Source organism: Arachis ipaensis, chromosome B4, assembly GCF_059453495.1.
Source record: "Arachis ipaensis isolate K30076 ecotype BB chromosome B4, ASM5945349v1, whole genome shotgun sequence".
Lineage (NCBI taxonomy): Eukaryota > Viridiplantae > Streptophyta > Magnoliopsida > Fabales > Fabaceae > Arachis > Arachis ipaensis.
The window spans coordinates 10,828,729-10,900,817 of record NC_142439.1 but is presented as its reverse complement, the minus strand read 5'-3'; the positions used below and the strand labels follow the sequence as shown (position 1 = coordinate 10,900,817).

The 72,089-nt window shown below is 36.2% G+C and overlaps 5 protein-coding genes, 1 non-coding gene and 2 pseudogenes across 6 annotated transcripts; 6 read left to right on the top strand and 2 right to left on the bottom strand.

Moving 5' to 3' along the window:
* Nucleotides 1–6,424: 6,424 nt before the first annotated feature.
* LOC148566653 (uncharacterized) lies at nt 6,425–7,270 on the top strand. The gene has a single exon (XM_088484363.1). The coding sequence runs from the start codon at nt 6,425–6,427 to the stop codon at nt 7,268–7,270; it is 846 nt and encodes a 281-aa protein (XP_088340489.1).
* Nucleotides 7,271–14,186: 6,916 nt separating this feature from the next.
* LOC148566652 (uncharacterized) lies at nt 14,187–16,436 on the bottom strand. The gene is made up of 6 exons (XM_088484362.1): nt 16,233–16,436; nt 15,985–16,157; nt 15,783–15,876; nt 15,344–15,467; nt 14,892–15,051; nt 14,187–14,379 (listed from the first exon to the last, which is right to left on the bottom strand). Exons 1-6 carry the CDS (start codon nt 16,434–16,436, stop codon nt 14,187–14,189), a joined length of 948 nt encoding a protein of 315 aa, XP_088340488.1.
* Nucleotides 16,437–28,133: 11,697 nt separating this feature from the next.
* On the top strand, nt 28,134–28,241 carry LOC148566651 (small nucleolar RNA R71). The gene has a single exon (XR_015882265.1). It is a non-coding gene; the product is annotated as a small nucleolar RNA R71 (small nucleolar RNA).
* A 14,395-nt stretch (nt 28,242–42,636) lies between these two features.
* On the top strand, nt 42,637–43,841 carry LOC107636027 (peroxidase 53-like; annotated as a pseudogene).
* Nucleotides 43,842–45,671: 1,830 nt separating this feature from the next.
* On the top strand, nt 45,672–46,663 carry LOC107636026 (peroxidase 4-like). The gene is made up of 4 exons (XM_016339564.1): nt 45,672–45,890; nt 45,972–46,163; nt 46,249–46,414; nt 46,533–46,663. The coding sequence occupies exons 1-4, from the start codon at nt 45,672–45,674 to the stop codon at nt 46,661–46,663; spliced, it is 708 nt and encodes a 235-aa protein (XP_016195050.1).
* Nucleotides 46,664–48,719: 2,056 nt separating this feature from the next.
* On the top strand, nt 48,720–49,706 carry LOC107636025 (peroxidase 53-like). Its single transcript, XM_016339563.1, has 4 exons — nt 48,720–48,939; nt 49,019–49,212; nt 49,298–49,463; nt 49,576–49,706. Exons 1-4 carry the CDS (start codon nt 48,720–48,722, stop codon nt 49,704–49,706), a joined length of 711 nt encoding a protein of 236 aa, XP_016195049.1.
* Nucleotides 49,707–51,764: 2,058 nt separating this feature from the next.
* LOC107636023 (peroxidase A2-like) lies at nt 51,765–54,105 on the top strand (annotated as a pseudogene).
* A 630-nt stretch (nt 54,106–54,735) lies between these two features.
* LOC107636022 (protein FAR1-RELATED SEQUENCE 2-like) lies at nt 54,736–56,506 on the bottom strand. The gene is made up of 3 exons (XM_016339561.1): nt 55,820–56,506; nt 55,664–55,732; nt 54,736–54,798 (listed from the first exon to the last, which is right to left on the bottom strand). Exons 1-3 carry the CDS (start codon nt 56,504–56,506, stop codon nt 54,736–54,738), a joined length of 819 nt encoding a protein of 272 aa, XP_016195047.1.
* Nucleotides 56,507–72,089: the final 15,583 nt, after the last annotated feature.

Genomic DNA, 72,089 nt, shown 5'->3' with positions numbered 1-72,089 from the left:
TGGTATCAGAGCTCTATATCCTAAATATCTATAGTTCGATCCTTGGTAAATCCCAAAAGTTAAAAAAATTAGCACAAAAGAAAATAAAAGAAGAAAAAAAGACCAATTCAAAAATTTCATCTTATGCAAGTCAAGGATTTCTTCCTGTATTTCATGCGTAGGCTTCTATCTATGTAACTATAAATGCTGCTCATTTATTGCGTCACCCTCATCATGATTCTTATTGATTTTCGCCTCATATTCTTTCGCCAATTCCTATGGAGTTAAGCTTTTAGGAGAAGTGATTTCGTGTCAAACTTCGTTTATTTACATTTGTTATACAGAAGTGAATTGTTTATATAATATTTTGGTAAACAAAATTAATAAATAGATTTGTTCCTTTAGAATATTATTTGTAAATATCTCCTTTCTTTATTGTTATCATTACCATTGTTACTATCATCATTTATATTCTCTTTGACTTGACTTTCAATTTGTGTCTCAACTCCTACTTAATGTCCATATTTTTTTTTGCTTCTGTAATTATGTATTATCTCTTTTAATTTCTCTACCTATTCTATGTGTCTCGTTCATAACAAATTGTGAGCATGTTGAAATCATCATATACAAATAAAACAAAATGAATAAATTATTATGTGTTGTTTATTGAGGGCAAAAAAGAAAAGTACATAAAAGATGATGCGAGGGAAAAAACTATAAATCAAGGTATATACATGTAGAATACATTAGAAAAGATTAAGAGAGTGATATATATGATTCTTAAAAATCAGAGTGAAGGTATATGCATGAAAAAAAAAAAAAACTAAGGGTTAAAATATATGCATGAGAAAAAAATATGTTATGTATTTTTATTTTTTGTAAGTACTACCATCAATTTAAAATTTAAACTAGGTCATTTTTAAATATAATAATTTTTTAAAGAGATAAAAAGATAGAGACAAACATGTCAAATTAGTAGATAATAAAGTAACAAACACAAATATTAGAACAACTAATGAATAAAGCATTAAAATTATTTGTACAATTATTATAATAGTTTAGTTTTGATGCACTAATATTATAAAATATTTTACACATAGTTTAATTACCTCTATTTTTCTAGATGATCAATAATCTTGTCAATATAAAAAATAATTATTTTTAATATTACGTAATTAAATGTATGTTACATTAACAGTGTAATAAAATTAAATTCTTAATATAAATAACCATTTATTTCTAAAATTACACCCTTAGCTTCGTTAGAGGTATAACCATTCATGATGCCTTCTCCTATCACCTTAAATTTTTGGGAGACGTGGTTTAATCACATAGTATCAGAGCTCTATGTTCGAAAGGTATGGAGTTCGATACTTGCTAAATCTCGAAAGCTGAAAATTAAATAGCACAACCCAAAACCATTCTTGCTTGATGAGAAGTGTTAGAGATATAATCATTCATGTTTTTTTCTCCTATTGGGTTAAACTTTTGGAAAAAGTGGTTTCATGTCAAAATTCACTTATTTGCTATTGTTATACATGAATTAATTGTTTATATAATATTTCGGTGGATAATAAATAATAAATAGATTTGTTCTCTTGGAATATTATTTCTAAATATCTTCTCTCTTTATTATTGTCATTACCATTGCTACCATCATCATTTAAATTCTGTTTGACTCAACTCTTAATTTTTGGCTAAACTCCTGCTTAATGCCTATGTTTTTTTTTGCGTTCGTTATCATGTATTGTCTCTTTCCTCTACCTGTTCTATACTTGGCTCATGAAAAATTGTGGACAAGTTGAAATCATCATTGACAAATAAAACAAAAATAATAAATTATTATGTGTTGTTTGGTGAGATGAATGAGAAAATAAGACCTATATAAAAATTAAACAAATCCAAAAGAGACTCTTTGCTTGAGGAGAAGTGTTAGAGATATAATTATTCATGTTTTCTTTTTCTATCAGATTTACCTTTTGAAAGAAGTGGTTTCATGTCAAACTTCACTTATTTGCAATTGTTATACATGAGTTAATTGTTTATATAACATTTTGGTAGATAATAAATAATAAATAGATTGGTTCCTTTGGAATATTATTTGTAAATATCTTCTCCCTTTATTATTGTCATTACTATTGCTACCATGATCATTTATATTCTCTTTGACTCAGTTCTCAATTTCTGACTCAACCCATTTTTCATTGCGTTCGTTATTCTGTATTGTCAATTTTCTTTACATGTTTTATGTATCTGGCTCATGGTAAATTATGGGAAAGTTGAAATCATCATATACAAATGAAACAAAAATAATAAATTATTATGTGTTGTTCGGTGAGATGAAAGAGAAAATAAGACCTTTGTAAAAATTAAACAAATTCAAAAGAGACTCTTTGCTTGAGGAAAAGTGTTAGAGATATAATCATTCATGTTCCTTTTTTCTATCGAATTTTCCTTTTGGAAGAAGCCGTTTCATGTCAAATTTCACTTATTTGCAGTTATTACACATAAGTTAACTGTTTATATAATATTTTGGTAGATAATAAATACTAAATAGATTTGTTTCTTTGGAATATTTTTTTATAAATATCCTCTCTCTTTATTATTGTCATTACCATTGCTACCATCATCATTTATATTCTCTTTGACTTGGTTCTCAATTTCTGGCTCAACACCTATGTTTCTTTACGTCTGTTATTCTGTATTTTCTCTTTCCTCTACTTGTTCTATGTATCTGGCTCACTGCAAATTGTGGGAAAGTTAAAATCATCATGGACAAATGAAACAAAATTAATAATAATTATATATCTATTGTTTAGTGAGATGAAAAAGGAAGGTATGCAATGTAACACCCTCACTATCAGAAGTCACGCTTCCGGCTGCGCTACTCTGATAGCAAGAAGTATTACGACTACTTTACATACTAAATATTAAAATAGGAGCCTGTGACTCAACACTGTATCGCTCATCTCTTTGAAAAACCAGAAATAAATACTTTATCTTAAGAAAAATACAAGCAGGCATAGATTCATATACAAGACTCTAGGGCTGCACGCGGATCGGATCCAATATCCGCAGTTTTTAAGGTTGGATCCGATCCGCACATTTGTGGATCAGATCGGATCGGATATCGGATATATCTGCAAAACACAAAAATTTTTTTAAAAGCTTATTTTTATTAAAAAAATATCAATGAAATTCATTTTTTCTATTCTTTTAAATATGTTTACTCTTAAAATAATATTAAACATACTTTTCTTAAATAATAAATTAAAATAATACAACATATATGATAATTATTAGTTGAAATAAAACATAAAAAGAATATTTATTTATTTATTTCTTTATTTTTGCGGATACGCGGATATGCGGATCGGATATGCGGATATCAACACAAAATCCGCAATCCGATCCGATTAATGTGTGGATCCAATCCGATCTGATCCGAAAGCCTTGCGGATCGGATCCATATCTGGAATTTTCAGATCGAATTCGGATAAATACCGTGGATATGCGGATTGTAAACCCAGTTAAATTAGTTGATAATTAGTCAATAAATTAGATTTTAATAAGAAAGATTAGAAATGTGAATATTATATCAAATTAGGATAGAGCTCATCGAAACGAGAATTTTGACACTAATTTCGAAGAAAACGGTCCAAGATTGGACTAAACGGGCCGAACCGGTTGAACCAGACCCAAACCGGGCCATCGGTCCAACCGGGCCATCACATTAAATGAGCCCAACAGCTCTTCTCTCCCACATTTTCACCTGAATGCAGCGTGAAGCACCCAGGGAAGAGAAGTAGCGCCGAACCCTTACGACAATCTTCCGTACGCCGTAACTTCTTCGTCCGAGCTCCGATTGCCGCACCGTTTGCGGCCACGCATTCACCACATCGAGCTCTACATTTCTACTGAAACAATTTTATAGGATCCAATTAGCTTGAGGGAAACGTTCACTCTTGCTTATGTGAAGCTTGGGTAAGGTTGTGAATAAATAATTGGAGCTTGAAATTGTGAATACTGGAACTTGGAGGAAGCTGATTAGTTGAGGTTTTGAGGGCTGTGTTCTTTAGGAAAATTGTCTTGGAATAATACTTGGGAATCAGCTAAGGTATGGTTTAGGTTTCTTGTATTTAATATATAATGTTCTGTGAAAACTTAGGCTAGATGACCATAGGATAAGTTGGAATGCAGGTGTATATTTAATGTTTAGTAATGGGTTGATGAATATGCTTGGTTTGGTTTGGTGATTTGTTTTTAAGATGATATTGTTGCTAGTTGGATCTTTGAAAGGATATGTGATTGAATTGTTGATTATATGGCTATATTTTGGTTTGGTTGAATGATGATTGGTGAAAAGATATGGAGCTTGTTGAGGATTATTGTTGGCAATTTGGATTGGTGGTAATAAGTTTGAAAATAATTGGAATGGAAATTTCGAATGAAAAATGAGGTATTTTGTGTTAAAAGCCTAGGATTTGTGAACTATGATTTTTAGTTGAATTTTGGTTGTTGGATTTAAATATTATATGAGTATAATTGTTAATCTGTGGTAGATTTATTGTGGTGATTGTTATGATGATGAGGAAGGGTATGTTGAATTGGAAAGAATGCAGGTTTGGACCCGAAAAGGGTGGCAAAGTCCGAGTTTTAGAGGAGATACTGCCTAAATTTTATAAAAATTAGAGATTTTGTTTATATGATTATTTAAAAAGATTTAGATTTAAAGGTTATATGGTTTGGTTTTGAGTTATTAAGAAAATGAACATGTTTTAAGTTTGATTCATTTAGAAAAGAATGAATTATGTTTTGAATTAGAACTATTGATGGACGGAATGGGAGGTGTGATAATGAAGGATAAGGATTGAATATGATTGATGTATGATGATAAATGAGATGCGATTGAGAATGATGTGGATGTTGATGAATTATAATTGAATTATTTATATGGCTTATGAATTTGAATGATCTGAGATACGAGATTCCCTGGATTAAGTGCCGTGGCTTGCCATCACGTGTACCAGGTTGAAAACTCGATACTCTGTTGACCCTACGACGTAAGAGTGACCGGACACTATATAAATTCCCGAGAATGTTACCCCCATTGAGCAATATTGATTATTTGAGAAAAAGCTATGCATAGACTCTTGGGGATGCACGTCGGGGGACAGTCTAAGGACAATTCAGACTTGTCGGGTTGGCTGGATAACCGACAGATGAGCCTCATCAGCCATAGGACAGGCATGCATCATATGCATATTACTTGAACTACTTGCTTGTGCTTTAATTGGGTGTGCCTATATGTACTTTCCATGCTAAATGTGAATTTGTTATCTGTAATAACTGTAACCTTCTTGTGTTTGCCTTTATCTGTCTATTTGTCTGTGAAAATGCATGACGGAGTTGGAGGTATGGACGAATGGCAGTATGAGACTTAGATTTAAGGTTAAGTTAAGTTAGGTTTAAATATCTTTAGAAAACCACCTTTTATGGCTTCTATTTAATACTTTAAGCTCTACAATCTGAGTGTCGGCGTTCTAGGATTGCCTCTGGTATTTCCAGGACCTTATATATTATGTGTCTGGCACCTTTACCATACTGAGAACCTCCGGTTCTCATTCCATACTATGTTATTATTTTTCAGATGCAGGTCGAGAGGCATCTCGTTAGGTGTTTGGACTCTTGAAGCGGAGTAGTTACAAGGTTATTTTGTTATGTTACGATATATATATATATATATATATATATATATATATATATATATATATATATATATATATATATATATATATATATATGTACTTGGTTTTCTCTCTGCATAACTTATTCTTTTGATCCTCCTAGAGGTTTATGGAGAGGCAGGATTGTGTATATGTACTTTTGGGTTTTGGATATGTATGTATATATATGTAAATATTCTTCGGCCAGTCTTGACTTCGCAGGTTGAGTTAGGAGCTTGTTATTTTGTATTTTTGGCACTCTATTCCTACTTCTGTTATCTTATGTTTAATAAGTTAAGGTTTTCTTAGCACGCAAGTTAACTCGTTCCTTAAGCATTGCGCTTTTATTTCGCGATTTTTATTTCCTTTATTCTTCAAGGCTCCTAGCATATTATAATTCTTCTGTTATTATATATATACTCATTTTATTTTAGAGGTCGTAATACCACACCACCTCTGTTTTACGACTTAAGCGTAAAGCTTAGTGTGGTGGGGTGTTACATTATGGTATTAGAGTAGTTCGTTCCTATAGAGCCTGAGAGACGAACTGATTATACTTCTGTGCATACTCTGTGTGTGACTATATGCTACTTAGGATATCAGACTGGTATGTGTAGCATACGTATTTGTGAGCATGCATTTGGGACTTTTAAGCATTAAACTTGAGATATTGAGACTGATCACCTTAATATCAATTGTTTGGTGTGAAGAGGGACCAAATGTCATCTCGCGGATCCGAGCAAGGTGCCCAGAGAGAAAATCTTAGGACCAAACCGATGCAAAGACCTCGAGATGGAAGCTTGGGTGCTGGTACAAGCAAAGTAGGTCAATATTACAAGTCTCTGACCCTTATTGATTTCCTTCAGAATGGTCCACCTCAGTTTAATGGAAACGCCAATGCGTTGGAGGCTGATCGATGGTTTCGAGACGTGGAGAGGTTTCTGTACACTCAGCATGTTCCTGAAGTACAGTCAGTGGAAATAGTGACCTATATGTTGAAGGGAGATACTCAGAAATGGTGGCAGGAGTTATGTCATACCTTGCAGATAGAGTTAACAGATATCCCTTGGAATAGATTCAAGACAGAATTTTACGGAAAATATTTCTTGCATGCACTTCGCACTGTAAAGGAGTTGGAGTTAATGCAGCTGAAGCAAAAGAATATGTCTGTTGCTGACTATACCCGTGAATTCAATAACCTGTGCCGCCTTTCAAGAGTTTGTCAAGGAAATCCAGCCGACTATAAGGAATGGAAGTGTGCTCAGTATGAGAAAGGACTTCGGAGAGACATCTTTGACTACGTGTATCCGCAAAGGTTAACGAATTTCACTGAACTGGTTAAGAAGAGTCAATTAGCAGAAAATTACTTCACGAAGTGGGCGATGCTACAGGAAGGCTATGGGGAGACTGCTCCAGATGAGCCACATAGAATCGGGCTAGATGAATACTACAAGTGCGGGAAGTCGGGGCACACGGCTCGAGACTGTCCACACAGGAAACGCCGGAATGTAACCGAAACCGATTCTCAGACCCGAGGTAACCATGAATTAGCCATTGAATTTTGAACTTCCTTACATATCATTAATATATGATATTTATTCGTTATGTGTGACGCGCGTTGGTAATTGTAAAGCCCAAGTCGATGATTGGTCGAAGGTTATTAGTTGTTAAGACGGAGTAATGTTTAGTTAACTTAGAAGGGTGAATCGGTTTAGAGTGGCGTTAGGTTTAAAATAGATAAGGGTTAGAGATGAAGATATTCCAAAAAATGTTTTCAGGACGCGTTATGATCATTATGAGTATACAGTGATGTCTTTCGGATTAACTTGATGCTCCAGCAGTATTTATGGATTATATGAACAGGATTTTCCGACCGTATTTGGACAAGTTTGTTATTGTCTTTATTGATGATATTCTTGTTTATTCTAAGATTGAAGAAGAGCATGCTGATCACTTGCAAATTGTGCTATAAATTCTAAGAAACAGGAAGTTATACGCTAAGTTATCTAAATGCGAGTTTTGGAAGAGTGAGGTAAAGTTTCTCGGTCACGTGGTGAGTAAGCAAGGAATAGCCATGGATCCTGCTAAGGTAGAAGCAGTGATGAAATGGGAGTGATTAACTTCAGTAATAGAGATTAGGAGTTTCCTAAGTTTGGCGGGATAGTATCGGAGATTCATTAAGGGACTTTCATAGCTCTCCTTACTTTTAACTAAGTTGACTAGGAAGGATACGCTTTTTATTTGGACCCAGACTGTGAAGAGAGTTTTTGAGCATTAAAGCACAGATTGACTACTGCACCCGTGTTGGTGTTGTCTGAACCAAGTGAGCCGTTTGAAGTGTACTGTGATGCATTGCTGAAGGGCTTGGGGTGCGTTCTGATGCAGCACCAGAATGTTGTAGCATATGCCTCACGGCAATTAAGGCCGCATGAAATGAACTATCCGACACATGATTTGAAACTTGCTGCTGTTGTGTTTGCTTTAAAGATCTGGAGGCACTACCTCTATGGCATTAAGTTTCATGTTTTCTCAGACCATAAGAGTTTGAAGTATTTTTTTGAGCAGAAAGAGTTGAATATGCGTCAGATGAGGTGGATGGAACTTCTGAAAGATTATGATTTTAAATTGAATTATTATCCAGGAAAAGTGAACGTTGTGGCGGACACTTTAAATCGGAAGTCTTTATATGCAGCTTGGATGATGCTACGGGAGGAAGAGTTACTGAAAGGCATTTCAAGGTTTGAACTTGGAAGTTAGAGAAGAATCTGGAATCCTGTGTTTGAGTCAGTTGCAGATTTCAAGCGATTTTAAATTAGAACTTCTGAAGGCTCGTCGGGATAGTAAAGCGTTACGTAGGGTATTACCAGCAGTTGAACAGGAAAAACAATGGAGAGCGTCAGAAGGTCAGGATAGTTTGTGGAGGTTCAAGAATCGAATTGTTGTGCCAGATGTTGGAGACATGCGACAGAGTATCTTGAAGGAAGCTCATAAGAGCGGGTTCTCAATTCATCCAGGAAGTACTAAAATGTATCAGGATCTGAAAACAATGTTCTGGTGGCCAGGCATGAAGAATGATGTGGCATTGCATGTATCTAAATATTTAACGTGTCAAAAGGTTAAGATTGAGCATCAGAGACCAACAGGGACCCTTCAGCCTTTGGAGATTCCACAATGGAAATGGGAAAGTATCGCAATGGATTTTGTGATAGGGTTGCCTAGAACCCGATCTGGTTGTGACGCTATTTGGGTGGTTGTGGTTCGACTGACGAAATCAGCTCACTTTCTTCCTATCCGAATAAGTTGTACAATGGAAGAATTAGCTCGAATATATATTAAAGAGATTGTCAGGTTGCATGGCGTGCCTTCTACCATTATATCTGACCGGGATCCTCGCTTTACATCAAGATTCTGGGGAGCTTTTCAGCGCGCATTTGGGACTCAGTTAAGCTTGAGTACTCTCAGACAGATGGTCAGTCAGAGAGAACTATTAAGACTTTGGAGGATATGCTAAGGGCTTGTGTTTTGGACCAGCCGGTGAGCTGGGATCGGTATATGCCATTAATAGAGTTTTCTTATAATAATAGCTATCATGCGAGCATCGGAGTGGCTCCATATGAGGCTCTGTATGGAAGGAAATGTCAATCTCCATTGTATTGGTATGAAACTGGAGAAATGAGTTTATTAGGGCCTGAGATGATAGCTGAAACGACTGAGCAGATAAAGAAGATTCGTAGTCGAATGCTTATAGCCCAGAGCCGCCAGAAGAGCTATGCTGACTAAAGGCGGAAGCCTTTGGAGTTTGAAGAAGGAGAGCATGTCTTTCTGAAGGTTACACCAACCACTGGAGTGGGAAGAGCTATTAAGACTAAGAAACTGAATCCCTGTTATATTGAACCGTATGAGATCCTGAAGAGAATTGGACCAGTGGCTTATAGAATTGCCTAACCGCCGTATCTTTCGAATCATGTGTTCTATGTTTCACAGCTTCAGAAGTATACTCCTGATGCAAGTCGTGTTCTAGAACCATAACCAATCCAAGTAAGAGAAGATCTAACACTTCCAGTAGTTCCGGTGAGAATTAATGACACTAGTGTTAAACGATTACGCGGAAAGGAAGTATCATTGGTAAAAGTAGCTTGGAGTCGAGCTGGTATCGAGGAACATACTTGGAAGCTCGAATCAGATTTGCGAAAGGACTATCCACATCTCTTTTCAGGTAACTAGATTTGAATTTTGAGGGCAAAATTCTTTATTAGGTGGGTAGGATGTAAACCCCGGTTAAATTAGTAGATAATTAGTCAATAAATTAGATTTTAATAAGGAAGATTAGAAATGTGAATATTATATCAAATTAGGATAGAGCTCATCGAAACGAGAATTTTGACACCAATTTCGAAGAAAACGGTCCAAGATTGGACCAAACGGGCCGAACCGGTTGAACTGGACCCAAACCGGGCCATCACATTAAATGAGCCCAACAGCTCTTCTCTCCCAAATTTTCACCTGAATGTAGCGTGAAGCACCCAGGGAAGAGAAGTAGCGTCAAACCCTTACGACAATCTTCCGTACGCCGTAACTTCTCCGTCCGAGCTCCGATTGCCGCACCGTTTGCGGCCACGCGTTCACCGCGTTGAGCTCTACGTTTCTATTGGAACAATTTTATAGGATCCAATTAGCTTGAGGTAAACATTCACTCTTGCTTATGTGAAGCTTGGGTAAGGTTGTGAATAAATAATTAGAGCTTGAAATTGTGAATACTGGAACTTGGAGGAAGCTGATTAGTTGAGGTTTTGAGGGCTGTGTTCTTTAGGAAAATTATCTTGGAATAATACTTGGGAATCGGCTAAGGTATGGTTTAGCTTTCTTGCATTTAATATATAATGTTCTGTGAAAACTTAGGCTAGATGACCACATGATAAGTTGGAATGCAGGTGTATATTTAATGTTTAGTAATGGGTTAATGAATATGCTTGCTTTGGTTTGGTGATTTGTTTGTAAGATGATATTGCTGCTAGTTAGATCTTTGAAAGGATATGTGATTGAATTGTTGATTATATGGCTATATTTTGGTTTGGTTGAATGATGATTGATGAAAAGATATGGAGCTTGTTGAGGATTATTATTGGCAATTTGGATTGGTGGTAATAGGTTTGAAAATAATTGGAATGGAGGGGTATTCTGCTAAAAATTTCTCTAAGTTAAAAGCTGCAGAATTCACAAATTAAACCCCCAATTTTCCAACGGACATAACTTCATCGTTTTAAAACGTTTTTTGTTCGTTCTTTGAATGGCATAACCACCTCGAATCCAATTTCTGTTTTAAATAGATTTGGCACAAAATGGATATCCGGATTTCAAGTTACGTCCCAACAAAGTATGCCCAAAAACCACATTTTCATTCAAAACCACAAAGTGCCATTTTCAAAACAAGCCATTTGCAACCCTTTTCAAAATCAACCAAAACATGCCAATTTCATCCCTTTTTGAAATCAATCAAAATATACCAAAATCAACATCAAGCCATCCTCAAATCACACATGAACCCTTTACCAAAAATTCCCAAAACCACCATCCAACCATTTTAACACTTCTCAATCAAATGGCTAAAGGACAAACACAATAATATGTCATACATCCTTCCTCATCCCAATTTCCAATAATACCATTTCCAATCAACCATCATTATACATAATCAATATCATACTCACCATCAACATAGTTCCACCCACCAATTCAACCTCAATCATTCATCAAGCATATATCACAACATGCATTTTCTCATACATCACACAATCAAGGCATCAATATTCATAATTACATATATGACCACATCATATATCTCAACCATTCCACAATATCAATAATTCAATGCCTATCTTAGGGCCTCTAGCCTAAGTATTTCCTACCACATTACATTTTAGATACGAGAAACCGAGACCATACCTTAGCCGATTTTCCAAGCTCAATCGGAGCACTTCCAAATCACTTGTCCACAAGCTCTCAAGGTCTCAACACCTCCAAGAACAGATTTTTACCACCAAAATCCTTTTTCAAGCTTTTCAAAGTCTCAATCAAGCTCCAATATTCATATATACACAACCTAAGCCACAATCATCATACCCATACACAACATCTCAATACCCAAACATCATAGAACAACAAATTACACTAAAATTGAGAATCTTACCACACCAAGGTCCAAAGAGACAAGATTAATCTTCTCCTTCAAGAGAGTTGGGTCCTATAACATCAAAGAGCCCAAAATCTCAACACTTTTGTTCATGAAACTCGAAAACAAGGGCTGAAATTTCGAAGAGCAAAACGTGGCTTACCTCAATATTGATTGTATGGGTTTTGTAGAGCTTTCCGCAGTGAACACGTGGCCGCAAACAATGCGGCAATCGGAGCTCTAGATCAAAAGTTATGGTGGTTTGAAGATCAAAGGAGAGAAAGAACTTGAGAAAGTGTTCTTCCCCCTTTCCCTTCCATTTTTAGCGTGAATAGTGTATTGTGAGGAGAGAGAGTGCTGAAAATTAGGGTTTTGGTTTAGTTAGGTTGGGCCAAGGGCCCAATATGGGTCCGGTTGGCCCAATTTGGTCCGTTCGGTCCAATCTTGGTCCGATTTCTACAAAATTAGTACCGAAATTCTCGTCTCAATCTCCTCTATCATATTTAGCCATAAAAATCACATTTTTGGCTTTCTAGAATAAATTCTCATTTATGGGTTAATTAGCCGTTAATTAACCGGGTTTTACATTCTACCCACCTAATTGGAAATTTGCCCACAAAATTCAAATTCAATTACCTAAGAATAAGTGCGGATAATCCATTCGCATCTCCAACTCCAACAAGCCTTTCTCTCCCGCTTTATACCAGCAAAGCGGAGATTAACATTTCCTCCCATACAAAGCCTCATATGGAGTCATTCCGATGCTTGCATGGTAGCTATTATTGTATGCAAACTCCACTAACGGCATATATCGATCCCAACTCGCCGGTTGGTCCAAAACACAAGCTCTCAACATATCCTCTAGTGTTTGGATCATCCTCTCGGATTGACCATCTGTTTGAGGATGGTAAGCCGTACGCAAGCTTAGTCGGGTCCCGAAAGCCTTCTGAAATACATCCCAAAACCTCGAAGTGAAGCGAGGATCTCTATTAGAGATTATAGTAGCCGGTACACAGTGAAGTCTCACAATCTCTTTTATATACAGCCGTGCTAGCTCCTCAAGGGTGTAAGTCATCCGAATGGGTAAAAAGTGAGCTGACTTCTTGAGTCGGTCCACAATCACCCAGACAGCATCAAAATTGCCCCTAGTCCTTTGCAATCCAGACACAAAGTCCATCGCAATGCTTTCTCACTTCCATTGCGGAACCTCCAAAGGTTGCAACATCTCGGAAGGTCTTTGATGTTCAATCTTTACCTTTTGACAAGTTAAACACTTCGAGACATACTCCGCCACATCATTCTTCATACCCGGCCACCAAAACATCGCTTTTAGGTCATGGTACGTCTTAGTACTCCCCGGGTGAATAGAAAATCCGCTCTTGTGTGCTTTTTTTAGGATATCTTGCCTCAAAGTGCCAACATCCGATACAATAATCCTATCCTTGAATCTCCATAGTCCGTCCTTATCCTCCGACACTCTCCACCGTTTCCCTTGCTCAATAGCTGGTAACACCTTCCATAACGCGTCATCATCTTCATGAGCCTTTAGGAGTTCGGATTTAAAGTCACTTGAGATTTCTAATCGACTCAAACACAGGGTTCCAGATACTTCCTGAGCACCAATCTTCAGGCTCTCGAATCCCTTGAGTAACTTCTCTTCTTGAAGCATCATCCAAGCTGCATACAACGACTTCCTACTTAACGCATCCGCCACTACATTCGCCTTTCCTGGATGGTAATTTAACTCAAAGTCGTAGTCCTTCAGTAATTCCATCCACCTTCTCTGCCGCATATTGAGCTCTTTCTGATCAAAGGGGTATTTCAAGCTCTTGTGATCTGAGAAAACTTGGAACTTAACCCCATAGAGATAATGCCTCCATACCTTCAAGGCAAACACAACGCAGCAAGTTCCAAATCGTGTGTAGGGTAGTTAACTTCATGAGGTCTCAACTGCCGTGAGGCATACGCCACCACATTATGATGCTGCATCAGCATGCACCCTAGACCCTTTAGTGAGGCATCACAGTACACCTCAAATGGTTCGTTCAGCTCAGGTAACATCAACACAGGTGCAGTGGTCAACTTTTTCTTCAACGCCTGAAAGCTTTCCTCACACTCAGGAGTCCAAATAAATGGCGCATCCTTCCGGGTTAACTTTGTCAATGGCAAAGCTAATTGCGAAAAGCCTTTGATGAATCTTCGGTAATAGCCAGCTAAGCCTAGAAAACTCCTTATCTCAGTTACTGTGGTTGGTTGCTTCCATTCCATCACTGCCTCCACCTTAGATGGATCAACTGCTATCCCTTGTTTACTCACCACGTGACCCAAAACTTCACCTCACTCTTCCAGAATTCACATTTAGACAGTTTTGCATACAGTTTCTTTTCCTTCAGTATTTGCAACACGGTCCTTAAGTGTTCCGCATGCTCCTCTTCGGTGTTGGAATAAATCAGTATGTCATCAATGAAGACAACAACGAATTTATCCAGAAACGGATGGAAGACTCTATTCATATAATCCATAAACACCGCAGGAGCGTTTGTCAACCCAAAAGACATTACAGTGTGCTCGTAATGACCATAACGAGTCCTGAAAGCGGTCTTAGGGATATTCTCTCCCCTCACCCTATCTGGTGATAACCGGATCGCAAATCGATCTTGGAGAAAACCCCAGCTCCTTGTAACTGATCCATGAGATCATCAATTCTCAGCAACGGGTACTTATTCTTTATTGTGACCTTGTTCAGCTGCCTGTAATCCACACAGAGCTGCATACTCCCGTCCTTCTTCTTTACCAGTAACACTGGCGCACCCCACGGAGAAACACTTGGTCGGATAAAATTCTTACCCAACAGATCCTCTAACTAAGACTTTAGCTCGGCCATTTCCAGTGGTGACATCCTATAAGGAGCACTCGAGATTGGTCCAGCCCCAGGCACCAACTCGATAGCAAACTCAACCTCTCGGTTAGGTGGAAATTCATCAATATCATCGGAAAACACTTCCAGAAACTCACACACAACCGGAATTTGTTCCAATCTTTGATCATCACCCGAAACACCCACGGTCAACAACAGAATACCCTGATATTTGGTCCCAGAGCAATTCACCGTCATGGAATTCAAGTAGTAACTATTCGCCACAACCGGCCTTTCCGTATCTTCCGGCATGAAAGACACTGTTTTTGTAGAACAGTCGAGCAGGACATGGTTCTTAGATAACCAGTCCAAATCCAGGATAAGATCAAGACCGATCATTGGCAAGCAGATTAAATTATGGACAAAATCATGCTGCTTGAACCTAAAGGAAACTTGCGGGTATCCTAGCCTAGTTACCATGGCTTCATGGGTGGCATTATACACCTTTAGGTCATAACCTAAGGTTACAATCTTCAATCCTAACTCATGGGCTTTTTCAAATGCAATGAATGAATAAAGCATTTAAAGTTTGACTAGCCATTTCACAGTTACCTCGGATAAGTGCCTCAGATCCCTCAGCATCTATAGCTGAAGTGGTGAATACCCGACTAGTCTGCTGTGCCTTCCCGGCACCTTGTTTTTGCTTCTCTGGACAATTCGCGGCCTTATGTCCCACCTTACCACAAGAATAGCACAAACCCCACCCGGCCTTGCACGGGACTCCCGAATGGTGACTTCCGCACCTAGTACATGCTTGCTCACTCTGAGGCTGCTTCCCAAATCTCTTTCCTTGGGAGTTGTTGTTGTTGGACTTCCTGAAGGAGCCTCCCCGCTTGAAAGGCAGACCTCTGGGTGCAAAGTTCTTCCCTCAATTCTGTGGGAATGATCCCTTGTGACTTCCCCTCTCAGCGGCTGCCTTCTTCACACACTCTTCAGCAACCCTACACTTGTTCACCAATTCGGAGAAAGTCCTGATCTCCATTGGTCCCACTGAGCTAAAGATATCGCTCTGGAGTCCTCCTTCGTACTTAACGCACTTCCATTCCTCATAGTCTCTCGGAGTCCCCTGCCACATACGGGAGAACCTGAACAGCTCCTCAAACTTGTCAGTATACTCAGATACGGACATAGTGCCCTGCTTCAGCTGCAGCAACTCAAGTTCCTTGGCCGTCCTAGCAGAAGTCGGAAAGTACTTCTTATAGAACTCCTTCCGAAAGACATCCCAAGTGATATAGTCATCACCCTGCTGCAGGAGACGTCGGATTCCCTGCCACCAGTGCGATGCTTCACCAGTGAGCAAATAGGTAGCAAACTCAACACGTTGCCCCTCAAGTACCACCTGCGCTTGCAGTGCTCGCTCCATAGCCTAAAACCAGGTATCGGCTTCAGTCAGGCTCGTAGTTCCCTTGAACTTAGGTGGATTAACCTTCAAAAAGTTTGCCAGTGTCATCGAGCCCTGAGCTCCGCCTCCGTCATTGCCATGGTGGTTCATTTGTTGCCCAAGAGCTTTAGTAGTAGCCTGCATAGCACCAGCCATGTTCTCCAACGTAGCCATAAAGTTCACCAGGTCATTAAGGTTAACCTCCGGTGCACGAGCATTAGTACGACCTCTCCCACGGCCTCTACCACGTCCATGAGTCGCCATCTGGTTCCTATACACACCAAACAATCGATATTAAGTTGATCAGTCTCAATATCAGAAGTCTAGTGCTTCAAAGTCCCAAATGCATGCTCATGAACGTTTATGCCAGTTATATCAAGTAGATATACTAATAGCACATAACACACATACAGAGAATGCACAGAAGCATAGTCAGTCCATCCCTCAGGCTCTATAGGAACGAACTGCTCTGATACCATAATGTAACACCCTATCATACAGATTTTTATGCTTAAGTCATAATTCAGCAAGGTATTACAACCTTTAAAAATTAAAATTTAGTACATATAGTAGTGTGAATAAAGATTATAACTAGGAGCCTTTGAAGAAAAAGGGGTAAAACAAAATCGCAACTCGAAAGCGCAACACTCCGATTGGAAACGTGACGAACAAGGATAAACCAACGCGAGATTATATATATACAAAGGAGTGTCAAAAACAGGAATATCAAAACTCCTAATCCGGTTGCGAAGATAACCGGTCCGAGCATAGCAATATATACAAGTAAATAAAATAGGAAACCCCAAAGGAACCAAAGGGACATAAATACGAGAAAAACCTATTCTCTAAAATCCCCTCTAGAAGGAGTCATCACAGTTGTATTATTCAGTGGAGATAAAAGTATCTAATCAAAATATATAAACCAAAACAGAGTCCCAAGAAAAAAGGATCTTCGCTAATCCAGAAGTCTCTAGCATGCTTCAGCGAGAAGCCTCACGTCCTGCATCTGAAAACCACAAAATCCGCATGGGTGAGAACCAGAGGTTCCCAGCATGGTAACAGTTCCCACATATATAACATGTAATATCAGAGGAAAGGCGAAGGCAATCCTAGAACTTCCTCCAGATAAGATCAAAGCTTATAAACAAGCTAAACCATAAATGGCATCTGACTAAAGATCCTTCAATCTAACTAATACTTCCCATTCCAAATCCTTCAGACCTCCCAACCACCAACAGGAGTATAATATGGAAAACACAGTTATATCAGACAAGAGATATTCAAATAGGAATAGATACGGCATTTAGACAATTAGCAGGTAATATGCAGTCAAATAGGCAATCTCAAACAATTCACATAATATGCATATGATGAATGCCTGTCCCTACTGGCTGATGATATCATCTGTCGGTTATATAGCCAACCCGATAAGTCCAAGTAGCTAACCATTGGACTGTCCCTCTGTCGTGCATCCCCTACTCGAGTTATACTCAACATAATCGTGATCATAATCATGATCCATATCCAACACCCTCACTAGTGTATATTCACGCGGGCGAGCTCATCCAGGGCTTTCACAGTGCCCGGCCACCCTTACGATATAGGGTCAACAGAGTCTCGAGTCTCCACCTGGAGCACGTGGTAGCTAGCCACTGCTTTCTTCCAGGAAAAATCGTGTCTCAGATAGTAGAAGTGCATCATTCACATTTCATTCAATAGCATATATGCATTTCATACTTGGCCATAATCAATAATGGCACCGCCATAACACGGCAATAACTCAGCCATCCGGCTCATGGTTAAATCCATAACCAGCCAATTTATCAATAAATACAGCCCTTCAGCTCATGGCATACACAACACTTCCACCGCCATCCTCCGTATCTCAATATAATCATCTTGATCATCATTGATCATAAGTTTTCCCCTTGCTTCATCCGCAAGTTACCACATCACCTAGCTCCTTTCTCATTGCTAGGCATATCATAATGATTTAAGACATATGGGGTGAGATCGAAGGCTTAAAAGTATGAGATTTGGCTTTTAAAACTCAAAAATCAACTTTGGGATGAAAACAGGGCCACGCGTACGCGTCCTCTACGCGCACGCGTGGATGGCCAAAAAGTCACATTGACGCGTATGCGTCGCCCACGTGCACGCGTGGATGGGAAAACAGTCAAGGGACGCCTACGCGTCAGCCACGCGTACGCGTAGGTGTGTTTGTGCCCCACGCACACAACTCACACAGTGCTCGTGCAACTCTCGTAAAATCTGGCTGGGCAACCATTTTAGCACATCGACGTGTACGCGTGAGCCACGTGCACGCGTGGATGGCAATTTTTCAAAAATGACGAGCACGCGTCAAGAACTCCTACGTGTGGAGGGGTATTCTGCTAAAAATTTCTCTAAGTTAAAAGGTGTAGAATTCACAAAATAAACCCCCAATTTTCCAACGGACATAACTTCATCGTTTTAAAACGTTTTTCGTCCGTTTTTTGAACGGCATAACCACCTCGGATCCAGTTTCAGTTTCAAACATATTTGGCACAAAACGGAGATCTGGATTTCAAGTTACTTCCCATCAAAGTATGCCCAAAAACCACATTTTCATTCAAAACCACAGAGTGCCATTTTCAAAACAAGCCATTTGCAACCCTTTTCAAAATCAACCAAAACATGCCAATTTCATCCCTTTTTGAAATCAATCAAAATATACCAAAATTAACATCAAGCCATCCTCAACTTACACATTAACACTTTACCAAAAATTCCCAAAATCACCATCTAAGCATTTTAACACTTCTCCATCAAATGGCTAAAGGACAAACACAATAACATGTCATACATCCTTCCTCATCCCAATTTTCAATAATACCATTTCCAATCAACCATCATTATACATAATCAATATCATACTCACCATCAACATGGTTCCACCCACCAATTCAACCTCAATCATTCATCAAGAATATATCACAACATGCATTTTCTCATACATCACACAATCAAGGCATCAATATTCATAATCACATATATGACCACATCATATATCTCAACCATTCCATAACATCAACAATTCAATGCCTATCTTAGGGCCTCTAGCCTAAGTATTTCCTACCACATTACATTTTAAATACGAGAAACCGAGACCATACCTTAGCCGATTTTCCAAGCTCAACCGGAGCACTTCCAAATCACTTGTCCACAAGCTCTCAAGGTCTCAACACCTCCAAGAACATATTTTTACCACCAAAATCCCTTTTCAAGCTTTTCAAAGTCTCAATCAAGCTCCAATATTCATATATACACAACCTAAGCCACAATCATCATACCCATACACAACATCTCAATATCCAAACATCATAGAACAACAAATTATACTAGGATTGAGAATGTTACCACACCCAAGGTCCAACGGGACAAGATTAATCTTCTCCTTCAAGAGAGTTGGGTCCTATAACATCAAAGAGCCCAAAATCTCAACACTTTTGTTCATGAAACTCGAAAACAAGGGATGGAGTTTTGAAGAGAAAAACGTGGCTTACCTCAATATTGATTGTATGGGTTTTGTAGAGCTCTCCGTGGTGAACACGTGGCCACAAACGGTGCGGCAATCGGAGCTCTAGATCAAAAGTTATGGTGGTTTGAAGATTAAAGGAGAGAAAGAAACCCAAGAAAGGGATGCATCATGGACAAGCCCAGGAAGGGAAAAAAACCCAAGGAAGCAGCTAGTAGTAAGCAAGATAACGAATAAGCAAGGTGTAAACGGCCTCGCAAGGACTCCGAACAAGCACCATCTACCCGGTGCAGGACTAAACTTCAGCAAAGAGATATGGATGCGCAGAAGGTGATCTCATTTCATTAAAATTACTCGTGTTATTATCATGGATGCTTATTTTAGTATGTATCCAACTGGTTATTATTTTGTTAGTACATTTCTCCTTGTGTGGTGTGCAACGTGTTGTGATGTGCATGTAATTGTTAATTCTTGGGTCATGCCAGCAGTCTGGCAAGGTCAGCGATGGAAGTAAACGGCTGCGCAAGGACTCCGAACAAGCGCCATCTACTTAGAGCAAGACCAAATCTCAACATAGGGATATGGATGCGTAGAAGGTGATATCGGTTCATTAAAATTACTTGTGTTATTATCATGGATGTTTATTTTAGTAAGTATGCGACTGGTTTGGGTATTTATCATGCATATGACGATATCTGGGAATATAGACGCGACTGTAGTTATAAATATTATTCCTCTCCTCTCCAGTATGATAAAGTGTTTTATATATGTTGTTTTTCATATCCTGCTGTGTTGCTTATATCTCTTGATCTATTCAATGTCTACACCATAGGAATGCAGGCCTGGTACGAGGAGAAAGTTGCCCATTCCAGAAGCCGATCAAGCAACGGCATAAAAATAGCACGTCCAACAGAGACTGTCCCAAAAATCAAGGGGACACTTATGGTTGTCTCGGACTCTGATGATGAAGATAACGTGCCACTTGTTAGAAGAAGGCAACGATTATTCCAACAAGAGCCTCCACCACAGGATGTCCATCAAGCAGAGCCTGTGGTCATGGACGATCATGAATGTGCTCAAGAAGATCACTCTGGCCACAAGAAAGCATCTCCACGTACGCCGTATGCGGCACTTGTCCAGCTTACCGAGTACAATTTTGACAGGTAAGTTGTTTGTGGCTTACTTTGCTGTCTCTTTTTCTTTTTTATCTTTTTTTTCCTGTGTGGTGATTAGCGGTCCTGGTAAGCATAACTGGTCAATTTAGCTAACGTCATATGGCATTTGTTTGCAGTGAATTTGATGTCTTCATCGTACAGTGTCTTGAATTTGAACAAGTGCTGGCAAATATTGAATAAGGGCGGCACACAAGGCCCATAAGCATGTGGCCCCTGCAAACGGTGAAGCCAAAGAATTCATGCTACCATACACCGAGTCCAAGAAGATCCAGCTTTTCACTAGGTTTAACTCAGTTTGAAAAGAGCCCAACCTCGTCCTTTATCCATTCAATTCATCGAGGCTTAGGAATATAAAGAAGGGAGAGAATAATTACACTACAAGAAAAAGTAATATTTGTAACAAAAAAAAAATTGTTACAAAAAATCGAAATTTTGAAACAAAAGAATTTTGTGACAAAAAAGGGGCCGTTGCAGTATGTCCCGTTACAAAAAGTTTTTGTAACAAAAAAACGAAACTGTTACAATTCAAAATGATATTTTGTAACAAATTTTTGTGATACAAAAAACCAGAAGCCATTACAAAAGTGGTAACAAATTTTGATCTTCAAGGTATTTTTGGTGACAATCTATTTTTTCCTATCATAAAATTTTTGTTACAAAATGTAACTTAATTTTGTAACATTTTTTTCTTTAGTTACAAAACACTATTTATTTTGTAATAATTTTTTAATACAAATTACACACATAATTTATCAGATTATATTATTTTTTTAATTAAAAAATATATTAACTAATTTACTCAACAAGTCAACATTTATATAATATATAATAACATAGATAGTTCAAATATCTTTCATTAACTAAGATTGTTTTATAAATCTTCAACATATAAACTTTAAAGTACAAACTAACAAGACACATTGAAGAACCCTAATGAACTAGATAGATACATAGGACAAGAAAAACAAGGAATTATAAATCTCCAAAATGTAAACTACAAATTACAAACTCCATCATATTCATACAGCTCCTTTCTCATTTCTCATGGAGAAGTTCTAATAAGTGCCACACACCTGAAAATCTGAAATAAAAAAATAATAATATAAATTGTCTAAGAAAATCTTAAATAAATTGAAGTGCCATACAAGAACAGGAAAATCTTAAATAATGCAAACTCACTCTAAGAAGTAATTAAGAACTTAGTATTTAGAAAGGGAACGAATACATTGTATTGCAAATATGAGTTTAGATATAGTGTCAAGTATTGAAACCGAACTGCATGCATGAAGAAACAGAAATCCAGCACAAAGTATGAAGGTACATGAAACTAAAATCCATCCAATAACTACTAGGCTGCAACCACCATAGAATTTAACACAATCATGATTTGAAATGCAACAAAAAAAAGTAGCTCAATATAATATAATGACTAACAGTCAATGAACTTACAAGTATACAAGGCACTGCATCCCAAGTAAGGAACATTCTGCATATTCAAAAGGAATTTCTGAATCAAGCTAGGAAGAAGCACCCAACTTCAATATATAACTGGTATGCGAAATTGTTACTCAGGTTGTAAAATTTGTTGTTCGTTCTCTCCCTGGCAATGGCGCCAAAACCTGGTGCACAATACCATGGTCCAAACATAACTTCACAACTTCGCACAACTAACCAGCAAGTGCACTGGGTCGTCCAAGTAATAAGCCTTACGTGAGTAAGAGTCGATCCCACGGAGATTGTTGGTATGAAGCAAGCTATGGTCATCTTGTAAATCTCAGTCAGGCGGATATTAAATGTTATGGAGTTTTCGAATAATAATAATAAATAAACAGAAAATAAAGATAGAGATACTTATGTAAATCATTGGTGAGAATTTCAGATAAGCGTATAGAGATGCTTTCGTTCCTCTGAACCTCTGCTTTCCTGCTGTCTTCATCCAATCAGTCCTACTCCTTTCCATGGCAAGCTTTGTGTAGGGCATCACCGTTGTCAATGGCTACTTCCCATCCTCTCTGTGAAAATGGTCCGATGCGCTGTCACTGCATGGCTAATCATCTGGAGGTTCTCGATCATACTGGAATAGGATTCACCCTCCTTTTGCGTCTGTCACTACGCCCAGCACTCGCGAGTTTGAAGTTCGTCACAGCCATCCCTTCCCAGATCCTACTCGGAATACCACAGACAAGGTTTAGACTTTCCGGATCTCAAGAATGGCCATCCATGGGTTCTAACTTATACCACGAAGATTCTAATATCTCGGACTCAGTCCTCTGTATTAGATATCTAAGAGATACTCATTCTAGCTTGTTTGCATGTAGAACGGAAGTGTTTGTCAGGCACGCGTTCATAAGTGAGAATGATGATGAGCGTCACATAATCATCACATTCATCATGTTCTTGGGTGCGAATGGATATCTTAGAATAGGAATAAGCTTGAAGTGAATAGAAAAACAGTAGTACTTTGCATTAATTCATGAGGAACAGCAGAGCTCCACACCTTAATCTATGGAGTGCAGAAACTCTACCGTTGAAAATACATAAGTGATGAAGGTCCAGGCATGGCCGAATGGCCAGCCCCCAAACGTGATCTAGAATAGCATAAAACTGATCAAAGATCGATCCGAAGATGGATCCGAAGATGAAAATACAATAGTAAAAGGTTCTATTTATACTAGACTAGCTACTAGGGTTTACAGAAGTGAGTAATTGATGCAGAAATCTACTTCCGGGGCCCACTTGGTGTGTGCTTGGGCTGAACTTGAAGTTTACACGTGGAGAAGTCATTCTTGGAGTTGAACTTCAGTTTGTAACGTGTTTCTGGCGTTGAACTCCACTTTGCAACTTGTTTCTGGCGCTGAACGCCAGACTGTAACATGAAACTGGCGTTAAATGCCAGTTTGTGTCATCTAAACTCGGGCAAAGTATAGACTATTATATATTTATGGAAAGCCCTGGATGTCTACTTTCCAACGCAATTGGAAGCGCGTCATTTGGAGTTTTGTAGCTCCAGAAAATCCACTTTGAGTGCAAAGAGGTCAGAATCCAATAGCATCTGCAGTCATTTTTCAACCTCTGAATCTGATTTTTGCTCAAGTCCCTCAATTTCAGCCAGAAAATACCTGAAATCACAGAAAAACACACAAACTCATAGTAAAGTCCAGAAATATAAATTTATCATAAAAACTAATAAAAACATCCCTAAAAGTAACTAGATCCTACTAAAAACATACTAAAAATAATGTCAAAAAGCGTATAAATTATCCGCTCATCACAACACCAAACTTAAATTGTTGCTTGTCCCCAAGCAACTGAAAATTAAATAGGATAAAAAGAAGAGAATATACTATAAATTCCAAACTATCAATGAAACTTAGCTCCAATCAGATGAGCGGGACTTGTAGCTTTTTACCTCTTGAATAGTTTTGGCATCTCACTTTATCCATTGAAGTTCAGAATGATTGGCATCTATAGGAACTTAGAATTCAGATAGTGTTATTGATTCTCCTAGTTCAGTATGTTGATTCTTGAACACAGCTACTTTATGAGTCTTGGCCGTGGCCCTAAGCACTTTGTTTTCCAGTATTACCACCGGATACATAAATGTCACGGACACATAACTGGGTGAACCTTTTCAGATTGTGACTTAGCTTTGCTAAAGCCCCCAATTAGAGGTGTCCAGGGTTCTTAAGCACACTCTTCTTTCTGCTTTAGACCTTGACTTTAACCGCTCAGTCTCAAATTTTCACTTGACACCTTCACGCCACAAGCACATGGTTAGGGACAGCTTGGTTTAGCCGCTTAGGCCAGGATTTTATTCCTTTAAGCCCTCCTATCCACTGATGCTCAAAGCCTTGGATTCTTTTTATTACCCTTGCCTTTTAGTTTTAAGGACTATTGGCTTTTTGCTCTTGCCTTTTGGTTTAAAGAGCTTTTGGCTTTTTCTGCTTGCTTTCTTTTTCTTTTATTTTCGCCATTTTTTCTCTTTTTTTCGCATTTTTTCTGCAAGCTTTGTATTCACTGCTTTTTCTTGCTTCAAGAATCATTTTTATGATTTTTCAAATTATCTAATAACATGTCTGCTGTTCATCATTCTTTCAAGAGCCAACATATTTAACATTCTAAAACACCAACTTCAAAAAGACATATGCACTGTTCAAGCATTCATTCAGAAAACAAAAAGTATTGTCACCACATCAATATAATTAAACTAAGTTCAAGGATAAATTCGAAACTCATGTACTTCTTGTTCTTTTGAATTAAAACATTTTTCATTTAAGAGAGGTGATAGATTCATAGGACATTCATAACTTTAAGACATAGTTACTAAATACTAATGATCATGTAATAAGACACAAACATAGATAAGCACTTAACATAAAGAAAACGAAAAACAGAAAATTTAAGAACAAGGAATGAGTCCACCTTAGTGATGGTGGCATTTCCTTCTTGAGGAACCAATGATGTCCTTGAGCTCTTCTATGTCTCTTCCTTGTCTTTGCTGCTCCTCCCTCATTGCTCTTTGATCTTCTCTAATTTCATGGAGAATGATGGAGTGTTCTTGATGTTCCACCCTTAATTGCTCCCAATAATTGTGTGGAGGAAAATGTATCCCCTGAGGTATCTCAGGGATCTCTTGATTTGCAGTCAAATGTTCTACCACTGAGCTATAGACCCTTGAGATGAATCTCTCCATCTCCTATGACTCGGAGGTGGAAGCTTTTGTCTTCCCTTTCCTCTTTCTAGAGGTTTCTCTGCCCTTAGGTGCCATTAATGGTTATGGAAAAACAAAAAAAAGATATGCTTTTACCACATCAAACTTAGAATGTTACTCGCCCTCGAGCAAAAGAAGAAAGAATAGTAGAAGAAGAAGAAGATATGGAGGAGATGGAGGGATGTGTGTATTCGGCTATATGGGTGGGCTTGGGTGGTAAAGAGATTTTGAATTTTGAAGGTAGGTGGGGTGTATGGATGTGAATGGTGAATGGAAAACAGAAGGGATGACCGTGAATGAAGAGAGAGAAGGTGAGGTAGGTGGGGATCCTGTGAGGTCCACAGATCCTGAGGTGTCAAGAATTTACATCCCTGCACCAATTAGGCGTGTAAAACGCCTTTGCATGAAATTCTGGCGTTTAAACGCCGAATTGATGCTTGTTCTGGGCGTTCAACGCCCAGATGCAGCATGTTTCTGGCGTTGAACGCCAGTTCTATGCTTGTTTCTGGCGTTCAGCGCCAGCTCTTCTCAGGGTGCATTCCTGGCATCTGAACGCCAGGATGTTGCTTGTTTCTGGCATTCAACGCCAGATCCATGCTCTGTTCTGGCGTTGAACGCCAGCCAGATGCTCCTTACTGGCGTTTAAACGCCAGTAAGTCCTTCCTCCAGGGTGTGATTTTTCTTCTGCTGTTTTTGATTCTGTTTTTAATTTTTGTATTTATTTTGTGACTCCACATTATCATGAACCTAATAAAACATGAAAGAACAATAAAAATAAAAATAAAATTAGATAAATAAAAATTGGGTTGCCTCCCAACAAGCACTTCTTTAATGTCAATAGCTTGACAGTGAGCTCTCATGGAGCCTCACAGATGTTCAGAGCATTGTTGAGACTTCCCAACACCAAACTTAGAGTTTGGATATGGGAGTTCAACACCAAACTTAGAGTTTGGTTGTGGCTTCCCAACACAAAACTTAGAGTTTGACTGTGGGGGTTCTGGTTGACTCTGTAGTGAGAGAAGTTTTTCATGCTTCCTCTCCATGGTTACAGAGAGAGATCCTTGAGTTTTAAACACAAGGTTGTCCTCATTTAGTTGAAGGATCAATTCTCCTCTGTAAACATCAATCACAGCTCTTGCTGTGGCTAGGAAGGGTCTTCCAAGGATGATGGATTCATCCTCATCCTTCCCAGTGTCTAGGATTATGAAATCAGAAGGGATGTAAAGGCCTTCAACCTTTACTAGCACATCCTCTACTTGTCCATAAGCCTGTTTTCTTGAATTATCTGCCATCTCTAATGAGATTCTGGCAGCTTTTACCTCAGAGATTCCCAGTTTCTCCATTACAGAGAGTGGCATGAGGTTTATTCCTGACCCAAGGTCACATAGAGCCTTCTCAAAGGTCATGGTGCCTATGGTACAAGGTATTAGGAACTTTCCAGGATTCTGTTTCTTCTGAGGCAATCTTAGTTGATCCAATGCATTTAGTTCATTAGTGAACAGGGGAAGTTCATCTCCCCAAGTCTCGTTACCAAATAAATTGGCATTCAGCTTCATGATTGCACCAAGGTACTTGGCAACTTGCTCTTCAGTAACATCCTCATTCTCTTCAGAAGAAGAATACTCATCAGAGCTCATGAAGGGCATAAGGAGGTTCAATAGAATCTCTATGGTCTCTAGATGAGCCTCGGATTCTTTTGGTTCCTCAAAGGAAAACTCCTTGTTGATTACTGGATGTCCCAGGAGGTCTTCCTCACTGGGATTCACGTCCTTCTCCTCCCTTGTAGGTTCGGCCATGATGGTTATATCAATGGCCTTGCACTCTCTCTTTGGATTCTCTTCTGTATTGCTTGGGAGAGTACTAGGAGGGGTTTCAGTGATCTTCTTGCTCAGCTGGCCCACTTGTGCCTCCAAATTTTTAATGGAGGACCTTGTTTCATTCATGAAACTCAGAGTGGCCTTAGATAGATCAGAGACTAAATTTGATAAGCTAGATGGATTCTGCTCAGAGCTCTCTGTCTGTTGCTGAGTGGATGATGGAAAAGGTTTACTATTGTTAAACATGTTTCTTCCACCATTATTAAAGCCTTGTTGAGGCTTTTGTTGATTCTTCCATGAGAAATTTGGGTGATTTCTCCATGAGGGGTTATAGGTGTTCCCATAGGGTTCACCCATGTAATTCACCTCTGCTATTGCAGGGTTCTCAGGATCATAAGCCTCTTCTTCAGAAGATGCCTCTTGAGTACTGTTGGATGCAGCTTGCATTCCATTCAGACTCTGAGAAATCATATTGACCTGCTGAGTCAATAGTTTGTTCTGAGCCAATATGGCATTCAGAGCATCAATTTCAAGAACTCCCTTCCTTTGAGGTGTCCCATTACTTACAGGATTCCTCTCAGAAGTGTACATAAAGTGGTTCTTAGCAACCATGTCAATAAGTTCTTGAGCTTCTGCAGGCGTTTTCTTTAGGTGAATAGATCCACCTGCAGAGTGGTCCAGTGACATCTTTGATAGCTCAGACAGACCATCATAGAATATATCTAGGATGGTCCATTATGAAAGCATGTTAGAAGGACACTTTTTGGTCAGTTGATTGTATCTCTCCCAAGCTTCATAGAGGGATTCACCTTCCTTCTGTCTGAAGGTTTGAACATCCACTCTAAGCTTACTAAGCTTTTGAGGAGGAAAGAACTTGGCTAAGAAAGCCGTGACAAGCTTATCCCAAGAGTTCAGGCTATCTTTAGGTTGAGAATCCAACCATATTCTAGCTCTGTCTCTCACAGTAAACGGGAAAAGCATGAGCCTGTAGACCTCGGGTTCGACCCCATTGGTCTTAACAGTATCACATATCTGCAAGAATTCAGTTAAGAACTGAAAAGGATCTTCAGATGGAAGTCCATGAAACTTGCAGTTTTGTTGCATCAGAGAAACTAGTTGAGGCTTAAGCTCAAAATTGTTTGCTCCAATGGTAGGGATGGAGATGCTTCTTCCATGTAAATTGGAATTTGGTGCAGTAAAGTCACCAAGCATCTTCCTTGCATTGTTATTATTTTCGGCTGCCATTTCCTCTTCCTTTTCAAAAATTTCTGTAAGGTTGTCTCTGGATTGTTGTATTTTAGCTTCTCTCAGTTTCCTCTTCAGAGTCCTTTCAGGTTCAGGATCTGCTTCAATAAGAATGTTCTTGTCCTTGCTCCTGCTCATATGAAAAAGAAGGGAACAGAAAATAATAATAGGGATCCTTTTTGCCACAGTATAAAGGTTCCCTTGTGTGAGTAGATGAAAAGGAGAAAAAGAATGAAGAAGAGAAGGATTCGAACTCAGAGGAGAAGAAGGGGTTCAAATTTTGGGTGAGGAGAAGTGTTAGTAGATGAATAAATAAATAGAAGGAGATGAGGGAGAGAAAATTTCGAAAATAAATTTTGAAAAAGGTTAGTAATTTTCAAAAATTAGGAATGAAATAAAATTAAAAATAAAAATTAAAATAATTAGTTAATTAAAAGAATTTTGAAAAAGAGGAAGGTAATTTTCGAAAATTTAGAGAGAAAAGATTAGTTAGGTGGTTTTGAAAAAGATAAGAGATAGTAAATAAGTAAAGTGGTTAGTTGAAAAAGATTTGAAAATCAAATTTGAAAAGATAAGAAGATAAGAAGTTAGAAGAGATATTTTAAAATCAAATTTTTGAAAAAGATATGATTTAAAAGATATGATGGAAATATATAATTAAAATTAGTTTTGAAAAAGATTTGATTTTTAAAATCAAAATTAATGACTTGACTCACAAGTAATCACAAGATATGATTCTAGAACTTAAAGTTTGAATCTTTCTTAACAAGAAAGTAACAAACTTGAAATTTTTGAATCAAAACATTAATTGTTGATAATATTTTCGAAAATTATGAGATAAAATTAAGAAAAAGATTTTTGAAAAATATTTTTAAAATTTTCGAAAATGAATAAGAAAAATGAAAAAGATTTGATTTTTGAAAAAGATTTTGAAAAAGATAAGATTTTCAAATTGAAAATTTGATTTGACTTATAAGAAACAACTAGATTTTAAAATTTTTGAAAGAGTCAATCCAAATTTTTGAAATTTATGAGTGAAAAAGGGAAAGATATTTCTTTTTATTTTTGAATTTTTATGATGAGAGAGAAAAACAACAAAAATACTCAATGCATGAAAATTTTGGATCAAAACAATGAATGCATGCAAGAATGCTATGAATGTCAAGATGAACACCAAGAACACTTTGAAGATCATGATGAACATCAAGAACATATTTTTTAAAAAAAAAAATTTATGCAAAGAAAACATGCAAGACACCAAACTTAGAAAATTTTAATGTTTAGACACCATGAATGCAAAAATGCACATGTAAAACAAGAAAAGACACAAAACAAGAAAACATCAAGATCAAACAAGAAGATTTACCAAGAACAACTTGAAGATCATGAAGAGCACTATGAATGCATGAATTTTCGAAAAATACATAAATTTTTTTAAAAATGCAATTGACACCAAACTTAAAAATTGACTCAAGACTCAGACAAGAAACACAAAATATTTTTGATTTTTATGATTTTATTATTTTTTTTTTATTTTTCAAAAATTAATTTGAAAAAGAAAAATAAGGATTTCAAGATTTTTAATATGAATTCCAGGAATCTTGCACTGTTAGTCTAAAGCTCCAGTCCAGGAATTAGACATGGCTCACTAACCAGCCAAGCTTTCAATGAAAGCTCCGGTCCAAAACACTAGACATGGCCAATGGCCAGCCAAGCTTTAGAATACAAATCAGTCATACAACAGCAAATTTGATTAGCAATAACTAGCTTGCTCTTGTGATGATGGTTTGGAAGCCTCAGTCCAAATGAATTTAGACATGGCTTTCCAGCCAGCCAGGCTTCAACATTTTTCATGAAACTCTAGAATTCATTCTTAAAAATTCTGAAGAACGTAAATATTTTTTTTCGAAATTAAAAAGCTTTAAAAATAAAATAAAATAAAATTACCTAATCTGAACAACAAGATGAAATATCAGTTGTCCAAACTCGAACAATCTCCGGCAACGGCGCCAAAAACTTGGTATGCGAAATTGTTACTCAGGTTGTAAAATTTGTTGTTCGTTCTCTCCCTGGCAATGGTGCCAAAACCTGGTGCACAATACCATGGTCCAAACATAACTTCACAACTTCGCACAACTAACCAGCAAGTGCACTGGGTCGTCCAAGTAATAAACCTTACGTGAGTAAGGGTCGATCCCACGGAGATTGTTGGTATGAAGCAAGCTATGGTCATCTTGTAAATCTCAGTCAGGCGGATATTAAATGTTATGGAGTTTTCGAATAATAATAATAAATAAACAGAAAATAAAGATAGAGATACTTATGTAAATCATTGGTGAGAATTTCAGATAAGCGTATAGAGATGCTTTCGTTCCTCTGAACCTCTGTTTTCCTGCTGTCTTCATCCAATCAGTCCTACTCCTTTCCATGGCAAGCTTTGTGTAGGGCATCACCGTTTTCAATAGCTACTTCCCATCCTCTCTGTGAAAATGGTCCGATGCACTGTCACTGCATGGCTAATCATCTGGAGGTTCTCGATCATACTGGAATAGGATTCACCCTCCTTTTGCGTCTGTCACTACGCCCAGCACTCGCGAGTTTGAAGTTCGTCACAGCCATCCCTTCCCAGATCCTACTCGGAATACCACAGACAAGGTTTAGACTTTCCGGATCTCAAGAATGGCCATCCATGGGTTCTAACTTATACCACGAAGATTCTAATATCTCGGACTCGGTCCTCTGTATTAGATATCTAAGAGATACTCATTCTAGCTTGTTTGCATGTAGAACGGAAGTGTTTGTCAGGCACGCGTTCATAAGTGAGAATGATGATGAGCGTCACATAATCATCACATTCATCATGTTCTTGGGTGTGAATGGATATCTTAGAATAGGAATAAGCTTGAAGTGAATAGAAAAATAGTAGTACTTTGCATTAATTCATGAGGAACAACAGAGCTCCACACCTTAATCTATGGAGTGCAGAAACTCTACCGTTGAAAATACATAAGTGATGAAGGTCCAGGCATGGCCGAATGGCCAGCCCCCAAACATGATCTAGAATAGCATAAAAATGATCAAAGATCCATCCGAAGATGGATCCGAAGATGAAAATACAATAGTAAAAATTTCTATTTATACTAGACTAGCTACTAGGGTTTACAGAAGTGAGTAATTGATGCAGAAATCCACTTCCGAGACCCACTTGGTGTGTGCTTGGGCTGAGCTTGAAGTTTACACGTGGAGAGGTCATTCTTGGAGTTGAACTCCAGTTTGTAACGTGTTTCTGGCGTTGAACTCCACTTTGCAACTTGTTTCTGGCGCTGAACGCCGGACTGCAACATGGAACTGGCGTTCAACGCCAGTTTGCGTTATCTAAACTCGGGCAAAATATGGACTATTATATATTGCTGGAAAGCCCTAGATGTCTACCTTCCAACGCAATTGGAAGCGCACCATTTGAAGTTCTGTAGCTCCAGAAAATCCACTTTGAGTGCAGGAAGGTCATAATCCAACAGCATCTGCAGTCCTTCTTCAATCTCTGAATCTGATTTTTGCTCAAGTCCCTCAATTTCAGCCAGAAAATACCTGAAATCACAGAAAAATACACAAACTCATAGTAAAGTCCAGAAATGTGAATTTATCATAAAAACTAATAAAAGCATCCCTAAAAGTAACTAGATCCTACTAAAAACATACTAAAAACAATGCCAAAAAGCGTATAAATTATCCGCTCATCAATAACAGAACTAACACTTTTCTCCCAATGTTACCAATTCATGAGAGATACAAAGAATCTTCAACAAAAGTAATCAAAACACGCTAGTGTCAGTGGATGGTGCTACTATATGCTCCTTTATTAGTTCAAAGTTTTAACACTTTATAATAGGTTTAACTAAACCTCAATCTTCTTTTAATTATAAGTTGATAGTTTCTATATATAAAGCAGTCAATAATTAATGTGCCAGAAATATGATATTAATTAAAAATAATAGTAATAAAAAGAAGTGATGCACTCATCACAAGGACACTTGCAGATTTTTATTTTATTATTATTTTTTTCTAAATGGCATGTAACACATTTTCTTTCTAAAAAAAAATAGTTTAAGCTTTTAAAAGAATTGGCCCATACCAAGTGTGTTTTTCCCACCTTGTAGTTCACAAAAAATTTCAAATAAAGAATAAGCAAACAGAACAGTAGTAATTGAGTTAGTAAAACATTAATCTTTAAAATTTTCCTTTCTTTGATTGCGGGGGGTGTTTTAAGTGATGGATTTCCTTTCTTTAGAATGGATAATTATAAATATATAATCCTCCAAGACTTATGGTACTTTAAAATGTTCATACAAATGGATAGTTAGATAGGAGTTTGGAGGATCACATTAAAAAAGCCCTCACTATCTAATCCCCAGACTTCCAAATAAGATAATGGTTTATTATATGTAGATGCAGATTTTGATCAAATGTACTCCCACCAAAAGATAAATCTAGAAAAGTTAAGCTATTGTAATTCATCAAAAGAAGCAAACACCCGTTTCCATTGAAGTTTCATATCCATTAATGCTAAATTACTAAATTACAAGTAATAATTTAAAGTTCCAATAATACTAAATTACTAATCAGAACAAGTAAAAAAAATAAGTAACAAATCAGAAAAAAAAACTACACAGAACAATAAACAACAGCCCTAATATTCACAAGTTCTGATAATCAAAAACAATATCCCTAATCAGAAGTTCTAATAAATTAAATCCTAGACTTCCATGGCATTCATAAATTAAAATAGTTAATTTCAAAATAAAATTTCCTACCTCAATTAGCCAAAACTCGGTAATTAAATGCAACAAACCATTCGTTTGTTTTTAATTCCTAGTAGCAACAACTTTTCTCTTGGAGCAACAGCAACAATGATCTCAGCACCAATCATAATTGTTTAGGAGATAAATTAGCAACACTAGAATAAAATATGCTAACATAATTCGGACAGAAATATGACAGAGGAACAAAATGGTAACAAAGCAAGGAAGAAAATGTTACAGGTCTCACAAACGAAGGAATTGGAACTAGAACGGGAACAGTGCTACCGGCAACAACGGCAGTGACATCCCCTTTATCACAACCAGCTAAACATAGAATTTTCCAGCATTCTCAAACATTTAAGAAATCAAGCACATGTTCATAATAGTTCATCAGCTACCAACCAAGTTTTCAAGCATATCCTTATCATCATCAAATCACATAACCAATAAAAACCATCCTCAAACACAGCAACAAATCAATCTTATCACAATAAATCATATTCGCTATTACCAACAATTCTGACTTTCATCAATTAGCCATACATAACATTTATAAGTTATTTGCATTACTGAATAAAATCTTTGAGCATTCTTAATTTAAAAGCTTTCATTTTACAAACGGACCCCCTACCTCGATGTCGCAATAGCAAGATTTGACGCAGGAATCCCCTTTATCCCCAATTCGTGGCAGCAGCAGCGATTCTAGTAATATTCTCGCAGCAGAAACATTCAATAGCTCTAAGCAAGGGTGGCAACACCGAACAATGACAATAATGACTCTGAAAAACTAAATGAATCAGAAATAATTGTAGAGCAAGGTGATACAGGGCAGAAACAGAGAAATTTCTTCATAAGCTTACCAAAACGGAAGGTAATAGAAATAATGTCTCCAATTTGGTCATAGCTTGGTGGCTGGCTGGCGATGGAGGAACGCCTCCTTCCGCCTCTGGTTCGTGATTCCAATGACGATGAGGGACTTGGGCAGAATCAGAATCGGCAACGTCATCTCCTCCCCCCACATGCAATGGTGACGGTAGGGGCTCCGGTGGCTAGGGCTCCGATCGGAGGCAGCAGTGGTGGCAGAACACCGCGGTGGTGAAACCCTTTTTCCTTCCCTTCGTCGATCGCGTCTTCCCTCTCTCACGCGCCTCTGGTTCTCACAGCTGAGCCTTTCTCAGCTTCTCCTTCTCACCCACATGATGGCAATGGCGGTGGCTGAACGGAACGGACGCGGTCTGGGCGGCGATGGCGCGGCGCAGGATGCGACGGAGCTGGCAGCGGCCGAGCGCGACGGCTCCTCTCCTTTCTTGCGTTGTCCCTGGCTCGCAGCACTCTCTCCTCTCCGATCGCAACCTTCTTTCTCTCGTCTCCCTTAATCCCCGTTTTCTTTTCTTTCCTTTTTGGTTTGCTAAGGCTGTGTTGTGCGTATATGGGGGAGAGGGACTGGTAGTGGGTGAGTGAGTAACGAGGGCTAGGGTTAGATGAGTGGAGTTAGGATTTAATTTGGTTAAATTTCAGGTTTGGATTTAATTTAGGAATTAGAGTTTAATTTGGGACAAAAAGTAAAATTAGGAATTTTGGGTAAATTAATTTTTGGATTTATCTGAAAACTAATTAAATATATAAAATTATTCTAAAATATTATTTATTGTATCAAAATATTAATTAATTTAAAATCAAATACTCTAATTAAAATTATAAGATAATATAATTAATTTTTTATTTATAAAAATATTAGTATTAAATTTTGAAATCTCAATTATTTAAACCGAATCGTATAAAATTCTGCTTATTATTTTACATTTGCTAAATTTTATAATTTAAATATAGAAAATAATTCGAAAATTATTAAATTAGATAAAACTTTAAATTATTTTAAATTCAATTAATCAAAATTTGATTTAATTATCTTTAATAAAAAAATTTCAGGGATTAAAATACTTAATGATAAATAAATCTAAATTAGCTCTTAATAAGATCTTCTAAAATTTCTAGATCTTACACAAAGTCTTACATTTAGTATGTTGAAACAAAATTTTTTATTAGTTACAAAAATCTTTGAATTTTGTGACAAATAAATAACTTGTTACAAAAATATTGTATTTTGTGACAAATAGATATTTTGTTACAAAATATTTAGAACTTTTGAAACAAATAGATATTTTGTTACAAAATATTTTGAATTTTTGCAACAATATAATCTTTTGTTACAAAACATTATAACATTTTGTAACAAAACAACAATTCGATACGAAGGCTAACATAATTTGCAACAAAATAAATCAAGTTGTTACAAAATATTGAAATATTTTGTAACGAATTTTTTTATTGTTACAAAATATTCTTATTTTGTAACAATAACTAATTATTGTTATAAAAAAAACTATAATTTGTAACAATTTTAAATTTGATACAAATTTTTTGTTACAAATGTTTCATTTTCTTGTAGTAAGGAGAAACAAATAAGAGCATGGATACTTAACTCGTCCTTGGACAAAGAGCAACATTTGGCAGCCTATGAAGGTCGGGAGCAACTAGTACTATGAAAGAAGGACTTATGGACGCTGAAAGCCTGTAGTTGGGTCAACGGCACGGTAAGTATCTGAACTTAATCATGCATTTTAATTCGCTACCTTTTTACCGGTGTTAAGTTTGTACTTGCTTACTCTATCGTGTAGATCATTCGATGGATGTGCTACACTTTCAACGACACCCAATCATCTAGATTCAAGCGAGATATTTATTGTGTGTCCAAAAATATTGGTAATTATACTCTACTGATAACAATATGTTTCAGATTGTGTTAGGATTCTTACTGGTTGTGGGTTTCCAGGAATCAGTCACACGAGATGATAATCTAGCATCATTCATTGACGGTGCAAGTCTGGTGTATGTGGGGCTAGGTCCAAGCTTTGGTGAGGATAATAGGTTCTTTGACAAAGTCAAAGCTGCAAAGAGAAAATGGGTCAGTTGTAATCTTTTTCAACTAGTCTGCATTTTCGCATGTATTAGACAACTTGTAAAATATCGAACATGCTTGTTCTGTTTTTCCTGGTTATTTTCCCTGTGTTGCATGTGATTATTTTGTTACCAGAAATAGCACCACTCTCTCTTATTGTATTCAAAATATACTTATCAAGATCTTCATGCTGGATGTTTACTTTAACATGGACCAGGATGGTCAGTTTGTGTAAGAACTGGAGTTTTCACGAATAAAATTATTTAAATACCCAAATTAGATTCTGGAGTGTTAGAATGAGAATTTAGAGATTTAAATATGATTTTTGGACTCAGTAGGTCTTTCCGAGTCAGAAAATGTGTTTTCTGTAAAAAACCGTAAAAAACTGCGAACCGGCAGTTGAATCGGCCGAACCGGTTTAAGTCTGTCCGGTACTATGAGAGGAAAGGTGAAAACAGTCGAAAACCTTAAAAAAATATTAGGAATGGAAAACCGGGCGTTAGTGTTAAAGGTTTGGCCCAAAGTTGGGCCGAACGAGCTAAAAACGCTAACGGGTTGGACCGGACCAAAACTGGGCCCAAGGTCCAACATATATAAGCTCATTTAATGAGCTTTGAGTTCATTTTCATTCCAAAAAGAGAGAGCCACGCGGTTTTGAGAGAGGAGAAGAGAAGGGGTGGTGTTACTATTTACCTCCACCTTCGGGGAGCGATATCTTGAGCTACGAAGCTCTGATTGACGAGCCGTTTACGGCCACGCGAAGCTCTTGATGAGCTCTTCCTTTCTATCTAAAGAAATCTGGTAATAGTTCGCATCTTACTCCCCAGTTTTCTGCCCTAAGTTTCTGCACAATTTTGGTTATGGGTTTTGAGTAGATTTTGTGATTTTGCTTGTTTAGGTGATCTCTAGTAGCGGGTAATTGTTGGATTTTATCCCTAATCACGTTGGATAAGGTAAGATTTCACTAAACCCTTGTGTTTAGTTGTTTTATGTATATTAGGTTTTGATTTTGGTGATATATGTGTTAGTTTGAGCTTTGGTGTTTGTTGGAGTTCGTTGAGGCTTTGGACCAAGTTTGGTGGTTTCGTTTTGGTGTTTGGAGCGTTTGGGAATAGGCCAAGGTATGGTTTCGATTTCCTTTATGTAATATGTAATGTTTCTGGACACTTAGGCTAGTGGATCCTAAGATAGGATTGAATATATTGATGTTTGCGATATATGTTTGATGATGAGATTGAGGGAAATCTATGTGTTGGAGTATGATGTGTGATGAATATGGATGAGAATTATTGTTGATGTTGTTAAAAATATTGATTATTGATGAGTGTGTGAATTATTGTATTTGAGGAGTGTTGTTGTCATTGTGGACGAATAATGATGGATATTAATGTGGTAGTAGTGTTGTGTAGAAAGAATTGGAATAATAATGATAACGATTATATGAAGGTTGATGATGAATGTTGAGATTTGTGTTGATTGTTGAGGTTGTGGCTGGTTGATGATGATTATGAGTGTGAATTTATGATTAAGTTGGAAATTATGAATTTGGTAGTGAGATATGGTATAATGGTTGAGTAATTTAAGTGAAATTAAGGAGAATGATATGAAGAGGTAAGGTGTTATGTATGGTAGTGGTTTGTGATGATTGGGAAGGTTTTGATTTGGTTTTGAATGGAAAGTTGGTTCAAAATTGAGGTTATGAGGTTTTGGGTAAAAGTGGAATTTTGATGAACTTTGCTTGATCATAACTTTTGCCTCGGTTTCCAAAATTGGTTGCAAATGGTTTAAAATTAAAGATCTTTGAAAACCCTTTTAAATCGATTTAAATTTTGGGAAATTTAGAATTTTGTAGAGGAAGTTATGATCATTCAAAATCTGGTGTTGAAAACTGGAAATTCTGCAAAGTTGCAGAATTCTGAGTTTTCTGATATGTGCGGACGCACAGCCTTGTGCGCACGCACACCCTGCGAGAATTTTGACCTGTGCGGACGCACATAAACTTGTATGCACGCACAGGCAGGGAAGTGTGTTCTGATGGCAGCACTAGCACAGCTGGTGCGCGCGCATATCTAAGGAAGAATTTCAACCTGTGCGGACGCACACGTTGAGGAGAACTGTCTGTTGGGGGCACTGGCACAGGTTGTGCGAGTGAACAGACCTTTTGTGTTTTGGCACTTGTGCGTACGCACACCCCTGTCCGGACACGCCCGCCCTGTTTTTCAAATTTTACTTTGTTTTCAACTATTTCACCTTCCTAACAAGGTTGTGAGCTTCTATAACACCATTTTAAAGCTTTTGGGCCTACTTTTGAGTATGGGAATATGGGAAAGGTCCTAGGGGTTTAAGTTGGGTTTTCTTTTGAAAGGATAGAAAATGGAGGTTTAGGTTTCTGGTGTATTGAGGATGAGTTAGTTGGGAGACAAGGAAAAGTGGTGAACTGGGTGATTGATGATAACGAATTGAGAGATTGATGAACTAAGAGTTCGGAATGGAACTTATGACTTGATGATGGATGTGAGGAGTATGAGTGGAAGTGTTAAGAGGAGTGGCCTCTGAGAATGAATATGTGATTACAATTTGTATTGTTCTCCGTCGTAGGGGTTGTGGCAGTATCCCGCCTACGTTCGGATGTGAGAGTTGAAGCTAGGCTTCTCACTCATATTTCTCGCAACCAGAGGAAGGTGGTAGGGCACTCTCCCTCGGAACATTTTCCTCTGACAGGAGAAGGTCGTTGGGCACTCATCCCTCGGAATTATTCCTCCTGAAAATGCGATTTCTCTCAAATTGCAAGGTGGTAGGGCACTAATCCACGGAATCATGCGACAACCAGAGGAAGGTGGTAGGGCACGCTCCCTCGGAATATTTCTCTCTGAAAGGAGAAGGTGGTAGGGCACTCTCCCTCGGAATTTTCCTCTTTATGCGCAATAGAGAGACTAATTCGGGAGTTGTCGACCGGATTTTCTGTCGGGTCTGGCATTAACCGACATGTGATATCACAGCCAATAGGACAGACATTTATCTTGTGCATCTTCTATATGCTTGCTTGCTTTGTTTACTTGAGTTTGCCTAATTGTATAACATGCCTACTTGCTCCTTGAACTACTTGTTGTATATGAAAATTATTATCTAGGTTTTACCTGTTTGCATTAATTGTGTTTGTCTGGAGCTGAGGAGGTTAGGTAGGCGGGGGCTAAGGGATTGCGTGGAGATTAGATTGGTGAGGGCTGTGGGATACAGCGGTGTGATTAGTATTAGTTAGAATTCCCCTAAGTTTAGATAACCCGGTTTATGGTTTAAGTTCGTTATATATTTATTTATTTTGTTCTAAGCTTGAATATCCATATGTGGTGTGAAGTTCTAGGATTGCCTTCGGCATCCCAGAGCCTTACATATTACATCATTGGGCACTGTTACCATACTGAGAACCTCCAATTCTCATTCCATACGTTGTTGTTGTTTTTCAGATGCAGGACGCGACCCACCGCAGTGCGTTGGGTGATGGTAGCAGAGCGGAGGATCTTATTCTATTTTTTTGTCTTCTTAGTTATTTTATCTTGTACTCTCACTTTTGTATTTTGTTCTGCCTAGAGGATTTTATTTGAGAGAACAAAACTTGTATAAGCCCTTTTGAACTACAGTCTTCTTGTTGTCTATATATGGCTAGCCGGCTTAAACTCCGCAAGTCATGGCTAGATTCTTATTATATTATACTATTATATTTTGATACATCTTATCTGTACCTTGTGTTTTATGTTATTAGCTTTGCTAGCACGATATGCGCTTTCCAAATCCTATTTTTGAGCTAAATGCTTCATCAGGCTTCTAGAATATACTATTTCTTTCTATATAAATATGTATAAGCCTTAGAATTGTCGTAACCTCTGATTAACCTTTGCCTTACGGCTAGAGGTACGGCTTAGGGTAATTGGGGTGTTACAGTTTGACTCTTAGAGACTCCTATTTTGTCTTACAATATTTATAGCCTGTTTGAATCAGGTGCTGGTTTATGCGTGTCCTTTTTTTAGCTAAGATTTAGGTAAGAATATGTGAATCAAATATTTATTCTATGGTTCATATGAAACGGATGGTTACTATTTCATACTATTAAGATGGTTGTTTTTATCTGTATATATTGCTCTTCAGGTGTGCCATGTTATTGCGTTGATTGAATCTACTCTTCTTTGCTGGTGGTTACATTCATAGTGGGTTGGGTGGGTCTCCTATACCTAGTAAATAGTTGCTTAAGACATCCTGTGTCTTCATGATCAGTAAACTAGGTTTTTTATTCATATTTTTCTTGGTACAAACAACAAAGTAGAAAATGTGCAAAAAAAATTGGGTTAATCAAGTGTATCACTCGATAATATGTTTAAATAATTGTTGGAGTTCGATCGCACAGAATTATGTTATGACTGTCATCTGATTCGATGATGTTCATGTTCTTTCATGGTCCAGGTAGTTGACTTGTTTTTTCTAGGAGACATATTCAATCTTGTGTACTATTTGCTGCAATGGTTAATTCCTAATTTTTGGAGGGGCCATTGGTGGGAGTATGCATTTTATCTCTTTCGTATTTCAAATTTGACTTGAATATGTTAAGTGTTGACATCATGATCACTGGTGTTGACACAAGATCCAGTGATTCATTTCGAATGCATGCTACACGTAGTATAGGTTCAATTACCCGAAGAATAACCATCTAGAAATACTGAGAAAATGAACATCCAATATCATACGAAAACGAACATCCAATGTAACTATGTAAAAATAACAATGTAATTACATTCTAAAACGACCAGCTACATACCAAATGACCATGTAAAATAACATTTTGAAACTTGTAACAAATTTGATAACCATGATAGTCAGATAAAGCATAACCAGCAAGCATCAAATAGTACTAAGCACCCAAGTATAACCATCCACGTTCACAACAAAAGTGAACATCCAATCACATACAGAAATGAACATCCAACGTATCTGAATAAAGATAACCATGTAGTCACTATCTAAAACGACCAGCTATGTACCGAATGACTATGTAGTATAGCATAAAGTAATTTGAAACAAATTTAATAACCTTACCTGTAAGATAAAGAATAACCATCATGTATATTCATTATGCATTCAATTCATTGAAATTAATAAACTAAAATGGTTTATTCCGGCAAAAGTAAAATGGTTCATTGGAATTAATCAAGTATAGACTCTTACAACAACTGCAGACAAACCTTAAAACTATATATTTATAACATAAACTCACCCTCTTCATCTAATCTTGATAATAAATGAATATCAATCGGAACCCTATATACATGGAAATAAAAAATAAACGCAAGCACACCCATGTCCAACATATTCTAACTTTTGTCGAAGGAGCTTAACAAAGACATGAAGCCACCAACTTGTTGGGGCTCATTCATGGCCAACAACATCACCGAAGTTTATATCTTGAGATGCTTCCGGACGAACCACCTGCTAAACAACACAAAAAATGACAACAATTAACTTCTTGCACAGAACTATACCAAGTAAACGTGCAAGGTCGAGATTGATACATACCAAATATGGTACCTTAAGATATGTGATAACTATTACTTAAAAAAATATCAGGTATATAATAAACAAACAAAAGATATATATTATTCAAATTATTCTAATACTCTGCATTATTGCAAGTATACGTACATCTATACGTATATCCAATAACCTTCATTATTTTGTTTTTGTTACTATTAATTACTGTTACTTTAATGTTATGTGTTGATGGCTATGAGTGGAATGCATGTTACTAATAGTTACACACATAAAAACTAATATAATAATTAAACATATTTTAAACAGCTAATTGAATTATTTCAAAACCAACTACAAGCTTATTTTATTTGAATTAATCCTATCTAAAATGAAATTATACTTCTTAATATATTATAATTAATCGTTCTCAAACTTGCACATGTATATTAGAATTTGTAAAATAATATTCATTAAACAAAGTTGCATATTAATTTCTATAAGGGATCTATGTCTTTTTAGCCACAATTATCGTACAATGATACTTCTAGAATTTTAGTCATACAAGGGTCTTTTGGTTTTTTCTAACTTAACACCTAATGTTTATTTCACTCTTTATACGAACGTATTATTTATAATTAAAACTGTTAAAATTTCCAAATTCTCTTTAATTAATTGGCAAACATTCTATATAAGAGCAAGCACGCAAACATTCTATATCATATACATGATGAAGTTCCTCTGTATTTTCCTATTTTCTCTGGTTCTCTGTGTTGTGCCTCCTACTCTTAGAGCACAATTAGATCCTCCTTTTTATAAACATACTTGTCCTCCCCTTCATTCAACTATTCATTAAGTTCTTCACAATGTCTCCAAAGGGCCTGTAAAAGATAAGCGGTTGTTTGCTAGTTTGATCAGACTTTACTTCCATGATTGTTTTATACAAGTAAGTATACAATTTTATTTATTTCTATGTTATTACTATAAATTATTGGGGAACCATTCTAATGCATGTATATGTATATATGTAGGGATGTGATGCTTCAATTCTATTGAATGATACAGCTGCCATAAAGGGTGAACAACTTGCACCTCCAAATATCAACTCCATCCGAAGATTGGATGTTGTGAATTTGATTAAGAAAAAGATTGAAAAAATTTGTCCTCGTGTTGTTTCCTGTGTTGACATTCTTGCACTTATAACCGAAATGTCTTCTGAGATGGTAAATTTTCTTTCTCATTTGCATGTGCATCTGACTTGATTATTGTGCAAAATTCATTTCTCTTTTAACTATATTTATTTGGCAGTCAAAAGGTCCAAATTGGCAAGATCCATTAGGAAGAAAGGATAGTATAACAACAAACTTCGACCTGGAAACTTCAAATATTCCAGGTCCAACCTCCAACCTCCCTCAACTGAATTCCAAATTTGAGAAGAAGGGTCTCGATGTTAATGATTTAGTAGCACTCTCAGGTCCATCTTTAAACCTTTCTTTTGAATTTTGAAATTTGATTATGGTAATGAGCTTGTGACTGTTTTAATTATTTGTTAGTTTATGTTTCTAATATATTTTTTTTCACTTCAGGTGCTCATATAATTGACCAAGTACGATGTGTACTTTTCCACCTTCCAAACTGCACAAATGATGGGTCACCTGGGAAAAATATCACAAACTTGGACCCGATAACCCCTACTGTATTTGATAATAATTATTAATAAATATTCAATGTGGTAATGCACGATTTAATAGCGATGAAGTACTGTTCAACACAAGGGATGCTCCAACAATTAATGCAGTCAATCTCTTGGCTTCCAATCAGACACTTTTCTTTGAGGCTTTTAAAGCCTCAATGATCAAGATGAGTATGATCGAAGTCCTTGCTGGTTAACAATGAATTATAAGAAATCATTGTAATTTTCTTAATATTTAGAAAAACTAAGTAAATGTAAATAAAAATGCCAAGTGTTAGTTTAACTTTGCAAAGTGTAATAAGGAAAAATATTATCATATCAATATAATATTTTTTTTAATTTGTTTTTGTTTACAGTCAAATTATCATTATCATTTATCAATTTATAGTGGGTTGGGTGGGTCTCCTAGACCTAGTAAATAGTTACTTAAGACATTCCGTGTCTTCATAATCAGTAAACTAGGTTTTTTATGCATATTTTTTTAGTACAAACAACAAAGTAGAAAATGTGCAAACCAAATTGGGTTAATCAAGTGTATCACTCGATAATATGTTTAAATAATTATTGGAGTTCGATTGCCTAGAATTGTGTTGTGACTGTTATCTGATTCGATGATGTTCTCGTTCTTTCATGGTCGAGGTAGTTGACTTGTTTTTTCTAAGAGACATATTCAATCTTGCGTATAGTTTGCTGCATTGGTTAATTCCTAATTTTTGGAGGGTCCATTGGTGGGTGTATGCATTTGAGGTGAATGCGAAGTGCCTAATGATAATCGACAGTTTGCATTCAATACCACAAGATGATGAACGGGATAAACTCGACGCATATGTGGTAACACAATATATTCCCTTTCCCGATAGACAGTTATAATAGCTAATTCTATAGCATAAAGTAATTTGTAACAAATTTAATAACCTTGTAAGATAAAGAATAACCATCATGTATAATCATTATGCAATCAGTTCATTGAAATTAATAAATTAAAATGGTTTATTCCAGTAAAAGTAAAATGGTTCATTGGAATTAATCAAGTATAGACTCTTACATCAACTGCATACAAACTTTAAAACTAAATATTTGTAACATAAACTCACCCTCTTCATCTAATCTTGATAATAAATGAATACCAATCGGAACCCTATATACGTGGAAATCAAAAATAAACGCAACCACACCCATGTCCATCATATTCTAACTTTTGCCGAAGGAGTTTAACAAAGACATGAAGCCACCAACTTGTTAGGGCTCATTCCGGCCAACAACATCACTGAAGTTTACATCTTGAGATGCTTCCAGACGAACCACCGGCTAAACAACACAAAAAATGACAACAATTCACTTATGGCATAGTACTATACCAAATAATCGTGCAAGGTCGAGATTGATACATACCAAATATGGTACCTTAAGATATGTGATAACTATTACTTAAAAAAATATCAGGTATATAATAAACAAACAAAAGATATATTATTGGAATTATTCTAATACTCTGCATTATTGCAAGTATACGTACATCTATACGTATATCCAATAATCTTCATTATTTTGTTTTTGTTACTATTAATTACTGTTACTTTAATGTTATATGTTGATGGCTATGAGTAGAATGCATGTTACTAATAGTTACACACATAAAAACTAATATACTAATTAAACATATTTTAAACAGTTAAATTGAATTGTTTCAAAACCAACTACAAGCTTATTTTATTTGAATTAATCCTATATAAAATGAAATTCTACTTCTTAATATATTATAATTAAACGTTCTCAAACTTACACACGTATATAGACTTTGTAAAATAATATTCATTAAACGAAGTTGCATATTAATTTCTATAAGGGATCTATGTCTTTTTAGCCACAGTTATCGTACAATGATACTTCTAGAATTTTAGTCATACAAGGGTCTTTTGGTTTTCTCTAACTTAACACCTAATGTTTATTTCACTATTTATACGAAGGTATTATTTATAATTAAACATGTTAAAATTTCCAAATCCTCTTTAATTAATTGGCAAACATTCTAGATCAGAGCAAGCACGCAAACATTCTATATCATATACATGATGAAGTTCCTCTGTGTTTTCTTATTGTCTCTGGTTCTCTGTGTTGTGCCTTCTACTCTTAGAGCACAATTAGATCCTCTTTTTTATAAACATACTTGTCCTCCCCTTCATTCAGCTGTTCATCAAGTTCTTCACCATGTTTCCAAAGGGCCTGCAAAAGATAAGCGGTTGTTTGCGAGTTTGATCAGACTTCACTTCCATGATTGTTTTGTACAAGTAAGTATACCATTTTCTTTATTTCAATGTTATTACTATAAATTATCGGGGAACCATTCTAATGCATGTATATGTATGTATGGATGTGATGCTTCAATTCTATTGAATGATACAGCTGCCATAAAGTGTGAACAACTTGCACTTCCAACTATCAACTCCATCCGAAGATTGGATGTTGTGAATTTGATTAAGAAAAAGATTGAAAAAATTTGTCCTGGTGTTGTTTCCTGTGTTGACATTCTTGCACTTGCAACTGAAATGTCTTCTGAGATGGTAAAATTTTTTTCTAATTTGCATGTGCATCTGAATAGATTATTGTGCAGTATTTATTTTTCTTTTAACTATATTTATTTGGCAGTCAAAAGGTCCAAATTGGCAAGTTTCATTAGGAAGAAGGGATAGTATAACAACAAACTTTGACCTTGCAACTTCGAATATTCCAGGTCAAACCTCCAACCTCCCTCAGCTGATTTCCAAATTTGAGAAGAAGGGTTTCGATGTTAATGATTTAGTGGCACTCTCAGGTCCAACCTTCAACCTTTCTTTTGAATTTTGAAATTTGAAATTTGATTATGGTAATGAGCTTGTGACTATTTTAATTGTTTGTTAGTTTATGTTTCTAATATTTTTTTTCTACTTCAGGTGCTCATATAATCGACCAAGTACGATGTGTACTTTCCGACCTTCCAAACTGCACAAATGATGGGTCACTTGGGAAAAATATCGCAAACTTGGACCCGATAACTCCTACTACGTTTGATAATAATTATTAATAAATATTCAACGCAGTAGTACACGATTTAACATTGATGAAGTGCTGTTCAACACAAGAGGTGCCCCAACAATTAATGCAGTCAATCTCTTGGCTTCCAATCAGACACTTTTCTTTAAGGCTTTTAAAGCCTCAACGATCAAGATGAGCATGATCGAAGTCCTTGTTGGTTAACAACGAATTATAAGAATTCATTATAATTTTCTTAATACTTAGAAAAACTAAGTAAATGTAAATAAAAAATGCAAAGTGTTAGTTTAACTTTGCAAAGTGTAATAAGAAAAAATATTATCATAACAATATAATATTTTTTTAATTTTTTTTTGCTTTCAATCAAATCAGCATTAGTATTCATCAATTTATAGTAGGTTGGGTGGGTCTTCTAGACCTATTAAATAGTTGCTTAAGGCATTCCGAGTCTTCATAATCAGTAAACTAGGTTTATTATTCATATTTTTCTTGGTACAAACAACAAAGTAGAAAATGTGCAAACCAAATTGGGTTAATCAAGTGTATCACTCGATAATATGTTTAAATAATTCTTGGAGTTCGATTGCACAGAATTACGTTGTGACTGTTTTCTGACTCGATGATGTTCTCGTTCTTTCATGGTCGAGGTAGTTGACTTGTTTTTTCTAAGAGACATATTCAATCTTGCGTATAGTTTGATGCAGTGGTTAATTCCTAATTTTTGGAGAGGCCATTGGTGGGTGTATGCATTTGAGGTGAATGCAAAGCGCCTAGTGATAATCGACAGTTTGCATTCTATACCACAAGATTATGAACGGGATAAACTCAATGCATATGTGATAACATAATATATTCCATTTTCCCGATAGACAGTTATAATAACAAATTCTATTGCATAAAGTAATTTGTAACAAATTTAATAACCTTACTTGTAAGATAAAGAATAACCTTCATGTATAATCGTTATGTATTCAGTTCATTGAAATTAATAAATTAAAATGGTTTATTCCAGCAAAAGTAAAATGGTTCATTGGAATTAATCAAATATAGACTCTTACAACAACTGCATACAAACTTTAAAACTAAATATTTATAACATAAACCCACCCTCTTCATCTAATCTTGATAATAAATGAATACCAATCGGAAGCCTATATACGTGGAAATCAAAAATAAACGCAAGCACACCCATGTCCAACATATTCTAACTTTTGCCGAAGGAGCTTAACAAAGACATGAAACCACCAACTTGTTAGGGCTCATTCCGGCCAACAACATCACCGAAGTTTATATCTTGAGATTCCTTCAAACGACCCACCTGCTAAACAACACAAAAAATGACAACAATTAACTTCTTACATAGTACTATATTAAATAAACGTGCAAGATCGAGATTGATACATACCAAATATGGTACCTTACGATATGTGATAACTATTACTTAAAAAAATATCAGGTATATAATAAACAAACAAAAGATATATATTATTGGAATTATTCTAATACTCTGCATTATTGCAAGTATACGTACATCTATACGTATATCCAATAATCTTCATTATTTTTTTTTGTTACTATTAATTACTGTTACTTTAATGTTATGTGTTGATGGCTATGAGTGGAATGCATGTTACTAATAGTTACACATATAAAAACTAATATAATAATTAAACATATTTTAAACAGCTAAATTGAATTGTTTCAAAACCAACTACAAGCTTATTTTATTTGAATTAATCCTATCTAAAATGAAATTCTACTTCTTAATATATTATAATTAAACGTTCTCAAACTTAGACACGTATATTAGACTTTGTAAAATAATATTCATTAAACGAAGTTGCATATTAATTTCTATAAGGGATCTATGTCATTTTAGCCACAATAATCATACAATGATACTTTTAGAATTTTACTCATACAATGGTCTTTTGGTTTTCTCTAACTTAACACCTAATGTTTATTTCACTCTTTATATGAAGGTATTATTTATAATTAAACCTGTTAAAATTTTCAAATCCTCTTTAATTAATTGGCAAACATTCTATATCAGAGCAAGCACGCAAACATTCTATATCATATACCTTATGAAGTTCCTTTGTGTTTTCTTATTGTCTCTGGTTCTCTGTGTTGTATCTTCTACTCTTATAGCACAACTAGGTCCTCTTTTTTATAAACATACTTGTCTTCCCCTTCATTCAACTGTTCATCAAGTTCTTCACCATATTTCCAAAGGGCCTGCAAAAGATAAGCGGTTGTTTGCGAGTTTGATCAGACTTCACTTCCATGATTGTTTTGTACAAGTAAGTATACCATTTTCTTTATTTCAATTTTATTACTATAAATTATTGGGGAACCATTCTAATGCATGTATATGTATGTATAGATGGATGTGATGCTTCAATTCTATTGAATGATACAGCTGCCATAAAGTGTGAACAACTTGCACCTCCAACTATCAACTCCATCCGAAGATTGGATGTTGTGAATTTGATTAAGAAAAAGATTGAGAAAATTTGTCCTGGTGTTGTTTCCTGTGTTGACATTCTTGCACTTGCAACCGAAATGTCTTCTGAGATGGTAAAATTTTTTTCTAATTTGCATGTGCATCTGAATAGATTATTGTGTAGTATTTATTTCTCTTTTAACTATATTTATTTGGCAGTCAAAAGGTCCAAATTGGCAAGTTCCATTAGGAAGAAAGGATAGTATAACAACAAACTTTGACCTAGCAACTTCGAATATTCTAGGTCCAACCTCCAACCTCCCTCAACTGATTTCCAAATTTGAGAAGAAGGGACTCGATGTTAATGATTTAGTGGCACTCTCAGGTCCAACCTTCAACCTTTTTTTTGAATTTTAAAATTTGATTATGGTAATGAGCTTGTGACTGTTTTAATTGTTTGTTAGTTTATATTTCTAATATATTTTTTTCCACTTCAGGTGCTCATATAATCGACCAAGGACGATGTGTACTTTTTCGCCTTCCAAATTACACAAATGATGGGTCACCTAGGAAAAATATCACAAACTTGGACTCGATAACCCCTATTGCATTTGATAATAATTATTAATAAATATTCAATGTGGTAATGCACGATTTAACAGCGATGAAGTGCTTTTCAACACAAGGGGTGCCCCAATAATTAATGCAGTCAATCTCTTGGCTTCCAATCAGATACTTTTCTTTGAGGCTTTTAAAGCCACAATGATCAAGATGAGTATGATCGAAATCCTTGTTGGTTAACAACGAATTATAAGAAATCATTGTAATTTTCTTAATATTTAGAAAAACTAAGTAAATGTAAATAAAAATACCAAGTGTTAGTTTAACTTTGCAAAGTGTAATAAGGAAAAATATTATCATATCAATATAATATTTTTTTTAATTTGTTTTTGTTTACAGTCAAATTATCATTATCATTTATCAATTTATAGTGGGTTGGGTGGGTCTCCTAGACCTAATAAATAGTTACTTAAGACATTCCGTGTCTTCATAATCAGTAAACTAGGTTTTTTATTCATATTTTTCTTGGTACAAAAAACAAAGTAGAAAATGTACAAACCAAATTGGGTTAATCAAGTGTATCACTCGATAATATGTTTAAATAATTGTTGGAGTTCGATTGCACAAAATTATGTTGTGACTGTTATCTGATTCGATGATGTTCTCGTTCTTTCATGGTCGAGGTAGTTGAATTGTTTTTTCTAAGAGACATATTCAATCTTGCATATAGTTTTGTTGCAGTGGTTAATTCCTAATTTTTGGAGGGGCCATTGGTGGGTGTATGCATTTGAGGTGAAAGTGAAGCGCCTAATGATAATCGACAATTTGCATTCTGTACCACAAAATGATGAACGGGATAAACTCGATGCATATGTGGTAACACAATATATTCCCTTTCCCAATAGACAGTTATAATAGCTAATTCTATAGCATAAAGTAATTTGTAACAAATTTAATAACCTTACTTGTAAGATAAAGAATAACCATCATGTATAATCATTATGCATTCAGTTCATTGAAATTAATAAACTAAAATGGTTTATTCTGGCAAAAGTTATATGGTTCATTAGAATTAATCAAGTATAGACTCTTACAACAACTGCATACAAACTTTAAAACTAAATATTTATAACATAAACCCACCCTCTTCATCTAATCTTTATAATAAATGAATACCAATCGAAACCCTATATACGTGGAAATAAAAAATAAACGCAAGCACACCCATGTCCAAAATATTCTAACTTTTGCCGAAGAAGCTTAACAAAAACAAGAAGCCACCAACTTGTTGGGGCTCATTCCGGCCAACAACATCACCGAAGTTTATATCTTGAGATGCCTTCAAATGAACCACCTGCTAAACAACACAAAGAATGACAACATTTAACTTCTTGCATAGTACTATACCAAATAAACGTGCAAGGTCGAGATTGATACATACCAAATATGGTACCTTAAGATATGTGATAACTATTACTTAAAAAAATATCATGTATATAATAAACAAACAAAATATATATATATTATTGAAATTATTCTAATACTCTGCATTATTGCAAGTATACGTACATCTATACGTATATCCAATAATCTTCATTATTTTGTTTTTGTTACTATTAATTACTGTTATTTTAATGTTATGTGTTGATGGCTATGAGTGGAATGCATGTTACTAATAGTTACAAATATAAAAACTAATATAATAATTAAACATATTTTAAACAGGTATATTGAATTGTTTCAAAACCAACTATAAGCTTATTTTATTTGAATTAATCCTATCTAAAATGAAATTCTATTTCTTAATATATTATAATTAAACGTTCTCAAACTTACACACGTATATAGACTTTGTAAAATAATATTCATTAAATGAAGTTGCATATTAATTTCTATAAGGGATCTATGTCTTTTTAGCTTCAATTATCGTACAATGATACTTCTAGAATTTTAGTCATACAAGGGTCTTTTGGTTTTCTCTAACTTAACACCTAATGTTTATTTCACTATTTATACGAAGGTATTATTTATAATTAAACCTGTTAAAATTTCCAAATCCTCTTTAATTAATTGGCAAACATTCTATATCAGAGCAAGCACGCAAACATTCTATATCATATACACGATGAAGCTCCTCTATGTTTTCTTATTGTCTCTGGTTCTCTGTATTGTGCCTCCAACTCTTAGAGCACAATTAGATTCTCTTTTCTATAAACGTACTTGTTCTTCTCTTCATTCAATTGTTCATCAAGTTCTTTACAATGTCTCCAAAGGGCCTGCAAAAGATAAGCGATTGTTTGCTAGTTTGATCAGACTTGCCTACCATGATTGTTTTGTACAAGTAAGTATACAATTTTGTTTATTTCTATGTTATTACTATAAATAATTGGGGAACCATTCTAATGCATGTATATGTATGTATGTAGGGATGTGATGCTTCAATTCTATTGAATGATACAGCTGCCATAAGGAGTGAACAACTTGCACCTCCAAATATCAACTCCGTTCGAAGATTGGATGTTGTGAATTTGATTAAGAAAAAGATTGAAAAAACTTGTCCTGGTGTTGTTTCCTGTGTTGACATTCTTGCACTTGCAGCCGAAATATCTTCTGAGATAGTAAAATTTCTTTCTAATTTGCATGTGCATCTGAATTGATTATTGTGCAAAATTCATTTCTCTTTTAACTATATTTATTTGGCAGTTTAAAGTTCCAAATTTGCAAGTTCCATTAGGAAAAAGGGATAATATAACAGCAAACTTCGACCTGACAACTTCGGATATTCTGGGTCCAACCTCCAACCTCCCTCAACTGATTTACAAATTTGAGAAGAAAGATCTCGATGTTAATGATTTAGTGGCACTCTCAGGTCCATCATTCATCCTTTCTTTTGAATTTTGAAATTTGATTATGGTTATGAGCTTGTAACTGTTTTAATTATTTGTTAGTTTATGTTTCTAATATATTTTTTTCCACTTCAGTGCTCATACAATCGGTCAAGGACGATGTGTACTTTCCCGCCTTCCAAACTGCACAAATGATGGGTCACCTGGGGAAAATATTACAAACTTGGACCCGATAACCCCTACTGCGTTTAATAATAATTATTAATAAATATTCAACGTGGTAATGCACAATTTAACAGCGATGAAGTGCTATTCAATACAAGGGGTGCCCCAACAACTAATGTAGTTAATTTCTTAGCTTCCAATCAGACACTTTTCTTTGAGGCTTTTAAAGCCTCAATGATCAAGATGAGTATGATCGAAGTCCTTGTTGTTTAACAATGAATTATAAAAAATCATTATAATTTTCTTAATATTTAGAAAAACTAAATGTAAATAAAAATGCAAAGTGTTAGTTTAACTTTGTAAAGTGTAATAAGAAAAAATATTATCATATCAATAAAATATTTTTTTTTAATTTGTTTTTGTTTTCACTCAAATCAGCATTATCATTTATCAATTTTTAGTGGGTTGGGTAGGTCTCCTAGACCTAGTAAATAGTTGCTTAAGGCATTACGTGTCTTCGTAATTAGTTAACTAGGTTTTTTATTCATATTTTTCTTGGTACAAACAACAAAGTAGAAAATGAGAAAACCAAATTGGGATAATCACGTGTATCACTCGATAATATGTTTAAATAATTGTTGGAGTTCGATTGCACAAAATTATGTTGTGACTGTTATCTGATTCGATGATGTTCTCGTTCTTTCATGGTCGAGGTAGTTGACTTGTTTTTTCTAAGAGACATATTCAATCTTGCGTACAGTTTGCTGCAGTGGTTAATTCCTAGTTTTTGGAGGGGCCATTGGTGGGTGTATGCATTTGAGGTGAATGCAAATCGCCTAGTGATAATCGACAGTTTTCATTCCGTACCACAAGGTGATGAACATGATAAACTCGATGCATATGTGATAACATAATATATTTCCTTTCCCGATAGACAGTTATAATAGCTAATTCTATAGCACATTATTCTACTATATCGTTCCTTGATTTCCAGGGGAGACTGTTTGAGGACATGGCGAAAGTTGCAATTCCCGCATACATCCGGACTACAGACGGCCTATCTCGTTCTTACGCCAATGTTCTAAAACAGCCAAACAAGTGAGATAAAATTACAACTCAGCTTTTGTGTCTTTTTTTTTTGTCATGTGGAATACCCTATGTAAAATTCTTGTCATCCCAATTGCATAAATGTTTTATTTGCCTGTAGCTCCGATTATGGCATCTATGTTATTAAGTTCATGGAAAGTTATACTGAAAGTCATACTCTTGATGAATGGAACGAGGTTACTTTAATAAACTTTTGCGCATATATCACGCGTAAATTTGAACATATATAATTGTAACGGTTCTTACTCCTAACTCGTTTGGTAAATCAATATACAGGATATACTCATATCATACAGGATGGAGTTTGATGTTAGACATTGTCTGTGGGCCACAAAATGCATTGGTTGATCAGGTTTTTTCATTATTGAAGGACAAAGCTGAACCTGTACGGTGCAATAAACCACAAAACAAGAGAAAGGAAGTTAGATCACCATTCCCTGCACCTAGCACGAGGACGTTAATAGAACGTGCGGAAGGATTACCAAATGGGAGAATAATCAAAGGGAGGAAGAAGTTTGCATTCTGTACCACAAGAAGATGAACGGGATAAACTCGATGCATATGTGGTAACATAATATATTCCGTTTCCCGATAAACAGTTATAATAACAAATTCTATTGCATAAAGTAATTTGTAACAAATTTAATAACCTTATTTGTAAGATAAAGAATAACCATCATGTATAATCATTATGTATTCAGTTCATTGAAATTAATAAATTAAAATGGTTTATTTCAGCAAAAGTAAAATGGTTCATTGGAATTAATCAAATATAGACTCTTACAACAACTGCATACAAACTTTAAAACTAAATATTTATAACATAAACCCACCCTCTTCATCTAATCTTGATAATAAATGAATACCAATCGGAACCCTATATACGTGGAAATAAAAAATAAACGCAAGCACACCCATGTCCAACATATTCTAACTTTTGCCGAAGGAGCTTAACAAAGACATGAAGCCACCAACTTGTTAGGGCTCATTCCGGCCAACATCACCGAAGTTTATATCTTGAGATTCCTCCAGACGAACCACCTGCTAAACAACACAAAAAATGACAACAATTAACTTCTTATATAGTACTATACCAAATAAACGTGCAAGGTTGAGATTGATACATACCAAATATGGTACCTTAAGATATGTGATAACTATTACTTAAAAAAATATCAGGTATATAATAAACAAACAAAAGATATATATTATTGGAATTATTCTAATACTCTGCACTATTGCAAGTATACGTACATCTATACGTATATCCAATAATCTTCATTATTTTTTTTGTTACTATTAATTACTGTTACTTTAATGTTATGTGTTGATGGCTATGAGTGGAATGCATGTTACTAATAGTTACACATATAAAAACTAATATAATAATTAAACATATTTTAAACAGCTAAATTGAATTGTTTCAAAACCAACTACAAGCTTATTTTATTTGAATTAATCCTATCTAAAATGAAATTCTACTTCTTAATATATTATAATTAAATGTTCTCAAACTTACACACGTATATTAGACTTTGTAAAATAATATTCATTAAACGAAGTTGCATATTAATTTCTATAAGGGATCTATGTATAAAGAATAACCATCATGTATAATCATTATGAATTTAGTTCATTGAAATTAATAAACTAAAATGGTTTATTCCAGTAAAAGTAAAATGGTTCACTGAAATTAATTAAGTATAGACTCTTGCAACAACTGCATACAAACCTTAAAACTATATATTTATAACATAAACCCACCCTCTTCATCTAATCTTGATAATAAATGAATACCAATCAAAACCCTATATACATGGAGATTAAAAATAAACGCAAGCACACCCGTGTCCAACATATTCTAACTTTTGCCGAAGGAGCTTAACAAAGACATGAAGCCACCAACTTGTTGGGGCTCATTCCGGCCAACAACAGCACCAAAGTTTATATCTTGAGATGCCTCCGGACGAACCACCTGCTAAACAACACAAAAAATGACAAAAATTAACTTCTTGTATAATACTATACTAAATAAACGTGCAAGGTCGATATTGATACAAACTTGTACCGAGGAGGCATTCTTGTTTTTCCTCCGAGCAGATTTCTTGAAGGACTTCTCTAGGGCAGTGCCGAGCCCCTCACTCTTTGGGCGTCCCTTTGTGGTGACCTTTGATGGGCCTTGGATGTTGACTACACCAACAACATTCGAACCCTGTGAGCCAATGCTGGTGTGGATGTCCGCCATGCTCTCGGACCTTTTCTTGGCACAGTGCAAGGTCAGCTTGGCCCTTGTTTCTTCCAGAGCAGCATGCAGCAATGCTGTTTCATCGTCGTCATTGACAAACTCTTGAGCAATATTGTAGAAGTGTGCACATAATCCCCTGAATGCAGTATGACTCTCATCCGACTGACTGACGTCGTGACTACTCTTGACATAAGTATGTTTGCGCTTTATGTTCTTGCTCCAGCGAGGGAGAACATAATAGGTAGGTACTTTATACACTATATTTGAATGGAAAACTGCAAGACAGTGATAGCACAACACACCTGAACTCTCAAAAAGATTACACTCACAACGAACCTCCTGTGTGGAACGGTCAAAGTGGACGTCGTATAGAACGCAAAGAATAGTATCGTTGACTAATTTTTCCTCTTCCACCTTCATGTATACCGATGGCCCCTCTTCAGCAACTACAGAGACTCTGCAATCAGCCTTCTTCACAAACTCAGTTTGCACATTCTTAAACATGCTGGTAGTGTATTACTGCTGAAATTGTCTCTCCATAGGCGAGCTCATTGCACAAGGGATAACCCCCTTGAGTCTGCTGCATCATCCTCCAATTCCCCCTGCTCCTTGATTCCAAGCACATTGTTATATTCGTTAACAAATTGGACCAAGCTAGTCCCGCTGTGTAAGAATCCACCGTAGAATGCGTGCATGCACTCACTCATTTGCGTACTCCTCATGGCAGCCCAAAATTCACCCTTGAAGAATATGGGGACCCACATGCGTCGATCATCATAAAGGTCTACAGAAAAAAAATGTTCTTAGCATAGAAACCTTAAACTGAACTTATTACTACAAAATAGATAAAGCCAGCTACCAAATAATTGTCAATTAAAGCGCGTAAAGTAATTGTACACTAACGGACCTGATAGCCGCCTGTTGTTATGTAAGTTGTACTCAGCTACAAATTCAGACCAGTTATCCTTAAATAACTCCACCATCCGAGCGTTCCACACAATGTTATTGAGGTCAGCATACAACTTTCTGTACCAGCGATAATCTCCAAGCTTGTGCAGTAACTTCTTCATAATGTGCAAGATGCACCAACAGTGGCGAGTATCAAGTAACGCCTTTCTAATTGCACCGCACATGGATCTACATTGATCGGTGATGATCCCTGTGGAGCAGTTCCCATGCACTTTACCCATTAGCTGAAAACTCACTCATAACTTGGGATTTCCTCATTTCCCAACAAAGCACAACCGAGAAGGGCTGACTTACCATGGTGGTTGACACCGATAAATGACGCAAACAGTAATGCATGCCTACACGCAAAAACAACCACATATAAGAAATCCCAGTCACGACCATACAAATAAAAAAATAGAAAAAAACACCAACATAACTATGTCATACCTGTTTGTACTGTACGGGCTATCAAATGACTCGACGTCTCTGTAATATTCATATGATGCCCTGCACCTTGCGTCCACTTATACTACACTCCTAAATTTACACTCCTCGTCTAAATTCGCCGCGTAGAAGAAGTTTAGATTGATGTCCTTCATTCTCATGAAGTAGTTCATCATCTCCGTAACATCCGCATTCACGTCGCTGGTTTGAAGTCTTGCTGCAATATAGTTTCTTAAATCCTTTTCTGAGAATCCCAGGTTCGACGGGCCCCCAGCCTCATTTGCCAAAGCTAGGAATGTCTTGTTTGGTCGAATCCCAGCCTCATCATTATCCTCGATCACGCACTTCGCATGCATGGTCAGCTCCCTATACTCATGGTAGTGCACCACCTTTTTCGCTGAACATGGGTGCGAGTGTGTAACACCCTACCATACAGAGTCTTATGCTTAAGTCATAAAGCTGAGGTGGTAAGGTATTACGACCTCTAAAAGTAATATATATATATATATATATATATATATATATATATATATATAATAATAATAATAATAATAATAGTTAGGAGCCTCGAAAAATAGGTAAAATAAAATCGCAAAATCAAAAAGCGCTACCCTCAGAAAATGTGGTTACTTGCGTGAGAAGAAAACTAAAGCTCAACAACAAATATATATAGATGACACGAGTAGAGGATCAGTAATATAAAATAACCAGCTCTTAACTCAGCCTGCGAAGCCAAGGCTGGCCGGAGAATATATACGTACATATATATACATAGTAATAACCCAAAAGAACATGTTCAAAACCCTAGTTCTCCATAAAACCTCTAAGAGGTATATAAACAAAGTATTCTTACATACAAGAGGAAAAACTATACATATATATACATCAAAGTAACAAAAGGGGATCCCAAAGTAAACCACTTCGTGTAACACCCTAATACTCAAATCCTTATGCTCGAGTCATAAGTCAATGATATTACGGTGGTACGACTCTCAGGTGGATTTTTAATATATAAATATAGGTAATTTCGAAAAGAGTATTAATCGAGAAGCCTGAAAAGAGTAGAAATAAAATCGCGAAGGCGTATCACTCACGTTTCGACAACGAAAAGTTAAACTGCTAAGCCAAACGCGATATACGGACAAGGCATAAAGGAGATTAAGAGATAGATATATATAACATAAGTAAATAGCCACTAGTCGCGACCTGCGAAGTTTAGGTCGGCTAGGGTACAGTATGAAAGTAGATGATAACAGCATATCCTAATCTCTCCCAAAGGAAACATAAGAGACTCTATAGGCAAGTTCCGAAAGAGTTCAATACATAATATAATCTTTTCAAAACAAAGGTGGAGAGATTTTAATCAAAACACAAAGTAGAGGAAATAAAGATCTTTGCCGTCTCTCAGACGACCCACAACTCACTTCTGAGCACCTGGACCTGTATCTGAAAAACAAGAGATATATACGGAATGAGAACCCCGGGCCCATGGGTTCCCAGTACGGTAAAAGTGCCAAATAGATACAATGCACTGCAATAAAAACTCACTAAGCATCCTAAACTTCTTCACCAAATATTCATCCTAGGTTCTCGCTAATCCATGAATAGGCAACTGTCATAAGGGAGTGCTAAATCTAATTCATGTTTCACATATTTCCCAACTCGCTGACTCTTCCACGAATCAGACTCAGAATTATAAGCAAAACCATCACCAGTTGTTCTGCCTCAGCAATTCTATATCAATACATCATACCCTCGCCTGGAGCTAGTGGAACTACATCACTGCGTCTACCCAGGGAGCTCCGATTATCTCATTCAATAATCATCATCATCATGCAATCGCATCATCAGTTCATCCCATCAAGAACAGCCCTCACACCCACCGACACCAGCATGAGGGCATCTCAGTTGTACAAACACAAGCAATTCAGGCAAGTAATACACAAATATGGTACAAGTAGAACAAGTAGCATATAGTCAGGTAACATGGCATATATGATGTAGAAATCCAAAACAAATGGCAAACCCAAACAATTCAAACATATGCAAATGATGAATGCCTGCCCTATGGCTGATGATATCATCTGTCGGTTATCAAGCCAACCCGACATGTCCGGTAGCTAACCCGGGCACAGTCTCTCTGTTGCGTATTAATATCATTAGAGGGAATATATGCCCTGTCACCATTAGAGGGTATCTGCGCCCTGTCGCCATTAGAGGGTATCTGCGCCCTGTCACCATTAGAGGGTATCGGTGCCCTGTCACCCTTACAACCAGAGAGAAAACACAAGCATGCTTACATTTGACATTTTTCATCATTATTCATTCAATCTCAATTCATATTATAAATCCTCATTGTTATCAAATCTCAAACATTAACCTGGAGCAAGTGGGACGAACCACAACCCTTACTACTACCCAGGTATCACAAATACATTCATTCAAAACTCCATAATTAAACTCATTTATCATAAACATCCTTTTCCGTCTCATAACCGGAGCAAGTGGACAACGCCACTGCCTACTACCCGGGGTCACACATCACATTTCAACATTTTCCATTATTATCCATTTAACACATTCATTCATTAATCGTATATGCATTTATACTCAGCCATAAACATTAATGGCTTTGCCGTAACCCGACAATAACTCAGCCATCCGGCCCATGGTTCAATCAAGAACCGGCCATTTATCAATAATTATAGCCTTTCGGCTCATGGCTTACACGGTACTTCCACCGTCATCCTCCATATCTCATATAATCATATCTGATCATCATTGATCATAACCTTTTTCCCTTGCTTCACTCGCAAGTTACCACATCCCCTAGCTCCTTCCTTATTGCTAGGCATACCATAATGATTTAATACATAAGGGGTGAGATCGGAGGCTTAAAAGTATGAGGTTTGGCTTTAAAACTCAAAAATCAACTTTGGCATGAAAACAGAGCCACGCGCACGCATACTCCACGCGCACACGTAGATGGCCAAAAACTCATCGACGCGCAAGCGTTATACGCGCGAACGCGCGGGTTGAAAAATATCCAAACGGCGCGCAAGCGTCGGCCACGTGTACGCGTGGGTGCTCTTGCGCCCAGGCACAAAACTGGCACAACTCTGGCACAACTCTCTGGAAAATGGCTGGGCATTTGGTACAGCGCATCGACGCGCCTGCGCACACCACGCGCACGCGTGGATGGTGCTTTCTGGAAGAATGGCGCGCACGCGCCAGGTGCGCCTACGCGCGTAGGGTCGTTCTGCTAAAAATTTTCCAAGTTAAAAGCTGCAGAATTTACAGATTCAACCCCCAATCTTCCGACGGACATAACTCTCTCATTTTAAATCGTTTTTCACCCGTTCTTCGAACGGCATGGACATCTCGGATCCAATTTCATTTCTAAACAGATTTGGCAGAAAACAAAGATCCGTAGTCCAGGTTATGTCCCGTCAAAGTATGCCCAAAAATCATGTTTTCATACAAAACCACAAAGTGCCATTTTCAAAACAAGCCATTTTCAACTCTTTTCAAAATCAATCAAAACATGCCAATTTCAGCCTTTTCTTTGAAATCAATCAAAATATACCAAAATCAACATCAAGCCTCCTCAACTCGCACGTTGACACTTTCTCAAACTCAAACACATTTACATATCATATACTCTTTCTCATGCCAAATTTCAACAACACTATTTCCAATCAACCATCATTATACATAATCAATATTGTACTCACTATCACGCGGCTTCACCCACAAATCAACATTAATCATTCCTCAAGCATATATCACGACATACATATCTCTAGTGCATCATCATACCATCAAGGCATCAATAATCATAATCACATATATGACCATATAATATATCTCAACCAAAACCAAATATACCTCATCTATATAATTGCACCCAAATTTACCAAATCCCACACCTCAACTCCTCAAACCTTATTATTCAATAAGCAACCCAATCATTCATATATTCATTATCTGAAATTCATCCAATCACTTGTGTCATCATACAATGCACACATCAACTTACCTTTCTTGCCTTTTTCCGGCCTCCGGCCCAAAATTCACGGCCTCCGGCCCAATTTCATAATTTAAATGCGTAAACCACAAATCAATACTCATTACCCAGTACATCAAATTCTCAATACACCAAGTATACAAGGCCACACAGTTCTCAACCCAAATCATTAATTCACATTACATACCAACTATGCATATTAGCACCAACTATTTACACAATCCAAACTTAATCCTAGGGGCATCTAGCCTAGGAATTCTCATCACAACACACGGTACTTAAATGAAACTTAAACCGTACCTCTTGTAGCCAAACCAATTGAGCCTCTTCTATGGAAGTCTTCACCAACCTTAGCTCCAAGCCTCACCAAAGCTCCTCAAGCAATACCAATCTCCCAATTGTGCACCAACATCACCAAATACACTAACATAACCAATATCACATACATACATCAACCTAGGGCTCATAAAAATGACAAATCACAAGGGTTTGAGCACTTCTTACCTCAGCCCATATGAAGTAGGGATAGAACCCACTTAGAATCCATGTTGGAGTATCCCTAAACACCCAAAATCACAAGATTTCAACACTAATTACCCAAAAACGTGTAACAGTGGGGAATTTCGAAAACTGGGTAGAGATGAATGGAATACTCACCAAAAAACTTAGATAGAATTGTAGAGAATGAGAAGAGCGACGCGTGGCCGCAAACGGCTCGTCAATCGGAGCTCCGTAGCTCAAGTTATGGTGGTTTGAAGATCAAAGAGAGTTAGGTTTTCTCTCTTCTCTTCTCTCTTCTCAAATCAGCGCCCAACACCCCTTCTTTAGGGAAAAATGAGCTGAAATACTCATAACTAATGTTTATATATGTTGGGTCTTGGGCCCACTTAGGCCCGGTTCACTTATTTTTGTCCGTTGGCCCAATTTTGGACCAAAACCTTTAAGATTAGCGCTCTAAATCGCACTTCAAATATTTCTACCTTCCCTAATTATAATTCCTCATTTCTTAATCTTATTTACTCATAATCAATTTTCTCAGCTATAGTACCAGACAGATCTCAGCCGATACTGCCGGTCAAAATTTCACTGCGCGCTTTTGCGCAGAAAAGTATATTTTCCGACTCGGAAAAATTCACTGAATCCAAATATCATATTTAAATCATCAAATTCCAATTGCCAAATCTTCCAACCATATTCGCTCTCATTTAACTTATTATTTAATTAATTTCGGTTAGACCGGGTATTACACTTCGCCGCAGAAACTTCAGACGCCTACCGAGGTGCCGTTCGACCTGCATCTGAAAATAACAACATAGTGTGGGATGAGAACCGGAGGTTCTCAGCATGGTAAAGGTGCCACGCATATAATATATAAGGTCTTGGGAATACCAGAGGCAATCCTAGAATGCCGACTCTCAAATTGTAAAGCTTAAATTACTAAACAAAAATCATAAAAAGGGTGGTCTTCTAGGGAATTCTAAACCTAGCTTAAACTTTAGCCTTAATTCTAACCTATCCATCTTTCCCCGTACCTACATCTCCGATGATTCGCATAGACAAAACAAACAGACAAGGCAAGTACAGGTAGAAAACAAGTAGTTCAAGTAACAATTACAACAATAAGCAGAATATAATCAATTAGGCATTCCCAATTAAGGCATAGCAAACAAAGCACACATATGCATATGATGAATGTCTATCCTACTGGCCGTGAGCTCACGTGTCGGTTACTTTGCCAGAACCCGACACATCTGGTAGCTAACCCAGACATTGGTCTCTAGGTTGCGCATCTCCAGGAGGATCATAAATGAAGGAGAGTGCCTTTCCACCTTCTCCTAGAGGTTTCACGAAGGAGAGTGCCTTTCTACATCGAAGGAGTGTGCCTTTTCACCTTGCAACCAGAGAAGAATGTGGGGGAAACAATACGAAGGAGAGTGCCTTTCCACCTTCCCCACATCTGCATCACGACAAGAAAGGAAACTTCCGTCCTCAACTTGCCATATCGAGCATTTCGGCCACACATAGTCATTCCCAAATCTCATCATTTATCATCATCATTTCCTTACATTCGTTCTTTATAGCCATAGCAGCATGTATTCATTTAGCTTTCACATCATTCTCTTATAATTCATCACGTTTACGGTTTACCCTTTCTGGGTCCCGACTAAACCATTTATCAAACTCTTCTCAACCTTTTTAGTATCGAATAATTTTAAAATCAAACCAATTCTAACATTAAATTAATCACATAACACGAAGATTAATCTTTGACTTTTCGGACCCATGGCTATCACTAAAACATCCTCGACACTCTATTTTCTTTTCTGTTTTTAATATAACAAATGAACTCGAAATTCGGCAAACTTTATGTCCAGACGTTCAGCTCGGAATATATATTTTAACAAAAGAAAAATCACAATTTTTTGATTTAACTAGCCTCAGAAACAGAGGAGAAACGCTGACTGCTCTGCAATGCTTAGAAACCAGAAAACAGCATCAACATACGATATCTAAAATTCCATATAAAATTCAAATTAAATCCAATAGCCTTCAAAAATAATATGGTTCAACTTAACATATCTAGGTTTCTTTTCCAATTGGTTTCAGGTCAAAGCCATTTTTAATGAAGTAGTTATGTAACTTGGAAGTTGAGTAACTTTCTGCATAATTCTGTTTTAAAAGCCAAGAAACATGTCCTCTTCCAAGTCCTATAACTCACTCATTAAAACATGGACAGCCCTGAAATTTAAATCACATCTGCTAAACATAATTAATTTTCATCTCCAATTGGTTGCACCCGAATATCCATCCATAATCAGAAGTTATAAACTCTCAAAGTTGCTGATCTAAGAAAACAGAATCTGGCTTTTATTGCATAACGCATCGTATTTCAAAAATTCATATCTTTAAAACCACAAGTCCAACCATTCTAAAATTTTGCGATGTTAAAATAATAGGACCAAAGCTTCATTTAAAATTAGTTCCATTTCAAAATTCATTTTGAAACATTCACAGCAGAGCCAACAAGTTACTACTATTCTAAGAATTCTGCAGTAAAAATCAGATTCCACGACTACAATTTAAAAAATTCACCATAAATCATTTATTTAACGAAAAGATCCCAAATTCTCCAGTTCAGTTCCAAATATTCCGAAGTTTAACCAGGACTTAGTTCCATGCAATTTCAAGCATCACAGAATTAGTTACAACATATGCAATACCACCACAACATAACTCTACATCCTTCCATCATCCATCATACCTCAATTCTAAAAAATTCTCATGCATAATTCCACAACTATATCATGAAGACCTTCAACAATTCATTATCTATACACATTCATTAACCTCATTTTATCATCCATCATTAAATCATCATTCAACATTCAAATTTCCATTCTCAACATTAAATAACAAATCTATACTCAACTTGGTTCATAGTTATCAACAAGGCACTAAGCAATTTACACCCTTATACATTCATTCTTATCCTATGGTCATCTAGCCTAAGTTTTCGCAGGACATTATATATTAAATACACGAAACCTAAACCATACCTTGGCTGATTTTCGCGTATTTATCCAAGGTACCCTACACGGCAAAGTTGTAAGTCTCAACCGCCAAAAATCCAGCAACTAGAACTCTCACCGAGCTTCCAATTAAGCTTCCAACATCTCCAATTGCCTCATATCACATATTTACATGCACCTAACATAGTTATCACAACATATTCCCAAAATTCAATACCCAAAATACCAAATTAATAAATCAACTAGAGTTCTAGGATTCTCAGCTTACCAACAAAAAATTAGGACAAGACCTGGCAAGTCCACCAAGTTAATTTGATCCTAAACATCGAAATTGAACAATTCTCAACATAATTGCTCATGGACTTTCAAAACTGAAACAGAGGAAATTGGGAAAGAAAACGTGGTTTCCTTACCTTATAATGTACTGGCCTTTGTACAGCTCGACGCCGCGGTCGCGTGGGTACAAACAGATCGTCAATCGGAGCTCCGGATCAAAAGTTATGGCAATTTGATTAGCAAGTGAGGGTTTGGTGTTTTGGAATTGTTCTTCCTTCTCCCATGGCTGCTTTCTGCGTTTCTCAGCATGCAAAATGAAGAGAGAGGGATCTGAGCTGACTTTATTAAGTGAGTGAGTTGGGCCCACGGGCCCGGTTCGGGTCCGATTCGATCGGTTCGGTCCGTTCGGCCCAATTTTGGGCCGAATTCTTTGAAATTGGTGTCAAAATTTTCGTTTTAATGAGCTCTATCTTATTTTAATATTAGATTTACCTTTTTAATTTTCCATATTAAAATTTAACTTATTGACTAATTATTCGCTAATTTTTCAGGATTTACAGAGTGCCTCAACTCAACCTTGAAGAAAACCCACTCTTGCTTCTCTTTATCAAACTTCACATATATCCTTGCCTTGCACCCAGTGACTGAAATTGTATTCTTCCACGTTGGTGCTTTGACACGAGACCTGCGAAACCTTTTCCGATTACAGTGGATAGCTTGGTTAACGGGTTCCTTTGTGATCTTGTCACATGTTGTCGTCCTTATCTTAGTTGCAAATCCTACTTTCTTTGCGTAGGTAACATAGAATTCATGAGCCAGTTGCAACTGCACAAACCGTATTCCAACTCTTGGTATTTCGTCTTCCTGAAGGCAACTGTGATCCGGTAACTACGTTTCAGATAAAAAGAATCAATACCATTAATTATCAAAACAAACATGCGGATCATGACTACACAAAATTAAACTAGAGTCCAAACCTCGTAACCAAGATCCATCTCTTCACTTTCAACCTCAGTAACATCCGACAGTTGCATGCGCTACAATTCTAAAATAAACGCAGAAATGCAAAAAAAAAAAATAATAAGATAAATCCTTAGTAAATATTATGTGTATAAAACCTCACTAACCAGCACAAAAAATGCGATAAAAAATAGAAATCAAGTCAATCATCGTACCCATTTTAGCTTAGAAACAAATGCATGAAAATGACAATGATAATAATTGAATTAATTATTTCATTTTACCTATTATATAAGTATTGTAACTACTATCTATTCTCTTTCACAATGACATTGCACATCACATAGCTGAACATGCAGTAGATACAACTACCATACACATAGTTCAGTCCTTGGTTTCAGAGCCAATGGTAACTAGAGTTACTTTTTTTTATTCATTCAATATCCATCATGTATAATTATATACATATATTCTAATCTAAACATGCAGAAAGCAGATTAAGTATCCAATCAGTTGATAACTCTTGCCTTTTTAATTTTCATTTTCAAATATATTCTTCATAATAATAATACCATTAGCTATAACTCAAATTCAATATACATCACTACTAAGGTTATAGGGGACCTATGGACATCATGCACAGGAACATGGGTGATTACTTATTAAGTAGCAAGGTCTCCAAATGTAGTCAACTCTCATGCTTATACATGCAATTTAAATTTGGTTATATAACTTTATATATTCATAAAAGATAGTCCAAAAAAGACCTAGTTTTATCCAGCGACAAATCAATATGCCAAGATTACTTAATTTATGCAAATTTCCCATACATATAAGCATACCATCAATATAAAACCATCACAAATTTTGTTGATGCATCTGGGTAAGCATTAAACATAAAATTAAACACGCCACTTACATTGAGTATAAACATCTAAATTATTTGAAAAATAACCATCCATTATCAATGTTTTGAACGTAAGTTGCTCACCTTATTCGATTGTTCACCCTCGACGACAAAATGGTTGGCTACGTTTTCATGTGGATTTGATGAATTCTCATTACCGCTAGAAGAGGGAATACAACACAGCAGTTCAACCACATTGCACTCCAATAAGAAACTTCGGCGGGGTGATGGGCGTGAAAGAGGAAGCACATTGAGACCCTTTATCTTGCGACGTCGACATCGGGAAGAAGGCACACACCGGCTGTGCCCTGTCCTTGCTGGACATCCAGGTTGCTGCAGTGCCACGAAGTTCGACCCACACGATAGGAACGTGGTGCTGGGCGGTGGCTTGTACGGACGATAGTGTCAATCAGAACAGAGTCAGCGCTATGTCAGACGGCGGCTGGTGACCGTGGCGGCGCTGCACCGGCGAGATTCGAGGAGAAATGGAGAGAAGGAGGTCACACCATATTGAGAGAGGGAAGTCGTTTTTTTATTCTATAACTGACGGTAATCCTAATTTATTTCAAATTTCAAATTAGAATCTATTCAAAATTAATTAATTGCCCATAATTTAATTTTTTTAACCCCATTGTACACATTGTTCAATGCATATATTGACTTCTCATACTTTCTCAAAAATAAGACCTATGAAAAAATCAAGCAAACCCAAAATTACTCTTGCTTTATAGGAAATGTTAAAAATATAATCATTCATGTTTCATTTTTTATCGGATTAAACTTTTGAGAAAAGTAATTTCATGTCAAACTTCACTTATTTGCAATTATTATACATGAGTTAATTGCTTATATAATATTTTGGTAGATAATAAATAATAAATAGATTTGTTCACTTGGAATATTATTTGTAAATATCCTCCTCTCTCTTTATTATTGTCATTACCATTGCTACCATCATCATTATATTCTCTTTGACTTGACTCTCAATTTCTGGCTTAACTCCTGTTCAATGCCTTTGTTTTTTAGCGTCTGTTATTCTGTATTGTCTCTTTCCTCTACGTGTTCTACGTACTTGGCTCATAAAAAATTGTGAACAAGTTAAAATCATTATAAACAAATAAAAAAAATAATAAATATTTAGTGAGATGAAGGAGAAAATAAGACCTGTAGAAATATTAAACAAATCTAAAAGAAACTCTTTGCTTAAGGAGAAATGTTAGAGATACAATTATTCATGTTCCTTTTTTCTATCGGATTCATCTTTTGGAAAAAGAAACTTCATGTCAAACTTCACTTATTTGCAATTGTTATACATGAGTTAATTGTTTATATAACATTTTGATAGATAATAAATAACAAATAGATATGTTCTTTTGGAATATTTTTTGTAAATATTCTCTCTCTTTATTTTTGTCATTACCATTACTACCACTATCATTTATATTCTCTTTTACTGGTCCTCAATTCTTGGCTCAACACCCACATTTTTTTGCATCCGTTATTCTGTATTATCTCTTTCCTTTACCTGTTTTATGTACTTGGCTCATGGCAAATTGTGGACAAGTTAAATTTATCATAGACAAATAAAACTAAATTATTTTGTATTATTTAATGAGATAAAAAAAGAAAGTACATAAAAGATGAAGTGGGAGAAAAAATTAAGGGTGAATGTATATCCATGTAGAATACATTTGAAAAGATTAAGAAAATGACATGCATGATTCTTGAAAATTTAGGCTGGTTAGCCATATTAATCATTGGTCATTAAATAAGTTTAGTTAAAAAAATCAATAAAAATAAAAAAATAATAGTACAAATTGATCAAATTAATATGATATTTTTAACTGTTGATTAATTTAAAATAATAAAATATAATTTTTTTAAAAAAAATATAGCACATATAAATATATTAATTTTTTTATATCTAATTTACCTCCAATTAAATTTTAGTTAAATCTTTAATTTTTTTAATATTTAATTCAAATAAACTTCAGTTGAATTTTCAAAACCTTGACCATAAAAAATGTTGTTTTTAGAAAAAGTGATATTGGATATTAGAAGACAAAATGATTTAAGAGTAATGGAAGATTCAAAATATTATTATTTTTACTATTTAATTCCAATAAAGTTATATCAAAATTTATTATTGTTGTAGAAAAATTGTTACTCTTCATTCTAAGTTGAGTATGGAGTCAATGCAACATAAATGTCATGATAAGAATTTTATTTTGTGCCACTCACCAAGAACATCAGTCAAATTATAGACCTCTTTTTTTTCTGTACCATTCCCTTATTAATTTGAAAATTCCACCTCATGCAAGTCAAGGATTCTTTCTTCCTGTATTTTATGTGCAGGCTTCTCTCTATGTAATCATAAATGCTGCTCATTTATTGTGCCATTCTCATCATAATTTTTGCCTCATCTTCTATTGCCAATTTCTATCGGGTTAAGCTTTTGAGAGAAGCGGGATAATTTCATGTCAAACTTCACTTATTTGTAATTATTATGCATGAGTTAATTGTTTATATAACATTTTGGTAAATAATAGGGTCAAACAAGGATGCATATGAATAGAGAAATAGGGTTGAAAATCCAAACTACTTTCCAAAAGAAAAGAGCAACAAGAACTTTAAGATAGGCTAGGAAGGAACAAGTTGACTCCAACAGAATTTCAAGACACATACTGAGTAATCTCGAGAAATAGTCTCTAACGTTCCCAAAACCCGTAAATCGTATTACCTATTACTCGTATATCGTCTACAACAACCCATTAGTGCTCCCATGTATATAATTCACTAGTATTAATCCGGCCAAACTTAATATCAGGAATTATGTAATGGAAGACTAATGACATTAATCAATAGACCGTCATGTGCATAAAGTTCTAATTCTCGTCATTCGACAAGACCTAATACATGACAAATGCTCAGAGTATACAATTGAAGTATAGTCGGTCCTTTCCTCAGGCTCTACAGGAATGACCGCTCTGATACCATAATGTAACACCCTAACTATCAAAATGTCACGCTTCCGGCTGTGTCACTCTGATAGCTCGGACAGTACGACGACTCTTATAATATTTAATACTAAAATATGAGCCTGTTTAAAACTTAGACCGAATCTTTCGAAAACATACATTCATACTTACAATATAAATTACAATACCCACAGGAAATATATATATATATATATATATATATATATATATATATATATATATATATATATATATATTTACAAGCATCTCATATCAAAATCCTATCCTTCTTACAAAACTTGCAAAGTTAAAGGTGAGGAAAACATAAATACTAATATATATATATATATATACACATATTAATTTACAAGCATCTCATATCAAAATCCTATCCTTCTTACAAAACTTGCAAAGTTAAAGGTGAGGAAAACATAAATACTAAAACAATACAGAAATATCGTCTAACAGAAAAGAAATAAGCTCTTCTGAACTTCGTCATCCGTAACCTGAAAAAGAAAAGACCTGTAGGGGAGTGAGAACATCATCCTCGGAAGGGTTCTCACTATAGGGTTGTAGAATTACTATAATAGGATACGCGAGATAAAATCATTTCAGTGATTAATAACCGCCTTATGCATCTTTTCAAAAGCAAATGTTTACTATAAAGAAAAATCTAAAATCTTTTCTGAAAGAGGAAACTGTTCATTTCTTAAAAATTCAAAAGCCTTTCAAAAGGTTTATCTATGCAGAACCAGATTAGTTTTTCATACTTTTCTAAACCAGAAACATCAACCGAACACGGCCTTCGGCCCACCTCATGATCAACTACGGCCTTAGGCCCAAACAGTCTACAAAACAACCAATCACCACGATCCAACAGAATCCCAGTCGCAAACACAAGTAGGAAACTTCAAGCACAAACAAACAATTACTTCAAGTAGAACAATTAGCAGTTAACCACAATTAATCACAAAGGCAAACCAAGTACAATATGCACACTCAAACAATGTCGCATAGATGCATATGATGAATGCCTATCTTAGTGGCTGATGAGTCACATCTATCAGTTATAAAGCCAACCTGACAAGTCCTGGTAGCTAACCATTGGACTGTCCCTCTGTCGTGCATCCCCAACTTGAGTTATTCACAATCATAATCATAATTCACATCCAACACCCTCACTGGTGTATATTCACGGGGGCGAGCTCATCCGGAACTTTCACAGTATCCAGCCACACTTACGACATAGGGTCAGCAGAGTATCGAGTCTCCACCTGGAGCACGTGGTGGCTAGCCACTGCTTTTCCCCAGGGAAACTCGTATCTCAGATAGGTGAAATGCAACAATCACAATATCAATATCTCAGCATATATGCATTTATTCTCAGCCATAAATCAACATTCATCTCAGCCATCCGGCTTAAATTCATGATTCATAGTCAGCCATCCGGCTCATAACATATTTCGCAATCAGCCATAATTCATTATCATACACAGCCATTCCGGCTCATAACATAATAGCACTTCCACCATCCAACATCCTCAAACTCATAATATCATCATTCAAGCCATAAATCACTTTTTCTCAATTCACTTCACTTTGAAGTCAAAAATCAATTCTTTTCAATCTTGGCTTTAAAGTTTCCATTTCTCAAATCATTTCAGGCTCATAAGCCACTTTTACTCAAAGTAGGTTCCATTTTTAAAACAAAGCCACCCTCGACATCCTCTTTCCAAAACTTCCAAAACCATGGCAAATTAAAAATATCTTTTGAAATATTCAAAATCATCCATCCAAAAACAGGATTTTGTAACAAAAGTTCTTCGGCAGATTCTCAAATTCATTCAAAATCTTTAAAACCTTGGCTTCCTGATTTGAGTAATAAGAATAGAATATAAGTCAAGCTGAGCCGTGTAATCAATTACTCCAACTACATTTTCAAAGTATTTTCTTTGGTCTATACTAAAACCAATTTCAACCCCATGTTTAAAAATTTGAAGCGTTTCCAACGGCT

Excerpts from the sequence above, each read along its gene's own strand:
- LOC107636025 (XM_016339563.1), top strand. The coding sequence starts at position 48,720 with ATGAAGTTCCTTTGTGTTTTCTTATTGTCTCTGGTTCTCTGTGTTGTA. Across the intron at positions 49,213-49,297 it reads CCGAAATGTCTTCTGAGATG|TCAAAAGGTCCAAATTGGCA; the intron begins GTAAAATTTTTT and ends TTTATTTGGCAG. Across the intron at positions 49,464-49,575 it reads TGATTTAGTGGCACTCTCAG|GTGCTCATATAATCGACCAA; the intron begins GTCCAACCTTCA and ends TTTCCACTTCAG.
- LOC148566653 (XM_088484363.1), top strand. The coding sequence starts at position 6,425 with ATGTCATCTCGCGGATCCGAGCAAGGTGCCCAGAGAGAAAATCTTAGG.
- LOC107636022 (XM_016339561.1), bottom strand. The coding sequence starts at position 56,506 with ATGTTTAAGAATGTGCAAACTGAGTTTGTGAAGAAGGCTGATTGCAGA. Across the intron at positions 55,733-55,819 it reads AGAATGCCTCCTCGGTACAA|GTGGTTCGTCCGGAGGCATC; the intron begins GTTTGTATCAAT and ends GTTGTTTAGCAG. Across the intron at positions 54,799-55,663 it reads GCCGGAATGAGCCCCAACAA|GTGGTTCGTCTGGAGGAATC; the intron begins GTTGGTGGCTTC and ends GTTGTTTAGCAG.
- LOC148566652 (XM_088484362.1), bottom strand. The coding sequence starts at position 16,436 with ATGGCGACTCATGGACGTGGTAGAGGCCGTGGGAGAGGTCGTACTAAT. Across the intron at positions 16,158-16,232 it reads CTCAGGGCTCGATGACACTG|GCTATGGAGCGAGCACTGCA; the intron begins GCAAACTTTTTG and ends ACCTGGTTTTAG. Across the intron at positions 15,468-15,782 it reads AGAGCGATATCTTTAGCTCA|GTGGGACATAAGGCCGCGAA; the intron begins GTGGGACCAATG and ends TCTTGTGGTAAG.
- LOC107636026 (XM_016339564.1), top strand. The coding sequence starts at position 45,672 with ATGATGAAGTTCCTCTGTGTTTTCTTATTGTCTCTGGTTCTCTGTGTT. Across the intron at positions 45,891-45,971 it reads TCCATGATTGTTTTGTACAA|GGATGTGATGCTTCAATTCT; the intron begins GTAAGTATACCA and ends ATATGTATGTAT. Across the intron at positions 46,164-46,248 it reads CTGAAATGTCTTCTGAGATG|TCAAAAGGTCCAAATTGGCA; the intron begins GTAAAATTTTTT and ends TTTATTTGGCAG.